Genomic DNA, 72,089 nt, shown 5'->3' with positions numbered 1-72,089 from the left:
GGCGTCCACCTCGCAGCGAATGCGTCGCTACCCGTTGCCAGGGGCAACCGCCGTCCAATGAAACTGCGTATGGTCCGGCGACACACAGACAGACAGATTTGCGATTTTATATATATAGATGTTGGGGGGGGGGCATTTAGAGCATATTTGTCCAAGGTCACGCCCAGGTCAAGCACGGATTCGTGGTCGTGTTCGATACGCTTGACCCTTTGGGGTGGATATCGAGTCCCTGGTTTGCTTTCGCGCTGTTGCGGATGAGAAACACAGGAGGCTGTTTCGGTTTGCGCTTTTCCTGCGGTCGCCATTCACCGAGGCGCTTGGCCATCGCCTCCGTTTCGTTCGTTTGGCGCTGCCTCGACTTCGGTGAACCCGCGACTTTGGGGCTCCCGAGGCGAACGTCACCGGCGTAGATGGCTTTGCGTGAATGCGTTGCTCGCAGGCCGTTGATGCTTGGAGGTTTTTGACCGAGGCCCTGCGGCGGTCCATTCGCTTCGTCTCATTCCAGGAGCTGCGTTTGTCTCCCGCGAGCGCTTGAAATCGTCTTGTCGTGGAGGGAAAGTTCGATGGTTTCTACCAAGGTCGTAGCCATGGAGTCAACATTGGGGGGCACCAAATCTTCCAGGGAGTCCGGGGGTCCCAACCCAGAAAAATATCTACATTTTTAAACTCATTTCCTGCCTAAAATATTGAAAAATGCACTAACACATGGGATGGACTTTTTTTTACATTGTCTAATAGTGTATTGTATTATATTGCTCTGTTTTCATTATTTTTTTTACAATTTCTTGTTTCATTGTTATGTAATGGCAGAGATTAGGGATTAATCAATTACAACCATAACCACAATCATATAACATAAATCTATGCATTGATTTATATGAAGACAAGTCCAGATATTGTGGCCAAGGTTTAGCAAATTGTTGTTTTTATTTACATAGCATAGCAATTTTTTATAGCAATATATTGGGGGGGATATTTTGAGCATATTTGAATATATTATTACGGCCTTGACATCAACAGACTGTGGCCCTTTGCTACGAAGGCACATGTTTTTTTTTTACCTGGGTCGTCCTCAGAAACAAGATGTTTCTTGCTTCCTGCAGCGAGGATAGCGAGGCTGATACAGGGGGGGACTGGTGTAAGCTGCTCGACTAAGAGAAACGTTGGGACGCCGAGTATAGAGCCATGCTATTGACTTCAGCGTTAAAGCCTCCGCAGACCCCGTCAAACGACGCCCGCAAAAAAATCGAGACACGCTCATTGTATTTTTTTAAAAATTTACTTTAACAATGTTGTGCAAAATGTGTGACGTTAATCACTGCCACCACAACTGGAGTGTACAATTCTTCCCAATGTTCTCAGACCCCGCACCCCCCCCCCCCCCCTCCTTAGAGCTCTTCGACAAGAGCGGTATCTACGTTTCCCACAAGATAACTCGCGAGGAACCCAACAGGTCTCCTCCTCTTCTTGGTTCTTTCGGTAAAGTCACGTAGAAGGGAAATAATAAAATAATAAAAATAAAACATGATAAAATAATTCTCACGACGTTTCGGCCACAACGCCAGCAGCCGTCCTCAGGTGAAGAACAGGTCTGTCGGAAAGACAGCGTCTGAATGAACACCACCAGGCTTGGCTGATTCCAGGAGCTGATCTGCTCCCTGGTAACGAGCCTGTTTGTGCACCACAGCCACTGTTGCACCCACAGTTCATTAATCTCCAACTTTTTCAGAGATTCAGTCTGGGTGGGTGAAGTACTCTGGTTTCCTCTAATTTGTCTCAACACTCATTCATGGAGTTTTAAGTTTCAAGTTTATTTTGTGTAACCAGATGAAAAACTCAAGATACTAGGATTGAGTCTCATCCCCAAGAGTGACCCAGACCACCAAAAATACAAAGGTAAAACAAAGACAGTTCAGCGATGAAGCAAATATAAATCAGGACAAAAAAAACAATTGCGTCTCCTGATAAATTGAAAATAATGCACACAAACATAAATCAATGTTAATATATTTCCTGTCGCATAAGTTGGCTCTGGTATATCATTTTCAGACTGATCATAGTACAATTACAAATAAGTTGCATGAACTTTACACAGATATATAGGGCGACTTATACTCATTAATAAACATTTTAGGATATTTTACAATTGGTGAATATTTTTATATTGTGACCTTCAACTGCTATACCATGGCCTTTGCACTGCCCGATGCACTTTTTTCAAAGCTGCAAACAGGTGACCCGTCAGTTCCAAGCAGAACACAGCACGCACTTGCATAGCAGCCACCACAGTGGTGCACGGCTCTCCACTCACACAGTTTCTCAAGTCGCCACTAGCTTCCTCCAGTGTAGCGCCCTGCCAACTTCCAGGCAACCTCTCACTGCGCCTCAGGCTGCCTCTCTTCTGTCCCACATCTCTCCACGAGTGGTTCCTCACCAAGCCTCGAAACTTCTCCTCGATCCAGAGGTGGCACGCTTGGATTACGTTGCTCGGCTAACCAGCGCTTTCACAAAGCCCCAAGTTCGTCACTTCTTCTCATCCCATGGCAGATTTCCTACATCGGTGAGCGGCACCGCTAACTACTTACAGGGATGGGTGCTGGTCTGCTACCCCTGTGCCCTAGCAATTAAGTCATCAAAATGGCCTCAGCTACAGACTGTGCAAGTCAAACAGGTCGTTGATCAGCAAAGCCTGTATTTCTCAGCCAAATAGCAGAGAGGACACTTGCTGTGCCAAACTCTTATTGTCAAACGTTGTAGAAATGTGTTGGTGTGTGGAAAAAATCCGTATACTGTAGTTAAATTAAGTCTTCATGGATACATCTTCTTGGTTCTTTCGGTAAAGTCACGTAGAAGGAAAATAATGAAATAATCAAAATAAAACATAATAAAATAATTCTCACGACGTTTCGGCCACAACGTGGCTTTACCGAAAGAACCAAGAAGAGGAATCCCTGCAGTCACGAAAGCTTTAAATCGAAATCTTCATGGATAGTACGCCACAGATCCTGGGATGCCACAAAACTCCCGAGATAACATTAAAATCGTCGTTGAAACGCAGTATTATTGTTTCTGAAGCACATTTTTTCTGCAAATATTGTACTTCTTGGCAGACACAATTGTTCTGCTGCAAAAACGGGTTTGCTATGAGCATGTGAAAGGTTTGCCTTGCAGTATTTACCATTGTGTGAAGGTGGTATGTGACTCATTGTGTCTCACATTCCAAAAACTTGGCATAAGTCTTCAAGATCCTCCGTGGACTCATCGCTGCTGACCCTCCCCTTCTCATCTCACAGCTCCCACTCTCCACTGGCACAACTAAAGATTAATGTGGAAACCCTCAGCTAATCTTCTGCTGCTGCCTCAAAATTCGGAATGACCTTTCCCCAGCCATCCGTGCTTTTTGGATGCCCTGCCCATGTTAAAAGTCCAGGATTAAGATGTATTTTGTTTTCATCTGGCTATGAATGACTGCCTCTCTATATTAAAATAATATATGGCCACTGCAACTCACGAGCATTGTCAGATGCAATCACATTTAGGGAGTATGTACAGTAAATCCACATTGTATTCCTTTTGTCCATTGCCATTGATAATAATTTAATGACTTTATCATCAGCAGGTCTGAGATCTTTCATATCGTCTCAGTTTATGTTAATACCTTATGGAAACAAATTTGCATTAATTATTGACTAACCTCAGTGAAATCTGATGAAAGCGCCTCTGTCGAAATCCCCTTCAAATGTGAACTTTGTTACTCCTTGCAATCTGCAAAGCAATTCCAATTTGTTTTCAGAATTTGTTTAACGGTCTTCCAAATATATTTTATTATAATTATTTAGTCCTTGAATTTGCGAGGGGTTGAGTGACTGCATCAATGGCCCGCAGTTTTTCCCTGTGGTTTGAACATAAATCCTTAAACATTGCCTCTAAAGCTTTTCCAATAGCTCCCCTTGACCTTTTCGGTTTTTAAATAAAGCAACTTTTAATGGTAGGTTTTTACCCTTTTAACTGGTACAAAACTGACACCTTTATTCAAGGCATCATGTTTGCAATGACCACAACACAAGTAGTCAATAAAGCAAACAAAAAGAAGCAACTCTGATAAGGATAATAATATTCACTGTCCTTGAAGTTGATTGGCCCACACCCGAGACGGCTTTCTTTAGAGCCTAGTCCCCATTGGTGTAGGGCCAGATGACACCAGAAGGCGTACAACTCAAAAACAGTGCAATATCAGAGTATTGAGAGTTCGGGGTAAACATTTACACTATGAGATCTCTTTTACCAGTGGCAAAATATAATGGTAGGTTTTTACCCTTTTAACTGGTACAAAACTGACACCTTTATTCAAGGCATCATGTTTGCAATGACCACAACACAAGTAGTCAATAAAGCAAACAAAAAAAAATATAATGGTAGGTAAAAACCTACCATTATATTTTGCCACTGGTAAAAGAGATCTCATAGTGTAAATGTTTACCCCGAACTCTCAATACTCTGATATTGCACTGTTTTTGAGTTGTACGCCTTCTGGTGTCATCTGGCCCTACACCAATGGGGACTAGGCTCTAAAGAAAGCCGTCTCGGGTGTGGGCCAATCAACTTCAAGGACAGTGCATATTATTATCCTTATCAGAGTTGCTTCTTTTTGTTTGCTTTATTGACTACTTGTGTTGTGGTCATTGCAAACATGATGCCTTGAATAAAGGTGTCAGTTTTGTACCAGTTAAAAGGGTAAAAACCTACCATTATATTTTGCCACTGGTAAAAGAGATCTCATAGTGTAAAGCAACTTTGTTCGCCATGGTAACAAACGCCGCTAATATTTATCACTCTTGGTATATATTTTACAGATGTTGTCAACAGCTACTTTAGGTTTTTAAGTATTTTTTATCTCCAACATCAAAGTCCAAGAAAGATATATAGGATATGATAGATACATATTTTTTGCCTATAGATTTACGTTCAACGTTTAGGAAAATTTAGGTGCGCCTCTTAACAACTCGTACTTTAATTCATTTTAGCATGATCCTTAGCAGCTAGCAAATGATCAAAGATTTCTCTCCAAATGCGTAATTTTTCAACTGAATCCTTGTTCTCTGTAAAATCTGCGCCGTGCAACCTCTCAGGGAGAACTGCTCGGTAGGTAACTCGAAGCGTGGTGGGAATTTGCTCTTTGAAAACGGAGGAAGTGCACAGGCACAGCAAGACACAGGGCCTGTCCACGAGATATTTGCAAAGCTTCATACTAACATCATCGGCAATCAAATCGTGAGTCAGTATGATCAAAACTGCATCGAAGTTATTCACTATATCTTCCATGATGTCAAGCAAAAGAGTACCAGCAGGCTGGTCATCGAGAGTATCGCACTCAACCTGCCCTACCTCTTTGGCCAAGTGCTGAATGTGCACAGCCAACTGCGAGTCAGCCTGTGAATTGTTTGCATTAAATATGAATAGATCTTGTGATTTTTCTTGCGTCTTTCTAGGATTTCCCAAAAGGCATTCATAAGTGTCCCGTAAGCTTATGAGTGAAAGTGGGCCCATGTTCCGCTCAGCAGCCCCAAAGCATATTTCAACTTGGAGCGCTGGATCAATCATCTCATCCGAACCTTCTGTGTGTTGTAGGATGGCCAGGTACATGCGAGCTAACTCGTAATGCCGTTTTGCAGCTAAGTTCTTGATGAGGCCGGACAGAGTGTCTGGATTACCTGGACTCTGTTTGTCTGCTTCCCACAGTAAACTGAGAGCCTCTTGGTGCCGCCCCACGAGCTGGCAAAGTTCCGATTGACTGCGAAGCTGCTCTGGTTTTGGGATCTGAGACTCCGTCATATGACGCATTAAACACTGAAACGCTACCTTCACTGGAACTTTGTCCTTGGCCGCGTGCTCAATAGCCATTCGGAAGTAATCTTGGCTCTTTTCCTTCTCACCTCGATTTTTCATGGCAAACCCCCATTTTTCATATGTCAGGGCATAACTGAAATTACCGATGTAACTATGTTGTTGCAATGACTTAATGAAGCATTCGTCTGCTTCCTCATGTTTACCAAGTGATGTGTAAATGTCGGCCAGAGTCACGAAGAGTGGATTACCTCTCTCACTTGATAATTCAACAGCAGCTTTAATGCACTTTATTGCCCATTCAACATTTTCTATTACCATCGGATCATCAGTATTTGCATATAAATTAAAATAGAAATTAGGTGAATTAATTCCTGATGCCTCTCTCTGAATGACAAAAGGAGTCTCCCCTTGACTCAGTTTAGTTTTAGATGCTGCATTCTCCTTTGCAATAGTGGCACACCTCTCTCTGTATTGCCCATTTTGTTCTTGGATACTCTTTCTCCTGAACTGATCTGGAAGAGCACGGTACGTTGCACTTCCATCGCCCCGTGTGGTCGAGGTTTTATATCCAGATGCACCGTAATTGGGAGTGACACATCCTTCCTGTTCTCTTCTTGTGTCATTCCCATCGTGTCTCGGCTGACTTTGGCTCTTCCCTTCCCTGTATTTTGCTAAATTGAAAGCAAAAATCAGCATTGGGAGATTATTTAAATATCCACAATTGTAAAACCATTTCTTGCAGTATCGTTATATGTTGACGTTAACAAGCATTGTTATTTTTCATGCTTGCGAACGTTACAATGAGTAACAATTTCAATAATTGCTTCGTCTGTCGCCAAATATATAGTGTGTCCTTTGCCACATGCAAAATATATTTTCAAGAATAGTTTACCAAGTGGCATGTGCTGGTATGCAAACCTTGATTAATATACAAAATGTAATCTGTGGAAAAAATATCAACTAGTGGAACTGATGAAAACAAGTTAAAAAACAATGTAGCTGTTTCCCACAACTTGTAAATTCAATTTGAAGACATTTAATATGCAAAAAATATGAAACTTCCTTTGACATGTTGCCAAAAGGCCTCACTCTTCTTACCTTTCTTATAGGCATTCCATGCGAGGCTTCTGTAGGTCAAGCCCAGGTGATGGAGGTTAAACGCTGTTGGGTAAATTGAGTGTGCCTTCCACAGCAGTTCCAGGGCCTTTATATAATCACGTCTGTGTCTCTGGTGTTTGCCGGCCCTCTCCAGCACCCAGTAGTCCAAGGAGCCCCACTCACATGCCACTTCGAAGCACTGTGACATAGTAATCGTCTCATCTGTCACGTCAATGACCCTGTCCATGTCATAGTTGAGTAGTCTGTGCATGAATTCCTGAAAATTAGAAATGAATTCACTCTGACAGTCCCACATAAACCTCAGCAATTCCAAAATGATGTAATATAAATCAATAAAAAATACTGTCATTATATAAAATACGTTACTATATACACTTAAATATATTATTGTAATGACCACAATGTTAAAGGGAATGCAATACTGTGAATGCACAATACAACGATGTGTTTTACCATGATATAGATTTTGGTCATCTCCCCCAAAACGATGTAGGCTTTGGCTTTTAAGGCTCTTTTGGCTGTATTGATAACAAACAACAATGCTTCACGTCCTTTTACAAAGTGCTCATGAATGTTGAGATCTGGGAACTCTTTCACAATCTGCTTTGCCATAATCCTGCAAAAATAATTAAACAGTTATCTCTCATCAACACTGAAATGCTACAAGTAGTGTTTTCTATTTATTTAATATCAACCTCAAATTAATATCCACATCACGATAAATGTATGAATCTTTGATAATGAACGAATATACATTTTCATCGGGAAAACATAAACAAACCTGCTACAATTTGAAGCCATGCTAAAATTCCAGGAGGCCATCTTGTCTGCAGAGCAGTGACCATGGCCCATCGTGATGGCCTGCGTGAACTTGGCGATGGCCTTCATGTAGGCGATGGGGCCCATTCTTGAGTAGCAGTAGCCCTGCTCGGCCAGCGCTGTGACGATTGCCTCCTTGTTTTCGCTCTCCTTTTCCATGGCGCACACTGCCTTCTCCGCCTCGGGGAACTTGTACTGCATCAAGAACATCTCGCACTGGTTGGCCAGGGCCGTGAGGCTGTGCGGCTCCTTGGCCAAGGCCTCCTCCACCAAGGGCTTGGCATCTTTATACTTGTTCCGACGCAGGTAGAAGTACGCAAGGCTGTTGAGCAAATTCAACTCGTTGCCAAATTCCTCGGCCAAGTTCGGGCATTCATGTTCACGCTTCAGCTTAGCAATGGCACTCTCCACTTGTATGACACCCAGGGGTACATCCAGGTTAAAGAGAGTTGGGAACTTCCTGCACCTTTCTCTGATTAATACACTTTTGTTTTCCATTGATCTGGTTTTGCAGTCACAATGCCTGACAACCGGTTGTGCGGATTCAGCACATCAACTCACATAGAGTAGCTGTAAATAAACACAAGCCATCTGTTAAATTGTGACGTTGTCAACATGTAATGTATTGTAACTGGTTATATTTGTGACAGACACGTAAAAAACATTTTAATTGTTGCCATTGTAGTGGAATAACGCTGGCGGCTGACGGAAAAGTGTTACTGACAGCAGAGGGCAGTATACACGTCAGGAGAGGGAGTACTGTATATACGGGGTGAGGGGATCTTACGAGAAGCTCAGGAAGGGGTCCATCTGGAAGCCAGGGAACCTACAGTTTCACTTTCATGTATTAGGTGTAGCCCTGTGCGCAATTCGGCTCTTCACTCGGGTGCAACCGCAACAAACAAAAACATGAACAAGAAACATCTTAAAGTGACTACGTGCAACATAAAAATCCAGGAAAAAACAGCAAAGTCTTCCAGAAAAAGCACCGTATATCAATGCTGTGTGCAAAAATCCCAGTGGGATGCAAGTAAAATAATAACAACCATAAGACAATTAAGATTAAAGTTATCAGTCTAACTCTGTGCTACAACAAACAAATATGGCTAAACCAAAACTTTTCGAAATCACCAAAAGCAATGTAACAGTGATCATAGGAACTGTGATTTAAATTTTACAATAAACGATCTACAGTGTACATAACATGTACCACCAAACTTTGCAGCCATAGCTGGCTGCATGAATCACTCCATAACAGCAGGAGTATCAGTAGGAGTATCAACATTTTTCAATACACCTTTAAGATCAGCACACTATAATCAAAACACAAGATCATACTTTGCAGCGGTCATCTGGAGCGAAACAATTGATTTCAGGCCACTGAATAGCAGTGGCAGCTAGGGGTGTACAACTCCTCTAGAGCAGTTTTGAGTGAAGATCTCATCGGTAGTGATCCAAGTTGCAGTTTTTTGGCGATAGCATTCCAGACCCTGGGGGCATCAATAGCAAAGTCCCTTCCTCGAGTTTGTGTACGGTAATAAGGAATGTGAAGCTGGTAAATGAGCGAAGACCTTAGGTCACATTTGTTTTTCGAAACAGAGAGGAGATCCAGCAGGTAGTCTGCGGATTTTTTTGTAAGTACATCGTGAATAAATAAGATCTGATGCACACGCCGTCGAACTTCGATTTAAAGCTTTCGTGACTGCAGGGATTCATCTTCTTGGTTCTTTCGGTAAAGTCACTTAGAAGGGAAGTAATAAAATAATAAAAATAAAACACGACGTTTCGGCCACAACGCAAGTAGCCGTCCTCAGGTGAAACCAGGGCTGTCGAGGCGACAGCGTCTGAATGAAACAGCACACGTGCTTGGAGCATATATATAAGCTGGGTTGGAAGGGGGGGAAGGGGGCGCCTTGACAAAATAATTTGCATATCAAGAGGAATCCAGCATACCCATGGGAAATGCAGGTATGTGATTAGTACTACTTGTGTCCGTGCATTATGCAGGATTAGCAGCATCCAAGGGAGGGGATATGGGAAATGCAGATATGTGATTAGTGCTACTTTGCCCGTGCATGATGCAGGATTAGCAGCATCACAGGGGGGGGGGGATAGGGGTAGCATTAATAAAGGGAAGAAGTGTTAATAGTATGTAGCTGCAGTAACTAAAACCACCACGTAAACAACTAAAGTATAAACTACATAGTATCATCATTATACTAAATATACTCTACAATAAGCTGAGTTACTAACAGTAAGTAATACATTACAATTGTACGTCATAAAAAAATATAATATGCTTCCATCTAAACGTTATTCTCTTACATCACACGAGTCTACACCGTACTATATATAGCCATAGACAAACCCAAACATGAAATGATATACTGTATTGCTATAAACCACCTTATCCACTGTAATATTACACTGTATTATTCTACCCAGCCTAATGTATATCACACTGCTGTATATTCACTATACAATTACGATTTATTGGTTTATAGCAATACAGTATATAATTTAATGTTGCTGGAAGTGGATCCCCCCTTGCCGTGTCCTCATCTTCGTCGCTGCCGTCTCGACCACCCTGAGACGCCACTAACTAGACAGCCTGCCGACTGTACCAGCTAGGCAGTGGCGTCAGAAGAGACGGATGTGTGACTTGCGTGTAAGCACGTAGGGTGTCTGTAGTTCCCTAACGTGTAGAATAAAGAAGGCGCCTTAACGACCCCTGTCTCCGAGTGAGTCACTACACAATTATAAATCAGTGACTGAATACGCATGTAACATATACTTCTAGAAAGGTCCTGTTTATGTTTCATACGTGCGACAGTAAGATCACGTACTGCCGTGGCAGGTGCAATACGATGAAATCAAACTTTACTTATATAGCACATTGAGTGCAAAGAATTCAAAGAAAAGTGCTTTACATGACTGAATAAAAGCGACTGTTAAAATGGGAACAATAAGAATGATACGTTTCAAATGACGTAACAATATACTAAAAGTATAATAAAAAGCATAACAAGCACACAATAAGAGCATTATAATTAAAAACCATTCTGAAAAGTTATGTTTTAAGATTTCAAATACAATTAATCAGCTGTACAGCATTGCGCATCACTATCTTCACCACCATCGTCAATTATTCTCTTGCCAGGGCCCAGTAGGGTTACTGCGGTACAATATTCCACGATACCATATACAACATTAAATAGCATGACGATTGTGGCAGTATCAGTGTCCCATAATGTTGTGATTTTCAAATTAATTAGATAAACGATTACAATTACGGTAGCCACTCTTTAATTTAATAAAAGTTGTTTTGATAAACTTAACTTATTTCACGTTTTTATAACGTATAATGTATTGAGACGTTTGAAGCCTATTTTAAGAAGGGCCCCCAAGTCCAAATACTTCAGACCAGCCACCACTACAGTGAGAAAATGTATTTATTTGCTATATTTCCCTTCGTACATTCTTAAATTCAGTGCTGACATTTTTTTAAAGGACATTTTTAAAATCATAAAATGATATGCCTACTAGAATGAGCCAACTCCAAAATGCAGCCTTGAGGTGCACCGTCACATTAGTTGAAATACATGTGTAAGAATTCAGCCTGCTCTCCCACAAACTGTCATCGCACATATCAAAGCGTCCATTCTCTTCCTTGAACTTATAAGTTCGTGACAAAGATTCGTATTTCTATACAATCATCAATGTAAAAGTTAATCCAACTAAAAAATTATCCAGCCAAAATGCTCTCAGATGCTCGACATGAAATTGTACCGTGTAACTCACGAATATGCCGTGAGATGTCTTCCCAAAGCACCATGCTCATCAGCACCTGTTTATTACGAGCCGACCACACGCCATATGAACGTGAATTCTTAAAAGGAACCCACTTCTTTGTCCGCTCATGATGTACCTGCGTCATACAATTTTCACAAGAACCTTGACGCAAGACTACTTACGTCATGAAATGTTTACATACTGTCGTGGACAAAAAAAACAGGTTTGACTACGTTGTTGGCTATATTTAGGTTGTTGCAATAACAGCCATCGGAAAATCTGAGACGTCAACATTTTGGCCATTTCTATGTATGCCTGTTTTCAATTCAATTTTACAGAAATATATATTTTATGTTGCCGTGAATAACTTTGGTAAAAGTGTGTCTCCCCGACTCCCAAGTAAAGCCCACTGAGCTATATAGCTCTTTTTCAGAAGGAACCTGACCACACAATTGGTAGTTCAACGAAGTGGCTTATCATGTGGAAATTTATAGCAGCCAAATACTCGAAACGCGTGTTTCTAAATGTGGAGGGGAAAACCAAAAGGACCCGGAAATTTTTCACACGACCACGGGGAGAACATGCAAACTACAAATACAATATACAGGCGTCAGGGTCGGGATTGAACCCACCTCCTGCTATATACCGGGCGAGGTAGTTAACATCTCTCCACTGCGGCGCTCTTAATCATACAGCAATCTTACTGGTAGGAACCACCTGGTTCCACCAGCCCACAGGGGATTATTGTGTCCGTCCGTCGTGCATCAAAAAATGGTAGGGGTGGGGCTGGGTGGAGAGGGGAGGGTGGGGAGGGGCTGGGTGGGGAGGGGCTGAGTGGGGAGGGGAAGGTGGGGAGGGGCTGGGTGGGGAGGGGAGGGTGGGGAGGGGCTGAGTGCGGAGGGTGGGTCTGGGTGGGGAGGGGCTGGGTGGGCTGGGTGGGGAGGGGCTGGTCACCCCCGTGGTGCCCTTATAAAACGCAACGTTTAACCTACTCACGCCGGCTTATGCCGCCGTTGACTCTGGCCATTGACCGAGCCCTTTGCGATCTTTGCAAAGTGAATATCTGGGATAATGTGAATAACGAGGCCGAGCAACCCAACGTTCCTACCAGCTCCCTCCGCAGGAATGTGTTTTCTAAACCCAGCTTGCATATGGCGGTATAATGTCCGTAATGCAGTCATTTTAGTCTGTTTATGGTCGGCGATGAGGCAATCGACTCATCTCGACGAGCTGTACACGATGCACTATTCAAAGTTGAATTTTTCGATAACGGATTTTTTTAATGCTAATGTTCGGCGTTTCGACATCGCGGAATAGCACTGATTTTGGATTGATTGGTACCCCAGTCGCGGAGTTAAGTACACCCCTGGAAAAAATTGTGTCCCAGAAATAAAATATTTAATTGCCTCGGCCATTTTGTATAACTGTGGAACAAAAAAAATTTTGTTACTGTGTTATTTCCTAATTGTTTACGCCTCAAAGTACAGAAAATGACTTATTTTGTGACCAGGACACAAGCAAAGTTAACAATCCACTCATTTAATACCAGTTTAACAAATTTATTTATTTTTTTGTTCCTGGGTAGTGTTATTTCCTAATTGCTTATGCCTCTAAAGTATTATTCCCCACAAACTTTGCTTTTGTGACCAGGACACAAAAGCAAAGTTAATAATCCACTCCATTAACAATTATTTGGTACCCCGGGGTACCGACATAAAGATCAAATATCCGCATAGTGCGGCCGTTATCCCCCTCCGCCCCCCATGTGACGCTTAACGTCACGCCTCTAAAATCACGATGACACTGCCACAATTTCTGGTTTCTTGCCTGGAAATGACCGCAGCGCAATAGTCGCAGCAGTCGCCCCGGCGCTTCCCAGCCGTCACGTGGGTAGCTGACGGCAGCCTCGGCTCGGAAAGAGGAGCGGCAAACTCCTTTTTGTTGTTAGATAATCGTGAGATGCTGGTGACAAATACCACCGCCCCCAACCCTCCGATGTTTGAACGCCCACACCGCAACGCAGTCCCGCGATTCAAATGTTGGTCAAGGGGCTGTTGACCAGGACCAGGAGTCGGAGCCATTCCATGTTCACCTTGGGGTGCGACAGGGATGTCCTCTGGCTCCCACATTATTTAACATCATCTTTGACCACGTAGTTCGAGAAGTGTTCCATGCCTGTACCGGATAAATTTCCATCTGGTACTGATACAATGGGAGGGCTGAACGATGCCCAGGGGCGGTCAAGGGATGGCTCCCTTTTGGTCAACCATGTTACATACCTGTCAACCCTTATCAGTGCCGACCTTATTACAGACCACTTCAGACCTTACTGGTCACCCCGTGCCCTTATAAATCTCAACGTTCATCCTACAAAGTCCCATCACAAGGGAGAAACACAAATAGACAAAACAATGTTGCCCGTATTAAAACGACTGTACGCCGTATCGACCTGAAAACTCAATTTCCCTGTACAAGAATATGGGTAACCGGTATTATGGGTTGACAGCTATGATGTTATGCAAGCTTATGATCTGGTGATTGCTGCTCACTGAAACTGGTGTGTGCCACTAAGAGGTTGGGGTCTTACGATCAGCCCCACCATCTCAGTCAACCCATGGCACCTGGGTCTGTTCCGTGACCTGTCAGCGAGCCTTCAACACTTCACGTTGACTCAAAGTACACCTGGCCTGGCACAGGCGCCGTGGTGACATCACCGTCACTTGGTGGCGTATGGCGGGTATTGGTTCTGCTTTCAGGAGAGGTTGAGACAGCATATGAATGATGCTCGAGGTAAACAAGTACGAGGTACAGGTGTAGTTGTCAACGATCCAGAGACAGAGTTTCTAGGAGGCACTTTCTTGATTAACGACTTCCACGGTCTTTGGTTCTTTCGGTAAAGTCACGTAGAAAAAAATTAAATAATAATAGAATGTTATATAATAATATAATATTATTTAATTTCTTTCTACGTGACTTTACCCGAAAGAACCAAACACTAATTCCTGCAGTCACGAAAGCTTTGAATCCAACTTCCACGGTCTCGTCCACACACTCTCCACAGTAGTTCAGCCTAGCCTGTACATTACACCAGCCGTCTAACACTGACGGCGCTGACTAAGATAGCCAACTACTATCTTGTAGCGCAATATCTAACCGAGACGGCAGCGAGTATGGCAACGAGACGACAGCGACGACGAGACGAGTCCACTCCCAGAACCGGCAGCCTCGAGCTCCCGCTCTCGCCTCCTTTTATGCTGCCAGCGCGGCCTGGCTCCGCCCTGACGACGCCTCCCTTCTCGAACCCACTAGCAGGTTCCAAGGGCCTCCAGATGGGGTCTTCTGTGACCCTTGCCCTCTTTCCTCCTCTCTGCCAACACACCCTCACCGGCGTGTGTATACCACTGTTGCCGCTGCTGTCCACCAGCCGGCGCTATTACACTACACATGTATAAACGGAGGCATTTCTACATCTTACCACGTGAAGCCGAATAAGACGAGCAAAAGATCCTTGGACACGCTGTACTGGGATCCACTGTCCCTTGACACTGGGAGCAACGTGACCCAGCCTCTTACACGCGAACCTCACACTCTCCTCCCCCTTCGGCTGCACCTCTTCTGGGAGTTGCCCCCCCCCAACCCCAGCTAGGAGGGTTTAAAACCAGGGCATTTGGGTCCACTTAGCAGACGGATTCTTATTACGCCGATCGACTCATACCTGTGTGAAACTTTCCTTAGGCGCCATCATTTAAGAATAATGTACAGCCCTTGCTGGATAAATGCCCCCCCACGCTTTAAAATAATGGGAGTTATTTGACCATACGACTTGACAATGATCAGTACAAAACACTTTGAGCACGTGTCGTGACGTGTACGGCACGATCCAACCGTGTCCGTCCAGTGCTCACCAAACTGCATTAGCTTGCGGTTGCCGAAATAATAAATGTTAAGGTTGCACTCATTACACACAAGGTGCTTTCTCAAAATGAACCACAATGCCTTGCTGATCTCGTCAAGAAGGATAAACCATCACACGAACTCCGGTCATGCTCGCAGTGGCTTTTGGCTGACCATCGAACAAAGACGGTCACTGCATCGCGCGCTTTCAGATGCGCTTCTCCGGCCGTCTGGAACGCTCTTCCTTCCGATATTAGAAAGCCACTGGAGCTATGCACTTTTAAATCTAGATTCAAAACTCATTTTTTTTAGAACTGTTTTTTGTGTTTAGTTTGTTGTCATTTTCCCGCACCTCCGATTTTCGTGGTTGGCTACGTACGGTGCAAAACAAGTTCAACATACACTGCATCAACGCCATACGCTCCAACCCCGCTTGACTTGGGGACTTGAGTTAATGAGCAAAATATTTTCCTGAAACAAACACACTGGGGTAACAACTCGAGTCATCAGATAGATTTTATTGCACACTTGAAAAATCATACAGCACAGTAATAACCCCAAAACCCCCATAATTGTGCATGCACCAGCAACGTCTCAACTCACACAAAGGAAATTGAATTCCACATTGAACACTTGTAAAGCAATCGTGTTTCAAATACTATATATTTTTACAAAAACTTGATTAAAGTTCAAGAAAAATTGACCAAAGTATAACATTTTCTTTAATACAATCGTAACGAATTGCATCGAAAGACAATTACAGTTACACCGTGCAAACTCCTTTAAACATAAGGAAATGCTTTAATAAGTAAGCGCATGCACGCAAGATTAACAATACATTCCTGTATGTTAAAAAGTTGAACATCGATAAAATTACGCCATGCACAAATATTGCGCAAGGCGTGCACGAATGTCATATACTGTAGATAATTTAGTTACAGATGCTCTCTTTTTAAATCCTTTATATTAAGTTCACTTGCTTGCTTGCTTGCGCGCTTACGACCGTGCAAATCTTTTGGTCGTTTTTTAACCCACTTCCCGTGATCCAATCGAGCTGACATTTTGCACACAGACTCGTGCGTGACAACTTCTTTTCGTGAATTTTTTTTTCCAAAATGTTACACTTTTTAGGTAAAAAATATTATATTTAATTACCAATTGCTTAATGGTGGTAGGCAATCATCTGACCCATAGGTGGCAGCCATCTCAAGCCAGAAGACGAGAGAACTCTAGCCGCCCGTTTCAAAGACCAATGTTGGCTGGGTTGTGGCCCACGCATATAAAGGATTTATAGTGAAAAACTTAGTTTTTACGGGTTAATTTTTTAGTTATTGACGACCTCTACATTTAGTAACAAATCATGTATTCTACATCTGCACTTCTTCTTGCATATGGCCGATTAAATAGCAACTTGTATGCCTTTGTACAGATTAGTTTGATAGAACATGGCTTCTAAGCCTCCGCTGAATGTGCAGAGCGCAGTATTTGAATTTATTTAATTTGTTACACGAATACATCTATCTAGATTTGAAGCTTTCGTGACTGCAGGAATCCATACTCTTTGGTTCTTTCGGTAAAGTCACTTAGTTTATTTTATTTCTAACTACGTGACGTTACCAAAAGAACCAAAAAGTACGAATGATCCTGTTTAGCCAGTTTACCGGCTATTTCGTGGTGCGTGGGCACAGCAGCAACTAAAGACAAAAAAATTAACCCGTAAAAACAAAGTTTTTCACTATAAATCCTTTATATGCGTGAGATGGCTGCCACCTATGGGTCAGATGAATGCCTGCCACCATTAAGCAATTGGTAATTAAATATAATTTCTTTTTTCCTAAAAAGTGTAAAATTTTGGGAACATTTTTTTATGAAAATACATTGTCACGCACAACTAGTCTGTGTGCAAAATGTCAGCTCGATTGGATCACGGGAAGTGGGTTAAAAAACGACCGAAAGATTTGCACGGTCGTAAGCAAGCAAGCAAGTGAACTTAATATAAAGGATTTAAAAACATCAATACAGTACTGTATAGCAAGCGACATTGTAGATGGTGTCACAATAATCAGGTATATACAGGATGGTGGCCTAAACTTTGTTCAGGTGGTGTTGAGGTCGAATACAGCGTTTGTTTCTGTGGAGGAATCCAAAAAATGTTTTAATCTTATTGGCCACGGGATCCATGTGAGTCTTGAAAGACAGTTTTTAAGTCCACCGAGATATTTTAAGTTGTCAACCTGAGTCCAGAGCCACACTGTGCATCGGTGGCGAGAGATGTTTTGGGGCCGCTGGAGAATAACATAACTTTGGTCTTTGTAGATTTGAGAGTCAGATTAAAGGCATGAAGTTTAATTAAGGCATGAAGTTGAAGACGAAGATCATTGAAGTCCTGTTGTAGATGCTGTTGAAACTCCTCCATGGAATTGGTTTTGGAGCCATCAGGGTTGTTTGTCTGTTGGAGTACGGAGTTAGACTGATGGCCTTAATCTAAGTTGTCTTGTGGTTGTTGTTGTTTGACTTGCATCCCACTGGGATTTTTGCACACAGCGTTGGTGTACGGCGCTTTTTCTGCAATACTTTGCTGTCTTTTCTTGGATTTTCTGTTTGCACTTAGTCACATAGTCACTTTAAGATGTTTTCTTGTTCATGTTTTTTGTTTGTTGCACCCGATTCAAGAGCCGAATGGCTCACAGGGCTATACCAAATAAATGAAACTGAAAACTGAAATGTGTCATCAGCAAAATGTTTTTTTTTTTGTCAGAATGATGGTTCACTCCTGTGTGGTCCGTAATCTGGTTGGTGTTTACAATCCCACAAACCCACGCCGGGGTTATGTATGAGTTTCCACTTGTGAAGGATGATCTGCTGCGATACACACAGATTCGATGTACAGTAATACATTGAATCTGTAACACTTGTTTGGAATGTTGATGTTTGACCAAATCTGTTGCCATTTGTATGAGCTCTGGTTGCGATCAAGAACAATGTGTTATTTTTAGGCGCCGGTTCTGTAGATTTTGTAAATATTTGTGGGTGGGTAAACTTTGATTGGCTTGGATGCAGGTGTATTAATTGAAAATGTTCTCTGCTGTGTATCTCATGGGGAGGGATGCTTGATAGCACAGATAGTCAGGGTGAAGGAGTTGGTCTTTGAATACTGGTGACAATTTAAGACGGGGCCCATTTGTTTGATGTGGCAGCCTAGAAGCCAATATGGGAGTGCAGTACTGTGGGGTAGTACACTTATGTCCAAGGAAGCAATATGGAATGCATTTATGTTCCCAACCTAGTCCCTGTGAGTTTCTGGATGAGGTTTGTCCTAATTTTTGTATTTTTGCTGACCTTAAATATTCTGAGTCGTTCTTGATTTGATACGTAGTTAGTCCGAGATATAGGTATGGTTTATTCTGGACTTTCTTGCCATGAGAAGGCCGGTTGTTCAAGCAGAAATCAGTACTTTGGATGAAGTTGTCAACATGCATCCATCACTTTTAGGTCCTTAGTGATGGCATGGCCTATCTCGTCGAGGCGTAATGCTTGGGAAGCAAAAGCAATACCATCTGCACAGAGAATTCTGCGACGTTGTGTGCGGCGTGAAATCCAGACTTGTCAAAGATGATGGCCACATGTTCAATTAAGACGATGCTTGTTGAGAATATTGTTAAAAGTTTCAATGATGTAATTGTGTTCGCACTGCTAATGGTACTGAGCAAAGTGCACATAAAAAAAGAGCTCATGTTGAAGATATATCACTCACAATTATGTATATTATTTTAAAGAGCAATATTTGAGACAGATTTCCACGAAGACCTTGGTCATGCTCAGCTCTTTAACGGGTTGAGGTTGTCTGGGTTTGAGAGAATGACACTTTTCGAGGATGCACTCCTGCATCGCATGCCATCAAATTGTTCAATCGTAATATTTAAGTAATGCACTTCAAATAATAGTTTTTTAATTACGTTTTGCATTGTCTAGGGGGAAGGAAGGTATAATGGGTGCTGCTGATATGTATTTTAGAATTATGGCCTTTTTTATTGTAATATATTCATAATAACCACTGTTATTTTTTTGGTTTTATTTAATTTCTGTTTCTTAAAATATAATTTACATGCTAAATTTGACAATGACATAATATGTCAAATGCTTGGAGGAAATTGTGTCTTCAAATCATGAAGATACATTTTTGTAAGCAATTAAACTCCCATGAAATTGACCTTCAGGGAAAGTTATTTCACCCCTGCCTTGTCTTTGGCAACCCGCAAATGATCAAAGATCTCCCTCCACATGTGCAATTCTTCGATAGAAACTGTGTTTTCTGTAATACCTTTACAGCGCAATCTCTCTGGGAAGGGTGCCTGATGAATATCTTGAAACTTGGGGGGAATTTGATCCTTGGAAATTGAGGTGCACAAACACAGCAAGACACAGGGCTTCTGTAGGAGATATATACAGAGATTCAATGTTGGTTGATGACGAACAAATTCTGGGGTTATCAGCAATACGATTGCATTGTGTTCATCAACCGCCTCCAATATTGTATTCACTAAAAACGTTCCAGCAGGTTTTTCACTGAAGAGCTCACACTTAACCCCCCCTATATCTTCGGCCAACTGCTGGAAGTGTTCAGCCAGCGTTGAGTCTTCGTCTGAGTCAATGGTGTGAAGCATTAATATGCTCTGTTGCTTCTCTTGGTTTTCCATGAGCTCCTCATACAGATCTCCTAGTACCGTTTTACTGTCCACAGAAAGCATTCTCATGTTCATCTCAGCTGCCCCAAAGCATATTTCAACTTGGAGATCACGACTGATCTTATCGTGCCCCTCATTAGTTCTCTTCAGGATCGCCAGATACATGTGAGCCGTGTCGTAGTCCTTTTCAGCAGCCAGGCTCTTGATGAGCCGACACAGTATTTTTGGATCATTAGAATTATGTTTGTATGCTTCTCGCAGTAGGGTCAAAGCCTCTCTGTGCTTCCCTACAAGTTGGTGAAGATCTGATTGCTTCATCGTGTCATTGCACTTCACGAGCTCCTGAATCAATCTCTCAAATGCCACCTTGCGTGTCGTGTTCACCTTGGCTGCCTCTTCAATAGCCATTCGTAAGAGGTGCTGGCTCTTAGTCTGGTCTCCACATTCATGCTGAGCCAAGCCCCACTTCTCCAGTGTAAAGGCGCGGGAGTAATGAGTCACTTTTCGATCATCTTGCAAAGCGTTAATGTAGCACTCATCTGCTTCTGTGTGCATGCCACGTGCCGAGTACATTCCTGCCAGGTCCACGCGCAGCTTGTGGGCTGTGTCTTCGGACAGCTGAATGGCCTTTTCAAAGCAATCGATAGCCTTGCTTACATATTCATTCACTTTTGGGTCGGTGCAGTTTCCGTAAGCACCGGCATATGTTTCTCTTTTACTACTTTTCCATGTAGGTGCACGACTTTTAGTTGGAGAGCTTCTTTTCGTGCAAGTCACTGGGCATATTACTCGCAGAATGAATTTAGAGTTGTCTTCGAGTATAACTGACGAAGCAACATCTATATTTGGACCCTCATTTATGGTCTTGTTTTTCCTGAATAGAGGTTTTTCCTGAAGACCTAGATGTAATGTGCAGCATGAGAAGCGATTAGCACGTAGCATTTACAGATTTGTCTAAATTATGATGATAGTTTCATTTAATAACTTTTTTTGAGTTAAGCCACATCATCTGATTATATATGTGTTCTGAAACCCTCCACCAACCCGACACAGCCAAACAAATAAAATTGCCACGTCTACAAGTGTTTAAAAATGGAAATTATTATCGTTTCAGCTCACCGGCTTGTGGAAGAGCAATTCTCGCGACCAAATTTTAGCGAAAGACACGACGTTTCATTTGAAAATACACCCAACATCACTAGGGGCGAACCTCCACGCCTCAAAAAATGAGAATCCAGGGAAGTGAGATTCTCACTTCTTGGATTTCCATTTTGAAGCCTAGAAATCCCCCCACCTCCACTTGATCACGTTTGGCATATTTCCAAATGTCTCTTGCTAAATTAGTTTTTTGACAATTGCTCAACTGAAATAATTTTCATAATTGGCGCGCTATAACGCTTTTATACGTGATATGTTTATTTGTTTGGCTGTGTTGAGTTTGTGCGGGATATCCCAACACGTATTTAATCATATCATTACGTAGCCTCAACCAACCAAAACATTATATTACGAACGATAATGTTGGCTACGAAACCCGTTTAATTTGCTTATACACGATGCACAAAGCAATGTAAAGTGATAGTCGGGGCATTGCACTCACTCTGCCTGTTGGCTTCCGCTGCGAGGGTACGGTAAGTCAAACCGAGGTGGTGGAGAGCAAACTCAGATGGGCAGAGGTCATGTGACTTTTGGAGCAACTCCAGAGCGCTCTTGTTCTGTTTAATGTGCCTGCAGTGTCGCCCGACGCGTCCCAGCACCCAAGGGTCATCAGGTGCCAGCTGACTTGCCTGATTAAAACAATCTGACATTGTCATCAGTTTGAACCCAGTCAGCTCAAAGATCTTCGTTTCATCATAATCTATGTGATATTTCCTGCAATTGTAATAACATAAAAAAGTGAAGAGTACTTTTGAAACATAAATCGAACGAAGCACCGAATATTTAGAACGTTTCAAGTTAAAATGTTCTTCCAAATGACATCATGTAAGTACGATTGACATGGTAATGCACACATATATATTAGAGCAATAATAGCAAGCATGCCATTTTACTAGATATAGCGAGCACGAATGCAGAGAAAATAGTGTTTCCTTATAAGCAGCGAATTTCAAATGAAAAAAATGAAATGAAATTTATTTACCAGCACAAACGTCACTATACTGCACGTGTAAATCACGCAAAACATATGTAAAGCTCTGCGTGAGTGATACACTTTTGTAGTACAGGGTGCTTAAACATTTTTTTTATACATATATGGAATTATCGTTTTTCATGGAAAAAGAACGGATAATACACTGTAGCATGATAACAAATGTATGTGAATCGCTTCAAACAGTCAAAAAAATCGCCACTTGTTCGCCATCATTGTCAACACGTGCCTGGAATCTTCTCCAGGTGGTCTCAAGAGCCTGGAGGCACATTTCTTGTGGTATTGTTGCAAATTCTCGGGAGTTTTTACATTTTTTTATTTTAAACAATTTATCACCTTGAAATTACAACCGGCAATGCTCGTTTCATGGAGAACAGAAAAAAAACTGAAAAACCAAATGTAGAATGGAATAAAAAAACACGCGTCAATGAAAGTTTGAGTAACGCAATTTCGCGTTAAACACGTAAGCTTTTGCATTTACAATCTGAGCACTTTTGTGGATTTACTGTCCAACACACCGGTGTGCTGTGCCAGTAACGAATAGGCATGTTTTGTTTACTTGACAAACGTTTACTTATTGGCCGTGTCGGGTGGTGGCGGGTTTAACGACACATTTTTATTTACACGATCTAACCAAAAAAAAATTGTATTACGAATGTAATTACATGATCCGAAAATATTCCTTCGCCGTCTGGGCCAAAACGATCCAAGCTTTGGGCTCATAAATCTTGTGCTTCGAGCACATGACGTGCGCCAGTGTTTGCACCACTTTTTTAAAATATTCTTCCGTCGAGAAACCTGGGTTCTCCCTCACGAACTCCATTTTCGAAATCCTGAAAGAAAAATAACTTATCAGAAGAGAGCACGTATTTCACTGACATCTCATTAATATTGCAGTGGGGGCGAGAGGAGGGGGCTTTGTTCCAGCCCAGTACCTAAGTCGACTTCTGCCGACCAGTATCCGCCAATGCGTCCACACGTCACCCGAGGTCTACTGTAAGCATAGTTGGTGACCGCAGCTTTCCCATCGAATTGCCCAAATGCCTGGAGCAGTCTGCCTCTGCACAATCCCGAGCCGCTGCGGAATTGCCGTTTTTTATTAAAAGCTCACTCAAAAAACGACATATTTCTCATTACTATGGACTCGTGGCTAATGTTTAAAAAAAATTTGATTTATTTACCATCTTCATTTATTCAGCACCACTTTTCATCGGTGTCATTATTATTTTCATCCAGTTGTCGAAAAAGCATTGACGATGATGATAAACAAAACGGTCACGTTTGGTGGGTCATGTGACAATTGTGACAAGCGTAATCTGACCCACCAAACGTGACTGTCAGGAGCTGATATGCGTGCCACTGAATCCTGCAGAGCAATTGCCAGGGGCTTTTGTGCTCCGCACACACAGCATTGTGTTGGTACAACTATCGTATTAGGCGCTCTCATGTACACCTTGGGCAGGGTCTACTGTGGGGATACAACACAAGCCACTCATACATTATCACGCCTTTATAGCTACGAATGATGAGTTTCATATTGTATTTTGTAAATTTTAGATATTCACATTTAAATCAATGCAGTAGGAATATCTTTCCATGTGTACGCACCAACTGCAATCGTTTAAGTACGGTAAACGTAAATGTTAATCAATGACTGGACATAGAATTACTCAAAAGACTCGGTCGTGAAAAATTGTTACATTTTTGTAAGTTCGATCGAGGATGAACAATAGTTTAGGGACAACAGTTAGATTTGTTTAAAAATAATAATAAACACTGGTCATGCGGCATTTTGCACAATTTAAACTGGCCAATGTTACATAACTTTGAACACCGTACAAGTGTAGAGGAGTAGTGTGATGACGTCATGTCATGGGTGCTGTAAGGGGATACCTTCGGGAACAGAGGCGGGTCCGAGTGAAGGGGAGGAGCCGCCCAAGGGGTACTTAAAGGGGACCCCGTGACAAAGGTGGGGTCGTTGTGGGAGCCCGGAATGTGGATCAGCTGCAGGAGGTCTCTCCTGCTCATGACCGGACGGTGTTGGCTGAACTCCCGTCCGCGGTCGACGAGTGGGAGAGCCGAAGAGATAGCGGAGAGTAGGGCTCCAAGAAGTCTGTGAGAATCGGCTGAGATTGAGTGGGGTGCTTCTCTCCTCGGCCGGGCAGTGTTGGATGAACCCCCGTCCCGGCCCGAGTGACAGAGCCCAAGGGATAGCCAAGGTTAGGACGAGTAGAGCTCGGGGGTCCATGGGAAGGAACGAGTATAGAGAACACCTACCCCTGGTGTGAACCTGGGTGTTTAAACAATGTTAATAAATGGCGAAATCCCTTACAAGAAGTTACGTCTATGACACAATAACCGGTGCCAGAAGTGACTGCTAACCTTCGTCGCTATGTCGAAGTCGGCTATGAAGCGTAAGAACCCACCTGTTGCGAGATCAGACGACGAAGACAGCACGCAACATCTCTGGAGTCCGGGGCCCCGGAGATGCGCCCCGTGGAGCCCGGCCAACCCGTACAGGAGGAGGTGGCGGCCGCGGCCGGCCACTCACCACCGCAGGAGAGCTGGCGACTTCTCACCAGCCAGTTCGGCCAGCTGCTGCAGTTGGCCGCGCGTCTCGTCTCCCTGATGTCGGGCGCGCCCGTCACTTTTTTGGAGCGAGATGGGGCGCTTCCCGCCATTTCTCCTCCTGCCACATTCGAATTTGGCGCCGTTTTCTCAACAGACGCGATACAGCAATCGGCCGCCATCTTGCCCCTGGGTGCGCCGCAGCAACCGGGCGCCATTGCCTCTGCTGCAGCGGTGCCGCCGAGTGTATCTTCGGCTCTTCCAAACTTCGTCGCCTGCCGCCTGTTCATCCATTCATCGCAGCTGGCAGAGACTGGACGTCCTTTCAAGGCCGGTTCGATGCGGCTTACGCCTCGGTCAGGTGGCCTATGGACGAGGCCCTCAAGGTACTCCCGACGGCATGAGATAATGATTCCCTAGCCACATTTATTTCGATTCCACCTGCGGACAGGGCGACGCTCCCCATGGCGTACGCCCAAATGGCTGCTATTTTTTAGCCGCCCTCCAGCGCACGCCAGAAGTTCTTGCTGCGGAGGCGAGGGGAGGCCAAGACGCCTCTTGCCTTCCGCAGCTCCTTGTTGGCGCTGGGTCGGGCGGCCTACCTCAATATGGATTGTGCGGCACTCAACTCATTGGCTTTGGAGTGTCTGCTCTCCCTCGCGCGGGAGCTCGGTGTAGTTTTGGAAATAGCGGAGGAGGCGGACATCTCTTCCCTTAAACTGGTGCAGGGGATCCAAGCACACCTCGACCTCGCCAGTGGCCTGGTGTGGCGGTGTTCCAGCCCTGGTGTGGCGGTGTGCGCCACACCAGGGCTGGAACGCCGCAGGACGAGAATCATCTTGCCGCCTTCGCTGCACGCGACCAACGCTGGAGAGTCCCCAGGGGCCGCCGGCTGGAGCAGCGATGGTGGGCAAGGACTTCTCTCTCGCAGGGGTTGACGTCCACCATCTGCTTCCGCTGTGGCCAGCCTGGCCACATCACGATGGGCTGCCGCAACGCTACTAGGGCCTTCCGCGGGACCTCGTCTCCCTCTGCCTCCACATCGGCATTGTCATCTGGGCCTCAGGCAAGTCGTGGCGCATCAGCCACTCGGCCGCCCATCCCACCTCACACATCTAGCGGGGATAAGGTTCATGATCACCAGGGCACCACTAAAAGTCCATAAACGTTCGATGTTCGCTCGCCGTCAGTCTCCGGGTGGCCTAAGCGGGTCCATCAATGGGCTGCGCTCGCGCATCGGGTTTTGGCAGCCACGGCGGGTTCCTCCATGATCGCTGGTTACATCCAAGGGGTGGAAGTCCGGATTTTGGTGGACACGGGTGCGTCGGCCACCATTATATCGGAATGCATTTTTGGGTTGTTACCACAAAGCGTTGGTCGATTGAGGCCTGTACAAGGGGCTTGCGTTGCCACAAATGGAGGTAGTTTAGGTATATTGGGTCACATTGTTGCCTCCATTAGAATTGGTGATATTGAATTGAAAGGCCCCGGCTTAGTCTCAAAGGCGTTGGCAGTACCATGCCTTTTGGGCACAGATTTCTTGGCCAAAATGCCCATGAAAATATTGATCGACCAGGGTTGTGTGGAGATGCCATCGGGCTGTCGTTTGAACTTTTTGATGTCCACCACTTTGTTGACTCCTCTTGCTGCCAGTGTACGAGCTTTGGCTAGGGATTCCATGAACATTCCACCTGGGTCCCAAATATTGATACCCCTGAGGTTGCACAAACCCCTGAAATTGCATACCCCAGAAGTGGGCGTCCTCTTAACTCCGGCCGGCACCGTTTTGGCACACGCGACCCCAGCTCTCTCACCGGACGATGCCATGCCGGTTGAGAGGGTTGTGGCTGGCGTAGTACAGGATGGGAAGTCCAACGACTCCTGGATTGATGCGCTTTGTCGGGAAAATGCCCTCTTGTCCCTCAAGGAGCAGCAGCGGCTCCGCGCACTTATTGAATGATTCACTGATGTTTTCATTCACAGCAAATTCGATATCGGACGCACGTCCTTATTAGAGCATCACATAGACACGGGTAATTCGCCCCCCATTTGGCTGAATTCCCATCACTTTAGTCCTAGAGAGAAGGATCATGTCCGCTTGGCTGTTGATGAGATGTTGGCGGCGGACATAATCTCTCCTTCTACTAGCCCTTGGGGCGCCCCTATTGTGTTAGTCAAGAAACAGGATGGGATTCTTCGTTTCTGTGTTGACTTTCGTAGATGAAACAAGATTTCAGTGGCAGATGCCTATTCCCTTCCTCGCATGGACGATTCGCTTGATGCCGCTCTCGGGTGCGCGGTTCTTTTCGACCATAGATCTGCTTTCGGGCTTCTGGCAATTGCCATTGGATGAGGTCTCCAAACCCAAGACTGCGTTCCGCACACCCCAGGGGCTGTTCCAATTCAATCGGCGTCCTATGGGCCTCCACTCGGCCCCGGCCACCTTCCAACGCCTCATGGAGATGGTCTTGGCGGATATCCAGTGAGAATTATGCTTAATTTATTTGGACGATGTCATCGTTTTCAGCCGCACGTTTGACGAACACTTGCATCGTCTTGAGTCGGTCTTCGTCAAAGTGCGTGCTGCTGGCTTGAAATTTAAACCCCAAAAGTGTCATTTGCTGCAGCCATTGGTGAAGTATTTGGGTCATATTGTTAGTGCGTCAGGTGTCGCCACGGACCCGGAAAAAACGGCTTGTGTCCGTGCGTGGCCAACTCCCACATCTGTCACGGAGGTTCGCAACTTCATTGGCTTCGCCTCGTATTACCGTCGCTTTGTGCGGGATTTTTCGACTGTCGCGAAACCACTCAACGCGCTGTCCGCAAAAGGTCAAAAGTTTCTTTAGGGCAAGGAGTAGGAAGCAGCGTTCGTCGCGATTCGAGCATCCCTGGAGGATGCGCCCCCCCCCCCCCCTGAGGTATCCTGACTTCTCCCTGCCCTTTGTGCTCGACGCTGATGCAAGCGACATGGGCATAGGGGCTGTACTTGCCCAGGTGGTCAATGGCGTTGAAAGGGTCGTGGCATATGGCAGTCACGTGTTGTCCCCCACAGAGCAGCGTTACTGTGTGACTCATAGGGAGCTGCTTGCCATCGTGTTTTTCGTGCAATTGAATAGGCCCTACTTGTATGGCAGGTGGTTCACTGTTCAGACAAATAATGCGACCCTGCAATATTCCTTGCGCATCGATCAGCCCTCGGGTCAGCTGTCCCGCTGGCTTGAGGTGCTGCAGGAATATACGTTCGACGTCATCCACAAAAAGGGGGCACAGCATGGAAATGCGGATGGGTTGTCTAGGTTGCCTCCGGATGGCAGGTGTGCGTGCACGATGGACTCGGGTTGCTGCAGGGCCCCAAATGACACCGGGGCCCAGTTGGTGGCGATAGCCGACACGGCTCCCCTTCCGGGTGTGTCGTTGCTCGTGGATTTCGGCCTAGGTCTCCCTCGGGAGGTATGGTCTCGCTTGCAGATGGAGGACACCTCTCTGCTAAAGCTGCGACGCCATGTTATTTCGGACGGCCGTTCTTCCTCTCCGTTGACTGCCCCGGCCATTGCCCTGCATGACGGCCTACTTATGCGCTGGGATACGGAGCTGGAGAGGTATTGTTTGGTGGTGCCCACTGTCCTACGAGGGAAACTGACTCGTGCAGTTCAGAAGAAGTTGATGCACCTTGGGTTCCACAAGACCTTGTTAACCCTTAAGTGGGATTATTACTAGCCGGGCGTGGAAAGCGACGTGGCGCTACTTGTGAGTGGCTGCCACGATTGTGCACGGCAGGCCCCGGTTGTGCATGATCGGCCCCTGCTACAGTCCATCCAGGTTTCCCGTTTGAATGAACTTATGGCCCTCAAAATTTTGGGCCCATTTCCAACCTCTCAATGGGGCCACAAGTATCTTTTGGTCGGGGTTAAATACCTCACATGTTGACCCATGGCGTGGCTCTTGCAAGACCAATCGGCCTTGTCTATCACCGATGCCTTTTTGCATGGGTATGTTTTAGATAAGGGTGCCCCTGAACAACTGTTAACCGATCAGGGTCGGAATTTTTCTTCCCGGTTGCTCAAGGAGGTCTGTGACCTCCTCGGCACCAAGAAAATCCGGACTTCACCCTACCACTTTGAAACCGACGGGATGGTAGAGCGGTTGAATCGCACCCTCACATCCATGCTGTGCCACCACGTGAGCGCGTCTCAGTCGAACTGGGACCTGTTTATTCTGGATGTCCTTTCCGTGCACAGGTTGGCCCCTCACTCCTCAATGGGTTTTTCACCCTTTTATCTAATGTACGGAAGGGAACCAGAGCCCCCAATGCACGTAAAAATGGGCCTGGGGCTGTCTAAAAAGGGATTGGCTGTGCCCGCTTCGATGAAGGTCACGCTCAACAGACTGCGTGAAGCACAACAAGCGGCCATGGACAATTCGGCCAGCCAACAAGTGGCTAACGAACACTTACAAAAGCATCAGGGTTCTGGGCTTCCATGGGTGAAAGGGGAGAAGGCGTGGCTACATTTCCCCCAGGTGACCATTGGGATGTCCCCAAAATTACATCGCCCTTGGCAGGGCCCCGTTGAGGTCATGGAGGTCCGCCGGCCACAGTGTGTGCGCATCCGCTTCGGTCGCCGGCACTGGATTGTCCACCCATCTAGGTTGAAAAGATACGTGTTACCTTGTCCTGTTGAATCATCCCCACTTCCGGAGCGGCCAATGCTTGATGCGTCCGACGAGCCGGGCCGCCCTGGCCGGGATGCTATGCAGTGTAAGCCCTCTGTCTGTCCACCCACAGAACCCCTTCGAGTAGCTCCCGAGGCGCCGCCTGTTGGCCCCTCGGTGGCGAGGCCGACGTCAATGGGTGCTCCGCCTACTCTGACACCGGACACTGCCCGGGGGAGTGGACCGGCAGCACATACGACGACAACCTCCCCTTGGTCCCGTTGTCATCGGACACCAGCCGTCGCTGACGCATGATCGGCACCTTGCACTGCAGGATAAAGGCCTTCCTACACTTGCCGTCCTGCCTTATCATCCTTCTTGTTTCCCCGCAGATGGCTCTGCCTTTACACCTCCATTCACATCGTTATTGTTGATGTTGTTATGTTGTTGTTACAATTGTTCTGATTGTTGGTTGCTGGCTTTATGTATCGGCCCCAATGCGGGGCAAATTTAGTATAATTATCAGCCGAGACGGCTGATTTTTTTTATGGAGGGGCGGGGTGATGTAGAGGAGTAGTGTGATGATGTCATGTCATGGATACTGTAAGGGGATACCTTCGGGAACAGGGGCGGGTCCGAGTGAAGGGGAGGAGCCACCCAAGTGATACTTAAAGGGGACCCCGTGACGAAGGCGAGGTCGTTGTGGGAGCCCGGAGTGTGGATCGGCTGCAGGAGGTCTCTCCCGCTCATGACAAGACGGTGTTGGCTGAACCCCCGTCCGGGGTCGACGAGTGGGAGAGCCGAAGAGATAGCCGAGAGTAGGGCTCCAAGAAGTCTGTGAGAATTGGCTGAGAGTGAGTGGGGTTCTTCTCTCCTCGGCCAGGCGGTGTTGGATGAACCCCTGTCCCGGCCCGAGTGAGAGAGCCCAAGGGATAGCCAAGGTTAGGACAAGTAGAGCTCAGGGGTCCATGGGAAGGACCGAGTATAGAGAACACCTACCCCTGGTGTGAGTGAGCCTGAGTGTTTAAACAGTGTTAACAAACAGCTAAAGCCCTTACAAGATGATCCGTCTCCGCGTAGTTCTACGACACAACACAAGTACTCGATTTAATAAACAGCATACATACACACCTGTCATAGTTCAAGGCTATGTTGTAATGCCAGAAGATTATTTTGTCTTGGGAGCAGTGGCCTCGACCCTTCTCGATGGCTTGCTCGAACTTTTCGATGGCCTGCAGGTAAACGCGGGGGCCCATGCGGGACAGGAAGTAGCCCTGCTCGGCCAGAGCCATTGCATTCGCTCCCTCGTTGTCCCTCTGCGCCTCCAGCTCACCGAGTACCTCGGCGGCTTTCTTAAAATCGTAGGACAGCAGGAGGAGCTCGCACTGGTTGGCCAGCGCCGTTATGTTCTGAGGATCCTTGGCCAGGACCTCGGCCACTATCGGCTTGGCCCTGTTAAGCGTTTGGCGCTTCAGGTGCAGAAAGGCGAGGCAGTTCAGATTGCATACATCGCTTTCAAATTCTTCTGCTGTGGCGGAACAACTCTTCTTCCGCTCGAGCTTTGTCATCACTTGCTTTTCAAGCTGTTTGTTGTACTCCAGTTGAAAGAGATTTGGAAACTTCATGTACCTCTCCTGTATTTCGTTTTTCTTTTCCATCCTGAAAGTGTGACTTAGCACCTGTAGGTCCGTGTGTGCTAAGAACTGAAACAACACGATAGTGGGCCACAATCTGTCAGCCTTAACAAAACACTCAATGGAAACATATTACAGACATACGGGATATTTGTATACAGCACGAGAGTTTTGAAATTATAATTTAAAAAGTTGAACTAATGTAATGCTATCAGTACTTTAAAGTTATATATGTATGTAGCGTAAACCTCGACCTATACGTTACACTGGGGAAGAGCGTACATCTGCCACGTCACTCTCCATGAACTCTCCTACCTCTCCCCTCTCATCTCACTCTACTCACCTCAACCCACTCTCCTAACCTTCTCCTCTCATCTCACTCTACTCCCCTCCACGCACTCTCCTAACCCTCTCCTCTCTTCTCACTCTATTCCCCTCCACGCACTCTCCTACCTCTCCCATCTCATCTCACTCTACTCCCCTCAACCCACTCTCCTAACCCTCTCCTCTTATCTCACTCTACTCCCCTCCACGCACTCTCCTACCTCTCCCCTCTCATCTCACTCTACTACCCTCCATACACACTCCTACCCCTCCCCTCTCATCTCACTTTACTCCCCTTCACACACTCTCCTACCTCTCCCCTCTCATCTCACTCTACTCCCCTCCACGCACTCTCCTACCTCTCCCCTCTCATCTCACTCTACTCCCCTTCACGCACTCTCCTACCTCTCCCCTCTCATCTCACTCTACTCCCCTCCACGCACTCTCCTACCTCTCCCCTCTCATCTCACTTTCCTACCCTCCATACACACTCCTACCCCTCCCCTCTCATCTCACTCTACTCTCCTCCACGCACTCTCCTACCTCTCCCCTCTGATCTCACTATACTCCCCTCCACGCACTCTCCTACCTTTCTCCTCTCATCTCACTCTACTCCCCTCCACGCTCTCTCCTACCCCTCCCCTCTCATCTCACTCTACTCCCCTCCACGCACTCTCCTAACCCTCTCCTCTCTTCTCACTCTATTCCCCTCCACGCACTCTCCTACCTCTCCCCTCTCATCTCGCTCTACTCCCCTCCACTCTGCTACCTCTCCCATCTCATCTCACTCTAATCCCCTCCACGCTCTCTCCTACCTCTCCCCTCTCATCTCACTCTACTACCCTCCATACACACTCCTACCCCTCCCCTCTCATCTCACTCTACTCTCCTCCACGCACTCTCCTACCTCTCCCCTCTGATCTCACTATACTCCCCTCCACGCACTCTCCTACCTCTCCCCTCTCATCTCACTTTCCTACCCTCCATACACACTCCTACCCCTCCCCTATCATCTCACTCTACTCCCCTCCACACTCTTCTACCACTCCCCTCTCATCTCACTCTACTCCCCTCCACGCACTCTCCTACCTCTCCCCTCTCATCTCACTTTCCTACCCTCCATACACACTCCTACCCCTCCCCTCTCATCTCACTCTACTCCCCTCCACGCACTCTCCTACCTCTCCCCTCTGATCTCACTATACTCCCCTCCACGCACTCTCCTACCTCTCTCCTCTCATCTCACTCTACTCCCCTCCACGCTCTCTCCTACCCCTCCCATCTCACTCTACTCCCCTCTACGCACTCTCCTACCCCTCTCATCTCACTGTACTCCCCTCCACGCACGCTCCTACCTCTCCCCTCTCATCTCACTCTACTCCCCTCCACGCACTCTCCTACCCCTCCCCTCTCATCTAGCTCTACTCCCCTCCACTCTCCTACCTCTCCCATCTCATCTCACTCTAATCCCCTCCACGCACTCTCCTACCTCTCCCCTCTCATCTCACTCTACTACCCTCCATACACACTCCTACCCCTCCCCTCTCATCTCACTCTACTCCCCTTCACACACTCTCCTACCTTTCCCCTCTCATCTCACTCTACTCCCCTCCACGCACTCTCCTACCTCTCCCCTCTCATCTCACTCTACTCCCCTCCACGCACTCTCCTACCTCTCATCTCACTTTCCTACTCTCCATACACACTCCTACCCCTCCCCTATCATCTCACTCTACTCCCCTCCACACTCTCCTACCTCTCCCCTCTCATCTCACTCTACTACCCTCCATACACACTCCTACCCCTCCCCTCTCATCTCACTCTACTCCCCTCCACACTCTCCTACTTCTCCCCTCTCATCTCACTCTACTACCCTCCATACACACTCCTACCCCTCCCCTCTCATCTCACTCTACTCCCCTCCACGCACTCTTCTACCTCTCCCCTCTGATCTCACTATACTCCCCTCCACGCACTCTCCTACCTTTCTCCTCTCTTCTCACTCTATTCCCCTCCACGCACTCTCCTACCTCTCCCCTCTCATCTCACTCTAATCCCCTCCACGCACTCTCCTACCTCTCCCCTCTCATCTCACTCTACTACCCTCCATACACACTCCTACCCCTCCCCTCTCATCTCACTCTACTCCCTTTCACACACTCTCCTACCTCTCCCCTCTCATCTCACTCTACTCCCCTCCACGCACTCTCCTACCTCTCCCCTCTCATCTCACTCTACTCCCCTTCACGCACTCTCCTACCTCTCCCCTCTCATCTCACTCTACTCCCCTCCACGCACTCTCCTACCTCTCCCCTCTCATCTCACTTTCCTACCCTCCATACACACTCCTACCCCTCCCCTCTCATCTCACTCTACTCCCTTCCACGCACTCTCCTACCTCTCCCCTCTGATCTCACTATACTCCCCTCCACGCACTCTCCTACCTCTCTCCTCTCATCTCACTCTACTCCCCTCCACGCACTCTCCTACCCCTCCCCTCTCATCTAGCTCTACTCCCCTCCACTCTCCTACCTCTCCCATCTCATCTCACTCTACTCCCCTCCACGCACTCTCCTACCGCTCCCTTCTCATCTCACTCTACTCCCCTCCACACACTCTCCTACCTCTCCCCTCTCATCTCACTCTACTCCCCTCCACGCACTCTCATACCGATCCCCTCTCATCTCGCTCTACTCCCCTCCACTCTCCTACCTCTCCAATCTCATCTCACTCTAATCCCCTCCACACACTCTCCTACCTCTCCCCTCTCATCTCGCTCGACTCCCCTCCACTCTCCTACCTCTCCCATCTCATCTCACTCTAATCCCCTCCACGCACTCTCCTACCTCTCCCCTCTCATCTCGCTCTACTCCCCTCCACTCTCCTACCTCTCCCATCTCTTCTCACTCTATTCCCCTCCACGCACTCTCCTACCTCTCCCCTCTCATCTCACTCTACTACCCTCCATACACACTCCTACCCCTCCCCTCTCATCTCACTCTACTCCCCTTCACACACTCTCCTACCTCTCCCCTCTCATCTCACTCTACTCCCCTCCACGCACTCTCCTACCTCTCCCCTCTCATCTCACTCTACTCCCCTTCACGCACTCTCCTACCTCTCCCCTCTCATCTCACTCTACTCCCCTCCACGCACTCTCCTACCTCTCCCCTCTCATCTCACTTTCCTACCCTCCATACACACTCCTACCCCTCCCCTATCATCTCACTCTACTCCCCTCCACGCACTCTCCTACCTCTCCCATCTCTTCTCACTCTATTCCCCTCCACGCACTCTCCTACCTCTCCCCTCTCATCTCACTCTACTACCCTCCATACACACTCCTACCCCTCCCCTCTCATCTCACTCTACTCCCCTCCACGCACTCTCCTACCTCTCCCCTCTGATCTCACTATAATCCCCTCCACGCACTCTCCTACCTTTCTCCTCTCATCTCACTCTACTCCCCTCCACGCACTCTCCTACCCCTCCCCTCTCATCTCACTCTACTCCCCTCTACGCACTCTCCTACCCCTCTCATCTCACTCTACTCCCCTCCACGCACGCTCCTACCTCTCCCCTCTCATCTCGCTCTACTCCCCTCCACTCTCCTACCTCTCCCATCTCATCTCACTCTAATCCCCTCCACGCACTCTCCTACCTCTCCCCTCTCATCTCACTCTACTCACCTCCACACACTCTCCTACCTCTCCCCTTTCATCTCACTCTACTCCCCTCCACGCACTCTCCTACCCCTCTCATCTCACTCTACTCCCCTCCACGCACTCTCCTACCGCTCCCTTCTCATCTCACTCTACTCCCCTCCACGCACTCTCCTACCTCTCCCCTCTCATCTCACTCTACTCCCCTCCACGCAATCTCCTACCTCTCCCCTCTCATCTCGCTCTACTCCCCTCCACTCTCCTACCCCTCCCCTCTCATCTCGCTCTACTCCCCTCCACGCACTCTCCTACCTCTCCCCTGTCATCTCACTCTACTCCCCTCCATGCACTCTCCTACCTCTCCCCTCTCATCTCACTCTACTCCCCTCCACGCACTCTCCTACCTCTCCCCTGTCATCTCACTCTACTCCCCTCCATGCACTCTCCTACCTCTCCCCTCTCATCTCACTCTACTCCCCTCCACGCACTCTCCTACCTCTCCCCTGTCATCTCACTCTACTCCCCTCCACGCACTCTCCTACCTCTCCCCTCTCATCTCACTCTCCTACCCCTCCCCCTCTACTTCCTCCGCGCACTGTCCGAACTCTCACGCTTTTATTGCATCTCACTCGACCCTTTTCATATCATCTCACTATTTTCCACTGCCTTTAACGAACTCTAAACCACTATATACCACGTTTCTATCCGGTATTGAGATGCGGTCGCAATTAGACGCCGCATACAAAATATATTTTTTTACTGTACGGTCCAACATTGAATAAAGAAAGCAGTTGCAATAAAACACGTTCTTACGTAAAGAATACTTCAACTATTTACGTATATATTACACAGTAAAGTAGGCCGATACACATTTTATTGTAGGCATTTGAGATAATTTCACAGGGCAACCCACCTGTAAGACAAGAGGAAGTGGAATGACAGATGACGTCTCTGAGTGACCCTAATCTTTCGACCACCTACGCACGACGCGCTAATGTCACCTCCCAGCAATGTGACCCGTTTGGGTCCCTCCCTATTAAAATATCGTTCCGCTCGTCTTGTTTGTGCTGCGCGCGCGCGCGTGTGTGTGAACTATAAAACAACAAAAATGGGGTTTAAAAAAACTTTTCAATGCACGCACTTTTCTTTGCACTCAAAAGTCGACAGCACATTATTTGGACCCCAGAATTCATCACGTTTGATGTGCTGAATAAAAGTGGGTGACTTGCATAAAGCATTTTAAACGTATCGAAAAGGAAACCACCCACTTGTATTTAACACATCGAATGTGATTAATTCTGGGTAAAACATGTTTTTCTACTTTTGAGTGAAAATAAAAGTATACATTGAAAAGCTTGTTTTTTTACCAATTGTTTTTACTGTGAAAATTATTGTAACTATTTAACTACTATTTGGTTTCACCAGGTAAGGCCCACTGAGCTACATAGCTTTTTTAGAAGCGACCTGTCTACAAATAATAGCTCAACAAAGTGGCTTATCGTGTGTAAATTTACAGCAGCCAAAGAATCTTAACCCACGATTATAAATGTGGAGGGAAAACCCGGAGGACCCGGAGAAAAATCCATGCGACCACGGGGAGCACATGCAAACTTTAAATATACAGACGTCAGGGTTGGGATCAAACCCATGACCTCCTGTATACCAAGGGAGGTAGTTAACATCTAGACACCGTGGCGCTCACAGTCACGATACAGTAAAGCCAGCCTATCCGGTTATTTTAAGTATTCAATCACACGACAAATAACTTGTTCGGCTAATCGACGAATGAGACAACGCGAAAAATGGTCGGGACAACACAACGTGTCGCCTCTGTTCCCGGTTGTGACGCTGGACAGGGGATGATGATGATGACGACGACGGCGAGTTGCCAAGCATCACGAGAAGAATCCAGCACTGCCTTTCAAAACTGCAACCGAGCCCAGCCCATTTCAGAGAGCGAGAGAGAAGCCGCATCGGGGTGTTTTTACAATTTCCATAACTTTTTTTTAGCAATACTTTTGCTGCATACATAAAAGTTACACGTTATATGTGTAATGCGGGCGAAAGCGACCTTCCGGATGTGACGTCACGAGGAGGCGGAGCCAGGTGACGTGGGTGAAAGGTAGGGGGTCCTTAAGCGGGTAAACCGGAAAGAGAAGGCAGTCGGGGTGTGAATGGAAAGGTGCGGGGCCACGCGGGCGTACGAGCCGAGGGGGCACCGTCAGAAGCGGGAGCCAACCCTGGGAACAGTAGGGAGCTACTGGGAGGTGTAAAGCTGCAGATAGAGATAGGCAGTAAGGCTGTGTGTGAGGGGCAGCGGGGTGGCTGCCAAGAGTCGCAGGAGCGACGAGAAGGCGAGACAGCACGAGGCTGTCAGAGCTGCAGCAGGAACAGCCAAGGGAGCTGTGTGAGAGTACAGCAGCGGAGCTGCTGTGGGGCTGCAAGAGCGACAAGAACAGCAGCGGGGCTGCTGATGTGGACTGGAGTGACATCGGAACCAGCACAGAGAGAATAAGAGAGACAGCCGTGTGGGAACGCAGTACGGACCTAATAAAGGACACTGAGCCAGAGATCGTGGTCAAGTCTTTTATTACATATGTATTGAAAATAATAATGGTATGCGTACGTTATTGCATTGTGAAAAAAAAATCGCTTTTGCACATGGAAGATTTTGAAGTACAAGCAATAGCTTCAAGCACACTAAAATCCTTCTGCTTGGTTGAGACATGTAGATGACATGCTGACGAGCGATCATCATGAGACTAAAAGAACACCAGAGGAATATGAAATACTCCTAAATACATCTGTCGTCAGTTGCAGAACACGCGTGGCAACAGGGACACTCAATTTATTTTGAAAATGTTGAAGTTCTGTGCAAAACTAGTTACGACTGGCCAAGACGAGTTAGATTATAATTAATCTATTGAAATCGAGAGAAATAAAAACAATTTTAACCGTTCGGATAGCTGCAGGCCGAATGCTGCTTTGAAGTGAATCATCAAGTAACACATTGTTTAACTGCATGCCTATACTGTACGTCGATGGGATTACCTGTGAGCAGACAACAGGTACTGCTATTTTCGTGCACACAAACGACAGGATATGCAAGAATAATGTGCGTGAATAATGTACGTTGCTTACCATATTAATAACCCAACCGGTAATGCATACCCATTCATTAGCCCCAACCGGCCTTCGCACAAGAAGGGCTCAGAAGGAACGAAATAGGATTTCTCCACAAATCTGGCTGTCACCTGATGATGCTCATTGTAATTACCAGCAAAACCTCATACTCTGATTGTAAATGTTGTGGATTTACTCTACAACACACCGGTGTGCTGTACTAGTGTAGTGAGTCACTCAGAGACACTAATAGTAGGAGGCACTCTGTTTATTATCGCCTTCACGGGTACGGGGAGTAACTAAACTATAGTCAGGACAGCTGACCGGCTGCCTGACTAACAACGTCGAGGAGGTGAAGACGCAGACGAAGAATCCAGCAGCACGATTCCACTCCAAACAACAGCCCCGAACCTTGCTCGGGGTCCACCTTTTATCCACCCAACGTGGCCTCGCTCTGCCCTCGGCCACGCCCACCCCCCCCTTCTTGAACCCGGGCTTTTCCTCACGTGACCCCCTCTGTGACGTTTGCCCCACATCCCTTTCACTGGCTTATCACGTGACCTGCTGGCAGACAGGGCTGCAACAACAGCAGATCCCCTTCTCTGCCAGCAACCAGCACCTCGCGCCATAGCGACCCATTCCGTGTCACTACACTAGTAACAAATCGGAATGTTCTGTTTACGTGACAAACCTTACTAATTGGCTGTGTCGGGTGGTGGCGAAAGCCTACGTGTTAAACTGATGTGCATGCAGTGTACATTGACAACAATCACCGACAACAACAGCAGCCAGCATTCGCCACTAAGTGGCGGTGACGGCACCACAGCGCCTTTGCCAGGCCAGGTGCACTTTGAGGCCACCTGAAGTGTCGAAGGCTCGCCTGGCAGGAGGTGACAGGACAGACCCGATCTACTGAGATGCAGTGGCGGCTCCTGCAAAATCTCTCAGGGGGGGCAAATGTTTGGATGATTGATAAGGATAAGGTCCACCCATGCAATGGATAAATTAACAGCTTAAGCATGTAAAGGCAACTTCACTACTTTAATATTAATGAAAAATAAAGTGACTCTTACAATACATCTCCTTGTTTGTTTCTATACTCACTATTATTACACTATTTACATCACATTACTCGCTTAATACACTGCTTACTTATGTAATAAACGACTGGACCACGATGTCTGGCTCAGTGTCCTTTATTATTCGGTTCGTGCTGTACACCCACACGGCTGTCTTTACTCTGTAGCTTCTCCACGGTGCTGACTCCAATGTCGGCCCGATCCACAACAGCAGCTCCGCTGCTGTTTCTCTCACACAGCCCCCCTTGGCTGTACTCTCTGCTGCTCTTCTCCCTCCGCAGCTCTCACAGCTTCTTGCCCTCTCTCTCTCTCTCCGCAGCTCCTCCTGGCAGCCACACCGCTGCCTCTAACAAGCAGCCCCCTCTCTCTCTCTCTCCGCAGCTCCTCCTGGCAGCCACACCGCTGCCTCTAACACGCAGCCCTCCTGGCTGTCTCCTCCCCAGCTGCACACCACTCCGCAGCTTCCTCTTATCTTCGGGGTTGGCTCCCGATCGCCGTCGGCGCCCCCCCTCTCCACACTTGCCCGCGTGGCCTCACTCTTTTCCGCTCGCACCCCGACTCCTTTCCCCTTCCGGTTTACCCGCTTAAAGCCCCGAACCTTACCCCCACGTCACATGACTCCACCCCCCGTGACGTCACCTCCGGAAGGTCGCTTACGCCCGCATTACACCACCCTCCCCCGTAGAAAAATCCCAGCCGACCTCGGCTGACCAATAGCAAATCGTAATGCGGCGAACCGAGCTTCCCCCCCTAAAGGACACTAAGCATATAATGTAACAACAAGAACAACAACAACGCAATGAACATCAACGATCGTACAAAAGCATGCAATAAATACAACTGTAAGAAAAAAATAACAAGACAGCAACAATCAACGAAACGTAAGCGATTTGGAACGTGTGCGGGTCGCCGGCCCGTCCCGGACGGTCGGCGGCCCACTCGCAGAACGGGAACGCGATGAAAGTCGAGGAATGACAGGGGGTAATCCCCCTGTCGCAGCTGGAAGTCCACCGACGTCCCGTGTCCCTAAAGAGTTAGTCTTGGGCTTGTCCTGTGACCGTGCCCGCAGCTGGGTCGGAAGGGCTGCAGGGCTCGAAGGTCCCGCAGACCTGGCAGGCGTCCTCCGAGCAGGGCCCCTCGTCCCCCGCAATGTCACGGCCGGCCTGTCTGGAACAGGTACGACAGGCGCTCCAGCGAGATCAATGGGCGCAGGCAGGGGAGAGTCAGCAGCAACAGACCCCGGCAAGGCAACATTGGGGGATGACGCATCATGTAAGGGAGCAACATATGGTTTCAAGCGCGACGTATGCACAACCCAGCGACGAGACCCAATCTGGACGCGTGCTGTCTGTGGGTTGGGAACCGCAATGAGGCGTACGGGACCATGCCAGGGTTTGTGCAATTTCGGCGAGGTCCCCGGACGTACCTGTGGACAATGAAGCCAGGCTAGGTCCCCAACCTTCCAAGGGCACTCCCCCTCAGACCGTCGCGCATATCGCTCGTTCCGGGCCTGGGCTTTGGCCGTAGCCACGCGGGCATTCTCCCGCGCCTCCGTGACTCGGCGAACCGTGTCCTGAATGTATTCAGGAAGTGGTTTACGAGGTCCCTTCACCCCAGTTCCCAATTGCACATCCACCGGCGGCACGTTTTCCCGACCATACATAAGGTAAAACGGCGAATATCCTGTAGCCGCATGAGGCGTCATCCTGTACGCCGAAAGCACCCCGGGGATGTGCAGATCCCAATCTGATTGTTGTTCACTCACGGTATGGCAAAGCATGGCAGACAACGTCCTGTTCAGCCGTTCAACCATACCATCCGTCTGCGGATGGTATGGGGATGTCCGTACTTTCTTAGTCCCAAGGCCCGCGCACACTTCCGCCAATAATTTAGAAGAGAAATTCCTGCCCTGGTCCGTGAGGAGTCTCTCAGGCGCCCCCTTATCCATAATATACCCAAACAAAAAGGCGTCGGTAATGGCCGCGGCCGACTGATCGGGCAACGGCCAGGCCATCGGCCAACGGGAGAGGTACTCAACCCCTACCAGCAAATATTTATTACCCCTCGCCGATGGTGGAAAAGGTCCCAATATGTCCAGCGCCACCAATTCATTGACTCGAGACACCTGAATCGACTGGAGAGGCGGCACGTAAGGATGTTTCGGCGGCTTACGTTGTGCACACGCAGGGCACGCGCGCACGTGCCCTACGACATCTGTCGCCATGCCGTGCCAAAAATAATGACGTTGCAACGTCAACAAGGTCTTCTGCACCCCTAAATGTAAGAGAGTGTCACAATGGAGGGTTCTAATCAACTCGAACCGCAAGGACGTTGGTACCACCAGGCGCCAACGTTCCTGGAACCCCTCCCGCCACATAAGCAGACCATCTCGGAGAGCGGTTTGCGGCCCCACAGCCGTACTCGGACTCCCATTGTCCTTAGCAGACCGCTTCCGCAAGGACACCAATGACTCATCCATCATCTGTTCCCGGATCCAGACAGACCGCGGCAGATTCAAAACCCCGTCAGCCGGTCCCGGTTCCATCGGAGTGTCCGACTTCTCGACGGCCAACGTGAGCGGCTGAGGGGGGTTTGGAATCGGCGAACACCTATGCGTCCCCGACTCACATTTACAAGGGGCGCGCCGCGGTAATCTCGAAAGTGCGTCAGCGTTCGCATGGCGCACTCCCTTCCGATGTTGAATTTGGAAGGAAAATTCCTGTAGCGTGTCCAACCAACGTGCCAACTGTCCGGATGGCTGGTCAATTTTAAGGGCATATTGCAAGGCCGCATGATCCGTACGCACAATAAAAGAACGACCGTAGAGGTATGGTCGAAATTGCCGTAGGAAAAAAACAACCGCCAATAGTTCTCTGCGAGTGACACAGTAGCGGGTTTCCGCAGGAGACAAGACTCGGCTACCATACGCCACGACACGCTCTACACCCCCTTTAGACTGTGATAACACCGCCCCAATACCTGTGTCACTCGCGTCCGTATCAAGAATGAATGGGTGATCGAAATCGGGATAATCCAATGTTGGGGCCGTGGCCAATAGATCACGCAGACTCCGAAAGGCCGCCTCCTCCGGCTGTCCCCAAACAAACTTCCGTCCTTTACCCGTAAGGAGATGCAAAGGCCTCGCAATCGTCGCAAAACCCGGCACGAATCTTCGGTAATACGAGGCAAGTCCCAAAAACCGCCGAACATCCCCCACGGTGGCCGGAGTCGGCCAATCCCGGACGCACGCCGTCTTTTCCGGATCCGTGGACACTCCCTCAGCGCTCACGATGTGCCCCAAATAGCGGACGGACCGTTGCAGTAGGTGACATTTCTTTGGTTTGAATTTCAATTTGGCAGAACGCATCCTCGTGAACACTGTCTCCAGCCGCGTCAAATGTTCATCGAATGTGCGGCTGAAGACAATGATATCGTCCAAATATATAAGACATGTCTCCCACTGCAACCCCGTCAAAACGAGCTCCATCAATCTTTGAAATGTAGCAGGGGCCGCATTCAATCCCATCGGGAGACAGTTGAATTGAAATAACCCCTGCGGCGTACGGAATGCGGTTTTCTCCCGTGAGGACTCGTCAAGGGGAAGCTGCCAAAATCCCGAAGAGAGGTCCAGTGTGGAAAAGAACTTAGCCCCCGACAATGCGTCGAGGGAGTCATCCATACGCGGCAGGGGGTACGCATCTGCCACCGATATCTTATTCAATTTGCGGAAATCAACACAAAATCGCAATTTGCCATCCTTCTTCTTAACCAAGACGACTGGAGCGCCCCATGGGCTGTTAGATGGCGATATAATGTCCGCAGCCAACATGTCTTCCACTGCCCCCCGTACGTGTTCTCGCTCCGCAGGACTCATCCGATGCGAATTTAATCGAATAGGGGCAGCATCGCCCGTCTCAATGTGATGGTAAAGCAAGGAAGTGCGGCCCAAATCCAAATCATCGGAGCTGAACACGTCGGAATATGTCAACAACAATTTACGCAGCGCACCACGTTGCTCCATGGACAGGGAAGAATTTTCGTCACCTAATTGAGCAACCCAACGATCATCCGAACTCCTTGGCTCGGAAACCCCAGCAACAACTCCCCGGCTATGTGGACAATCATGGGTCGCAAACGCCGTAGTGGCATGTGCCACAACCGTACCGGCCGGGACACGGACGTTTTCTCCCCCCGCATTAAGCACCTGTAAAAACGGTAATTGATCCGGCCGGACGATGGTCTGTGCCCCCACTAACGCCAACCCGGTTGTTATCGTGGCGGACGGTGACAACAAGACCCCTACTGCTCCTAGCCGATCAGGCAGGGGCTTCCGATACCGCAAGGGTATAAGCATCTGTGTACCAGGTGGGATGTCCACAGATGCGACGGACAGCGCCTGCACTTGTACGGCCGAAGCAGGTCGCCCCCAGGGCGACGGCAGAAACGAGATTTGACGGCCCCCCGGCAGTTCAATACAATTCTCATTGATTTTGATCAAAATGGGCATCTTAGCCAAAAAATCGGTGCCTAACAAACAAGGAACCGCCAAAGATCTCGATATCAACACAACACCCGAGGCCGACACATCCCCAATAGATATCTTAGCATCCACCTGACCCACGATACCCATGCTACCCCCGTTCGCAGCGACGCACGACCCCCCTTGGCTGTACTCTCTGCTGCTCTTCTCCCTCCACAGCTCTCACAGCTTCTTGCCCTCTCTCTCTCTCTCCGCAGCTCCTCCTGGCAGCCACACCGCTGCCTCTAACAAGCAGCCCCCTCTCTCTCTCTCTCCGCAGCTCCTCCTGGCAGCCACACCGCTGCCTCTAACACGCAGCCCTCCTGGCTGTCTCCTCCCCAGCTGCACACCACTCCGCAGCTTCCTCTTATCTTCGGGGTTGGCTCCCGATCGCCGTCGGCGCCCCCCCTCTCCACACTTGCCCGCGTGGCCTCACTCTTTTCCGCTCGCACCCCGACTCCTTTCCCCTTCCGGTTTACCCGCTTAAAGCCCCGAACCTTACCCCCACGTCACATGACTCCACCCCCCGTGACGTCACCTCCGGAAGGTCGCTTACGCCCGCATTACACTTATACTGAAATTTTGCTCTTCTCTCTTTCAAAGTAGCAAAGTGATCAATTACTCTCTCATTGAAAGCAGGCATGTTCCTGACTAGTTCCCTCTCCATGGAAAGCATAGTCATTGCATTCAGACGTTCCTGTCCCATTACATTTCTCAGTAATGTCTTGATTCTCTTTAAGGTTGAGAAACACCTCTCAGCTTCAGCAGTTGTCATGGGAGTGGTTATGAGGATGTTCAACAGAGCAACAGTCTCTGAAAAATTATCCTGGAGGTTGTACTTCAGCAAAACCTGGTACAGCGCTAGTGCACCACAGCAGCCCTTAAATTCTGGACTCTCATAAATGACAGACAGTTCAGTCTTCAGCTTCGCCTTATTTAACATAGGGTATGCCCTGACAGTGATGTTCAGAGCCTCAACAGGGAATGTATGGCCATGCTGTTGAAACATCTCTCCTTGTAGCAGCGTGGCACTTACAAGGTGGTCGGTAAAGGAGAACCTTTCTTTGGTGTGCAATACAGTATATAATTTAATGTTGGGTTTGTCTATGGCAGTATATAGTAGGGTGTAGACTCGTGTGATGTAAAAGAATAAAGTTTAGATGCAAGCATATTATATATTTTTTTTACGACGTAGAATTGTAATGTATTACTTACTGTTAGTAACTCAGCGTATTGTAGAGTATATTTAGTATACTGATGATAATATGTAGTTTATACTTTAGTTGTTTACGTGGTGGTTCTAGTTACTGCAGCTACATACTATTAACACTCCTTCCTTTCATTAATGCTACCCTAATCCCCTCCCTTTGATGCTGCTAATCCTGCATAATGCACGGGCATATGCAGTATTAGTCACATACCTGCCTTTCCCATATCACATACCTGCATTTCCCATATCCCCTCCCTTTGATGCTGCTAATCCTGCATAATGCACGGGCATATGCAGTACTAGTCACATACCTGCATTTGCCATAAATATGCTAAATTCTTGTTGATATTTCATATTCTTTTGTTAAGGCTCCCCCTTTCTTCCCCCCTTCCAACCCAGCTTATATACATGCTCCAAGCACGTGTGCTGTTTCATTCAGACGCTGTCGCCTCGACATACCTGGTTTTCACCTGAGGACGGCTACTTGCGTTGTGGCCGAAACGTCGTGAGAATTATTTTATTATGTTTTATTTTTATTATTTTATTACTTCCCTTCTACGTGACTTTACGGAAAGAACCAAGAAGATGAATCCCTGCAGTCACGAATGCTTTAAATCGAAATTCCACTAGGTGGCGACATATAACATTGTTGACTGAAACGTGCTGATGTATGATGACGTAAGCACGTTAGTGCGAGCCCTCCCGGAAGCCATAGAGAATGCATTGCAGCGCCCGCCGTTAGAAAAAAACCATCTTTGAATGTAAGTCTATGGGACCACACAGGGCGATTCTCAGCCAGAGTGAAATCACCCAAAAAGAGGCGGTACTCCACAGAACGTGACATGACGCTGATTGGACTATATCCAGAGGCACAGTGACGGCTAGCATAGCTCTGTGGTTGAATGAGATTGTTAATGTGATTGAAAAAGTCCCTTTCACACATTTGTAATAAGGGACTCGATCCTGGTTCTGTCTCCGTTGTCCTTTATTCGGGTTCTTACACTTTTCCCGCACGGCCCTCGCTCAGAGCTCTCCCCTTGGCAGCTCCATAGCTGCTCTCGCTCCCGTAGCCTCCACACCTCTGCAGCTCCGCTGCAGATCCCCTGTGCAGTCCTCCGGCTGCCCTCACTGCAGCTCCACCGCTGCCCTCACTGCAGCTCCACCGCTGCCCGTCGTTCCTCCGTGCTTGGTCACCGCTGGCCGACGGTGCCAAGTCTTATCCTCCGTGTATGTGGCGATCTCGCCACTCCTCGACCTCCGCCCTGCGTGGCCTCACTCTAACTCTGTCTCCCACACTCTCCCGTCTCTTCCGGTATCTCTCCCTTAAGACCTCACCCCTCTCTCTCACGTGACCTAACTCCTCCCCCCATGACGTCATATCCGCGAAGCCGTTTACGCCCGCATTACACCACCCTCCCCCGTAGAGAAAATCCAGCCGACCTCGGCTGAACAATAACGAGACAAGTAATGCGAGCGAACACAACCATCACACATTCAAGGACAATGAAGCATACAATAAATATAACAACAACAACAAACACAACAGTAAAATGTGTAGGGTTGTTACGGGAGGGCTGTAGGTGCATGGGATCCAACGGGGAATAAACACAGTGGGCGGAGCTCCGGGAGTACACGGGGGTGGGGTGCCCGCAGCGACGTCCGCATCAGGCAGCCTGGGGGGTTGTGATCCTGACGGGGGGTATAAAGGGGGAGGACAGAGAGAGCTCGTGGCTCAGTCTGGGAACGAAGGAGGAAGAAGGAAGATCTCCTAGTTAGAAGCCCTGGACTCCCCTCGACGCCGCCCTTGTCAGGGCTGCGGAGGATCAAGCCAGAGGCGTGGTTCCGTGAACCAGGGTCAGTACCCTGGGACTCCGGAGACCGTAGCCCGATTCACCAGTGTCGGGCCAGTTAGCCTCCCCTAGCCCGTTAGTGGAGGACTTGGGAGTAGGTCAGGATTAGCTAGGGTGTATCCCCAGTTATCCGGGTGAGGGGGCCGCTACCCCCTCTAGTGCTGTCCTGTACCGACAACTTGTAATAAAGATACGTGTGCCTCAACCTGGGTGTCCAGCGTACTTACCGGTACTTCATCTGGGGTCAGAAGTATTACGAACATGGATACACGTCAGACAGCTCGAGCCAGAGTGCCGGACGAGGACACTGCTGAAATCGTTGAGCCCGAGACGGCTCACCAGGACATGGTACAGCCGGGGCCTGACGCGTTCCTGCCGGGGCATCGGCATGAAGAGGGGCCGCAGCCAGACGCGCTACGGCTGGCTCACGAGAGGCTGGCGGAGCTGCTGTATGCCGCTGCCGCCACGCTGGAAAACATCACGCGGCTGGGGGCTGGTGGTCCACCACGGGGCGAGGGGAGTCGACGACCGGAGCGCCTTCCCGCCATTTCGGAAGACTCCAACTTTGAATTTCCCGCCATCGCCACGGCAGCTGCAGAGGGCGTGGCCGGGCTAAACCTTGGGTCCGACACCGCTCTCGCTGGGACAGCCGCATCATCGCCAGCGGCGGGAACGTCATCACGGCTGCGACAGGCGATTCCATCTGCCATTCGCGCCGACGCACAGCCGAGTCCTGGGGATAGCAGCCTGCAGACTTCCAAGGCGAACGCTGCGCTGCAACAACGCCTACCTCCGCTGAAGGAATTTGTTGGCGCGGAGGGCGACTGGGGCGGCTTCCAGCGTCGCTTCATCGCCCACCAAGAAATGGCTAGGTGGTCGGACGACGAAGCCCTCTGCGCGCTGCCGGCGCTCCTCGACGCCGACGCGCTCGCCGCCCTCACATCGGCGCCAAGAGAGAAGCGTTCTACTCTGCCGAGGGCGCTACAACTGCTGGCTGGGGTCTATGGACCATCTGCAGAATGCAGACAGCAGTTCTACGACCGCAAGCGGGGTGAAAAAGAGTCGCCCCTGGCATACAGGACGAGCCTCCTGGCGCTGGCCAAAACGGCTTTTCCCCGTATGGACGACGACGGCGTGGACGCGATGGTCACGGAGAAGATCCTCCTCCTGGCAGACGACCTGGACATCGCTGTCGTCGCACAGGAGGACGCCGAGATGACCTCTCTTCAGGCGGCGCGCCTCCTTCACGCCAACCTTCTGTCCCTGCGGCGGAAAGCCAGCAGGGCATCGGCCGGGCGTGCGGTGGCTGCAGCCACCCTTCAGACGGAGGAGCTCTACGCCGTCGACCACCGACGGCAACAGGCGCAAGGAGCACGGGCGGGCCGGGACGGCTCAAGCCGGTTCGACCGTCCATCGTCTCCACCGGGGGGTCCGCGGTGTTTCAACTGCGGCGTTCGGGGCCACGTCGCCCTGGGGTGCCGCTCGCCTCGACAGCGCGGGACGACGCCTCGACGGGACGCCGGGCCTCCTCCTCCCAAGCTCCAGCAACATGATCCGGCGAGTCGCGGCACCACACATGTTTGGCCAAAGCACCCACCCGTTGCACACTCTCGCACCACAACGAACGGGGGGCCGATGTTGCGTTGCGACGGCCCAACGCGGATCACTGCGGGGACTCGAATCGAGCCCAAACAGTGGTCCGTGTTGGCCCATCGCGTGGTAGCCGCGTCGTCAGGGTCGTCGGCCGTGGTCGGACACATTGACGGGGTAGAGGTACGCATCCTGGTCGATACGGGGGCATCGGCGACAATCATTTCGGAGTTAATTTACAATATTCTGCCTGTACAAAGCCGGCCCTTACTGCCGGTTAACGTCCCATTCTATGCCGCTAACGGGGGCTCTCTGGGCATCATGGGACAGATTCGCGCGCAAATTTGTATCGGGGACATCAAATTGTCGGGGCCGATTTTCGTTTCCTCCTCGCTGGCGGTTCCGTGCCTGCTGGGGACGGATTTCTTAGGAAAAATGCCAATTCGTATTTTGATCGACCAAGGATGCATTGAGCTTCCGTCAGGGCGACGCATGGCCTTCCTGCCTTCCCCTGCGGCGGCTCGGACGGCGTTCGCGACGGTACCGGCGTTTGTCGTCAGAACAGTTAGTGTGCCGCCGGGAGCTCAAATGCTAGTGCCTCTGAAACTTCGTAAGCCCTTCGCTATGGGCGTAGGGGATCAGGGTGTTTTGCTGGGACCGTCTAGGGCCGGGGTTAGTGCACCTAATTTGATTCCGGCCCAGACCGTCGTAAGAGGGGACGAGGACCCTTTCATCGCGGTCCTCAATGTGGGGTCGCAGACAGTGGTGGTTCCTCAAGGGACGGTGCTCGCTCACGCGACGCCGGTACCCTGCGAGGAACCTGTCGCGAACCATGTTGGCACTGCTTCCCGAATGCTCCCACATTCGGACAGCGATGAAGGGTGGCTCGACGCGCTTTGTGCGGGATCGACGGACCTGACAAATTCAGAGCGCCAACAGCTTAGAACGCTACTGAGGGAATTTTCCGACGTTTTCAGTCGGGATAAATATGATTTGGGTTGCACTCACCTGCTGCGTCACCATATTGACACGGGTGACAGCGCGCCAATTCGCCAAAATCCGTTTCGGTTAAGTCCCGCCGAAAAGGACCATGTCAAATCGGCTGTTGATGACATGTTAGCCGCCGACATCATTTCTCCCTCCACCAGCCCTTGGGGAGCGCCGATCGTCCTGGTTAAAAAGCAGGACGGCTCGTTGCGGTTTTGCGTGGATTTTCGGCGCCTTAATAAAATTTCGGTTGCCGACGCATACCCGCTCCCACGGATGGACGAATCGCTGGACGCCTTGGCGGGAGCGCGATTCTTCTCCACACTAGATTTACTTTCGGGATTCTGGCAGCTTCCTCTGGACGATGATTCTAAGCCTAAAACTGCTTTCCGTACACCGCACGGCCTGTTCCAATTCAACCGGTTGCCGATGGGCTTACACTCAGCGCCGGCAACTTTCCAGCGATTGATGGAATTGGTTTTGGCTGGATTGCAATGGGAATCGTGCCTGATTTATTTGGATGACGTTATTGTCTTTGGTAAAACTTTTGATGAACATCTCCAGAGGTTGCGGGCGGTTTTCCTAAAGATGCGGGCTGCTAATTTGAAATTTAAGCCCCAGAAATGCCATTTGTTACGCGAGTCGGTGCGTTATTTGGGGCACATCGTAGGGCGCTCGGGTATTGCTACCGATCCCGCCAAAACGCAGTGTGTCAGCTCCTGGCCGACTCCCACCTCGGTGGGAGAGGTCAGGAGTTTTATTGGCTTCGCATCATATTACCGACGCTTCGTCGCTAATTTTGCAACGATTGCCAAACCCCTACACGCGTTAACATCTAAAGGGGTTCGGTTCCACTGGGGTCAGGAGGAGGAAGCTGCTTTCTGCTCCCTTCGGGACGCCCTGGTAAAGGCTCCTCCCCTGATTTACCCAGATTTTTCTAGGCCGTTTTTGCTCGACACCGACGCGAGCAACACGGGTATTGGAGGTGTGCTTTCCCAGGTGGTTGACGGCGTGGAACGGGTGGTTGCGTACGGCAGTCGGGTGTTGTCTCCAGCGGAGCAAAGATATTGTGTCACCCGTAGGGAACTGTTGGCAATTGTCTATTTCATCCAACAGTATCGCCCATATCTGTACGGTCGGCGTTTCACCGTCCGCACAGATCATGCGGCACTGCAGTACGCCCTGAAGGTTCAACAGCCATCGGGACAATTGTCCCGATGGTTGGAGGTCCTCCAGGATTTCGATTTCGAAACCACCTACCGTAAGGGCGTTCGCCACACCAACGCTGACGCTCTGTCACGGATGCCAACCGCCTCCGAATGCGCATGCCTCCTGGGGTCTGGGCGTTGCAAGCCGGCAGGGGACATGATGGTTCCGGTCCTGGCGGCCGCCGCCAATGACGAAACATTGGTCACCATTGATATCGCGGAACAGGGGAAAGATTCCCTGCTTGGGTTGCCCGTTAATGAATGGGGGCGCCTCCAAATGGAGGATACCTCCCTCCTCGCGTTGCGTCGTCGCGCCGGGGAGAGGGGGCGGGGGACGGGTGAGGCCGACGCTTGGGGCATGCACGCAGGGTTGCTCATGCATTGGGACAGCAAATCCCACCGTCACCGGCTGGTGGTCCCTTCGGGATTACGGGGTAAGGTGGTGTGGGCTGCGCATGAGCGCCTCCTCCACCTGGGGACCCAGAAAACTCTCGCCTTGCTCCAGCTGAATTTTTTTTGGCCAGGCATGACAAGGGATGTCACTGATCTGTTGGCAGCGTGCCCTCGGTGTGCGCAGCGCAAACCACCGGCACGGGAGTCGAACCCGCCCTTGCAGTCCATCCAGGTCTCCCGAGTAAATGAACTGGTCGCACTGGACATTCTGGGGCCATTCCCCGCCACCCCCAGGGGAAATAAATATTTGCTTACTGGGGTCGAATATTTTACGCGCTGGCCTATGGCCTGGCCCCTGGCGAATCAGTCGGCAGCAGCCATCGTCGACGCCTTTGTCCAAGGTTATGTCATGGACAAAGGTGCCCCGGAGCGGTTGTTGACCGACCAGGGTAGAAATTTTTCCGGGAAACTCCTAAAACAAGTCTGTGATCTCCTAGGAACGAAAAAAATTCGAACCTCTCCTTATCACCCGCAAACGGACGGGATGGTCGAGCGTCTGCATCGCACCATCTCGTCTATGTTGTCGCAGCAAGTCTCGGACTCACAGACTGATTGGGACTTACAAATTCAAGGGGTTCTAGCGGCATACAGATTGGCTCCCCATGCTGCGACGGGATTTTCACCATTCTTTCTTATGTATGGCCGCGAACCCGACCCACCTGTTCCGGCACAGCTGCAGATCCCCGCGCCGCTGGGTAAAATTAAATTGGATGAACACGTTAAATTTAACCTTGACAAACTGACTGAGGCGCGGGATGCTGCGAGGCTAAATTCTGACAGGCGTCAAAAGGCGAACGAGCGCCTCAGGCTGGCTCGCGCGCACGTGCTGCAGTGGAAGCCGGGGGACAGGGCATGGCTGCACTGTCCCCAGGTACCGCTCGCGACCTCCTCTAAACTCGTGCGCCCGTGGCGGGGCCCCGTCGAGGTTGTCGAGGTTTTGAGGCCTCAGTGCGTTCGAATCAAATGGGGCAGGCGCCGGTGGTTTGTACACCCCTCTAGGCTAAAACCGTTTGTTGCGGTGCGAGGGCCCACTCCACACGCGCGGGGCCAAGCATGTGGGGGGTCGACCGACTCGGAGGGTCCGTCGCTGCTCTCGCCTGATGTGTTGCCGGCTGTCCCACCCACAGGTGCACCGAGAATGACGGGCTCATGCCCTACAACCCACACGGGTGATGCCGACGGTCGCGCCACTTCAATCGCGACCTCATCTCGAAAGGGACAGCCGCCACCGGATGGTCCGCCGTCCGGGGTTGCCCCGTGTGACGGGCCTGCGGCAAGGACGCGCGCTAAGATGCGCAGACTCTTATAATATACAGAAAGAAGAATTTTTTTTTTTTATTTCACGTGTCATGGTTACTGTATGCTGCGTCGGTGGTGCGCTCCTGCCACATTGTGTGTGTTGTGTTGTGTGTGTGGGCGGGGTGTGTGTGTTGTGGGTGCGTTGTGTGTCGTGGGTGTGCTGTGTGTGCTGGGGGAGTTCCTGGCTAGTTGTATATACGCGCTTTTACGGATTTCGTATTTATACGGGGGGGGGGGTGCGTCGGACATTCCCTTCGGGGGTGTGCTTGTTCTTCTTGTTGTTCTTGTTGTTGTTGTTCAATTTGCATTTTGTTGAAAAAAATGAGGCACACACGGGGTTGAGGGGTAAATGTTCCTTTATTGGAATTGTTGCAGCCGGGACGGCTGCGAGCTGTAATGGGGGGAGTGATGTAGGGTTGTTACGGGAGGGCTGTAGGTGCATGGGATCCAACGGGGAATAAACACAGTGGGCGGAGCTCCGGGAGTACACGGGGGTGGGGTGCCCGCAGCGACGTCCGCATCAGGCAGCCTGGGGGGTTGTGATCCTGACGGGGGGTATAAAGGGGGAGGACAGAGAGAGCTCGTGGCTCAGTCTGGGAACGAAGGAGGAAGAAGGAAGATCTCCTAGTTAGAAGCCCTGGACTCCCCTCGACGCCGCCCTTGTCAGGGCTGCGGAGGATCAAGCCAGAGGCGTGGTTCCGTGAACCAGGGTCAGTACCCTGGGACTCCGGAGACCGTAGCCCGATTCACCAGTGTCGGGCCAGTTAGCCTCCCCTAGCCCGTTAGTGGAGGACTTGGGAGTAGGTCAGGATTAGCTAGGGTGTATCCCCAGTTATCCGGGTGAGGGGGCCGCTACCCCCTCTAGTGCTGTCCTGTACCGACAACTTGTAATAAAGATACGTGTGCCTCAACCTGGGTGTCCAGCGTACTTACCGGTACTTCAAATGTAACAAAATGTAAGGGACTTTGAGCGCGTTCGGGTCGCCGGTCCGTCCCGGATGGGCGGCGGCCCTCCTGCAGACCGGGAACGTGACGGGGTTTTAGGAGCGACAGGATGAAGTCCTCCTGTCGCTATTGGAGGCCCGTCAACGTCCCGGTCCCGTGTCCCTGAAGGCCCAGCGTCGGGGGTGCGTCGCGATCGTGTCTGCGACGGGGTCGGAAGGGCGGCGGGGCTCGGAGTCCCCGCAGCCGTGGTAGGCACACCCCGAGCAGAGTCTCCTGTCTCCAGCAATGTCACGGCCGGCTTGTCTGTAAAAGGCACGACAGGCACTCTTGCAAGGTCAACAGGCACAGGCAAGGATGAGTCGGCAGCCACAGACCCCGGCAAGGCAACATCGGGAGATGACGCATCGTCTCGAGGGGCCACATATGGTTTCAAGCGCGACGTGTGAATGAACCAACGCCGTCTCTCTCACGTGACCTAACTCCTCCCCCCATGACGTCATATCCGCGAAGCCGTTTACGCCCGCATTACACATTGGTGGTGCGTCGCCCAATCGCCCTAATGAAGAAACCGCCCCTGCTGAGATGACTGTCAGATGCAAAAGTCATGCCCCCCTACTGTGCCAAATGTTGATACTTTTAAGCCGCCCGGTGCTTCCTCTGGCTCGTTGTTGCCACAACCACTCCTGCAAACACTGTTTCAACTCCCGACTTTGTGTTGAAGTCACCGATTACAACAAAGTCCAAAATAGGCGACGTCTAAACAAAGCAAGTCCAAACGACCGCAATCTGTGATAAAAACAAGTCCAGGTTCGCTCACGCTAAGCGAACTTTGCAACACTGGAGGGGTGATTTACCTGGGCGTGGAGACATCATCATCCACGTCACGCTGGCCCTGGCTGGTAGAAGGGTTTTCACGAGGTCGGATGTCGGGTCGACCATGAAAGTTTAAACTTTAAAGGGTTCAAGCAGTAGCGTGACTAGCATGGAGGGCAGGGGAGCAGTGGCTTGCCCTCCCACTGGTGGCCAATGCTACGATTTGGGGCCCCCTTTGAAAAGTACCATGAGATATGTTTTCAACAGTTTGGTATTGGAAGTACTGTAATCGTTTTTTGTTACATTAAAGAAACGTAATATATTTCGATTTAAAGCTTTCGTGACTGCAGGGATTCATCTTCTTGGTTCTTTCGGTAAAGGCACGTAGAAGGAAAAAAATAAATAAAACATAATAAAAAAAATATTAATATAATAATATAATATAATAAATATGTTTTATTTTTTATTTTTTTCCTTCTACGTGACTTTACCGAAAGAACCAAGAAAACGTAATATAACTTAATGAAACGTAATTTGCTTTGACAGTAACTCGAGTAAAAGAACACTGGGCATCGAACTCCACAATCTTATTTCAATACATAAAAAAGACATTCCAAATACAGTAAAATAACTGTAGGCAACGTCAAGTGGTCTCGACAAGATATAATTGCTTCCTTGTGTTTGTTGTAACGTTCTTACACGTCCTTACTGGGCATTTTTTGAAATCAGATTCCTCCAGTATAAATCAATATTCTAATTCTAAAGGCCTTGCAATAACGAGCAATACCGTTGCATTTTCATCATTTTTATTTTCAGTATTCATTTACTTTCAGTGTACATTGCTGAGATTTAAGCAACACAAGGGCATATCGGGTTACATGAAGTTGTTTTTAAGTCAATGGTTGTTTTAAAACGTTTAACAAATCATTGAACAATAATGTAAAGTAATTAAACTTTAAGAAAGTAAACTGCGCCTGCAGATTTTAAACATGCAAGAACTATAAGGTATTTTATGGAAATGAAAATTAACATTTCAGGCAAGTAGAGGCAACTGCGTCTCAGCGTGAAAGGCAATAGATGAACATCCATTTACATTAAACAAGAGTGCTCAATGAGATATCCGAGGGAGACCCTTGCAGACCAGGCAATATACAATATTAAGTAGGCAATTCAGTGTCACACAGTTGTGTGGTGAATTCAAAATATTCGTGGTTGCTGAAAGCTAAACATGTCTTGGTGTTAATTTGGCATACAGTACAAAGCAAAAATTTGCTGTCGAAACGGGAAGTCCCACCATCTGTACAGTACTTTTTCAGAAACGCCATTATAAGGCACAACTTTTGGCAGATATCCAGCAGTTTTTGAATGACAGATCTTTCACATTGCCTTAAGGTGATAATGCAGTATAATTTTCCATTCCGTCACATTTCACGACGATGTGCATGTTTACAGTCTATGCGCCCTTTATAGTTTTTATGTCTGTCCACAACCACCGCGACTGGATTAAGAGCCAGTAATAGGACTGAAGTACAGCAAACCCTTGGCTTTCGCGGGTTATCGTTCTTGATTTCGACCTTTCGCAGGCCTTTCGTGGCTGGTACCATGGTGTTTATTTGGCATTGTCACGTGTCTATTTTTTTGTCTATTTTTGATTTTGGCTTTCACGGCACTTTCCAAGAACGTAACCCCCGCGTTTTTCAAGGGTCTCCTGCTTAACGCATGTTCACACGATGCAGTTTCGCTTTAACGCTGTTTTTCTTTTCGGGAATGTTTTTCACTTAACGCACATTCCGCCCGCAATAACGCGAGTCTAGCGTGTGATGGATTTTTTTCTGAGCAGCGTGGGTGTTGGCAGCGTTGTTCGGTGATGCTGGGAGCTGGTACTTGGCTGATGCCATCTGTGCCTTCCTCTTCCTCAGTCTTTATTCCAGCATCTGTGTGCTTAGCGTCACCTTTATCTTTTTCACTCGCCATATCGTTCTCTCTCTCACACACACTTGATCATGAAATTACTTTCACACATAGCATATTTATGGAAATGCTATATAAACACAATACATTTTAAAATAACATGCAAAACAGTGTACTGTACTGTTTTGCATGTTTGGAAAGGCATCCCGGCCTTTACCATGATTCCTCATGGGAAAATGACTCCGGCTTGACGCGGATACGCTTTATGCTGCAATTTCAGGAACGCAAACGTCCGTGTTTAGCGAGGGATTTGCTGTAATGCGGTAACATTTATGAGTGCAGATAATGAGTGTGGCACAAACATTTTGGATCCTCCGAGGTTTGGTTAGGAGAGAGTTGCAACAGTGACGTCAGGATGTGATGGGAGGCGTGGATGGGGGTCGAGGGGGCAGAAGAGATAAGGAAATGGTGGATACGGGAGATGTTGCACATATGCAAGTTTGAGATCCTTTGGTGTTAATGTGGGAAGAGAACAAGAGCTTTGGACCAATAACAACTCAAGGGCTTTGCACACTCGTCACCAGTGTAGAGTGGATCTTGGCCGTCTCTATCATGGCACCGACCAGTCAGTCATCCCAAGGGAGTCATGGGTTCATCAGATCTGCCGTGACACGTGCTTAACCTTGCAGGAGGCCTAACACGTGGTGGAAAATGGACAATGGTTGGCTCAACAAGTCTTCGTGGCATACGCATTTCCGATTATGATGACGAGTCTAATTTGCTGCATTTCTTTTTGTTGGATGACTCCTGTACCTGTGTAGAGGTGTAATTGTGTATGGGAGCGGATGGCCAACAAACACAAGGGGCGTGGTTAGGGCCGTACACATAGGAGGTGCTCGCACCGACGTCCGCACCTGCATCCCCCACGGGCCCCTCCCGGGGGGCCGAGTACTATAAAAGGTGGTGAGCCGGAGGGCTCGAGGTCGAAGTATCAGCTTTAACCAGCGAAGACGGAAGACCAGCTAGAATAGGCCCCGGAGCTTCCCTGGCTCGCTGTCCTTGTAAGGGCTGACCAGGGCTAGCCGGTGGCGTGGCCCCGAGAGCCCAGACTGACGAGCAGGTCTGGGGACTCAGGGTGCCGGATCCCAGCTTGACCAGGGCTGGGACAGGTAGCCTCCCTTAGCTCCCTAGTGGAGGACTTGGGCTTAGGTTAGCGGGGCTTAGATGTCGTGTCTCCCTGTTAGCCGAGTAAGGGGACGTTACCCCTTAGGTCCTGTGTATACTCGTTAACTGTATACAAGTTGTGTTAATAAATAAGTGTGCCTCCGATCCCGTCGTCAAGCCTCCTGAGTACTTACTACACCTGCACCAGCAACAACAGCAGCCTCTCTTGGGCCGACATTTAATTATTCCTTCACCAGCTGTCTAGAGCTTCCCCTTAGCCTAGTGCACTTGGTAGTGCGAATGCCGGAACTTGCCTCGTGCCAGCCTGGAAATAGATATGGTAGCTGCCCTCTGAAAGAGCTGCCCAGGCGGCCGTAGGCATTATCTGGCCGGATGGCTAAGCAGGTGTGGACACTTTTCCCTGATGAGCCTCCGTGGCTCATTAGAGGTATTGTAAATACAAAATTATTGCAGATGAGAAGAGTCGCGTGGCCAAAAACTCCCCCCGATCGCGATACAATCGTGGATTTTAGTACGTTTTCATGAATTCAGAACACGTACACATACCTGTTAACCCCTTATCAATGCCTACCTTATTACAGACCAATTCTGACCGTATTGGTCACCCCGTGCCCTTATAAATCTCAACGTTCATCCTACAAAGCCCCATCACAAGGGAGACATACAAACAAATAGACTACATTTTTTTTTCCCGTATTGAAACGTATGTACGTCGTATGGACCTGAAAACAAGAATACGGGTAAACCGTATGGGTTGACAGGTATGTGTATTCTAGATTTGAAGTTTTCGTGACTGCAAGGATCCATTCGGTAAAGTCACATAGGTGACTTTACCGAAAGAACCAAATAATAGATATGTGTATAGTATGTCTACACATAAATACAGTCTAAACATATACATGTATACTGTACATGAATGTATAAGGCTCAATTCCATAAAAATCTGCGAATCATTCTCAAATTTCGGGAATCGCACGGCAAAAAAACGCCTCTTTCCTCTGCGATTTTTTCTCTTGAGGAGGAAAATCGTGGGGTTTTTTCGTGGCATATCGCAAATGAGAGGATCTGCAAACAGCGTCACCTACGCCGGACGCAGACTGGCACAGTTTCACTGCAGCAACAATTCTCAGTACTGCCCATCATTTATGCAGCATTTTTAGCGGCCCATAAATGGTCAAAGATGTTTCTCCACACATCGAGCTTATGCAATGGATCGATGTCTTTGAAAGCTTCGCCGCACAGTCCCTGAGGAAGTATCGCGCGGTGCGCTGCCTTCAGGGCCTTAGGGATGTCGTTTTCGGAGACGCAGGGCGCACACAGGCACAGCAGGACACAAGACCCCTGCAGCAGATAAAGGCAGAGCTTCTTCGCTGCATCGTTTCTAACAAACTCTGGAGTCACCATCACAATTATCGCGTCATAACTCTCTGGTACCTCCGCGATACTTTGTACCAATATCTGGCCACCTGGCACACAGCAAAGGGGGACACACTCAACTTGTGCCATTTCTTTTGCGAGCTCCTGAACATTTTCAGCCAAAGCTGCACTTTTATCGTCCTCGTTATGGAAGATGAACACCTCGTGCTCTTTGCACGAATTTCTTAGCAGGCGGTCATAGATGTTCCGCAGCACTTGCGAATTCTGCAGCGAAAGATCCGCCATTCGCTGCTTGACAGCGCCAAAAGAGATGTCTACCAGATCACGGTCATCTATAATGTCTGCAGAATCCGTGCATTGCAGCATAACACAAGAGGTCAGCGCCTTCTGGTACTCTTTCTCTGCGGCCAGGTTCTTGATGATGCTATATTGTACTTCTGGATCCTGTTTCATGCTGTGCGCTTCATAAAGTAATTTGAGAGCATCCCCGTGGCGCCCTACAAGCTCAAAAAATGTTGATTGGTACAGAAGGTCTTTGTGTGTCGGGTCACGACAATCCTTCAGTTGGTGCATAAATAATTGAAAGGCCACCCTCTGTGTAATTTTTACTTTGGCTGCATATTCAATAGCCATGCGAAAGTAATTATGGCTTTTCTCCAACATTCCACGCTTCTTCATGGCCAGGCCCCATACCTCCAGTGTCCGAGCACGGGAAAGGTGTGTGACATATTGATCTTCTTGCAGTGACTTTCGGAAACACTCATCAGCTTCCTCATGCTTGCCCAATGATGAGTAAATATCAGCTAAAGTCCCCAGCAAGGAATGGGCCGTTTCATTTGACAGTTCTATGCCCTTTTTGATGCATTCAATGGCAAGATCCATCTTATCTTTTGCCCGAGGATCTGTGACATTCTTATATCCTGATGAAGCATGGGTAAAGATTGGCCGCTCTGGCAAGGGCCTGTATGATGGATATCCAGCAGATGTGTTGCGATTGCTTAAAACTTGGTCCTGTCTTTGGTAACTACGTCCGTCATGACCTGATTTGTTCCATCCTTGGTAATCCTGCAGAGCAACTGTGTTACCTCTGCCTCTTCTTTGTTCATTATCACTGCGAGTGCCGGCATAATATTGTAAGCGACCTGGTGTTTGTGAACAGTGATGTCTTCCCATTCTCCTCCCTCTGCATGGAACAGAGAAAAGATCTGGCACAATGGACTGCTCACCCTGAGCTGGTCGCTGATCTTTGTTTTCAAGGCGTATTGCAGAAAACGACTCACAGATGTCTGCAGTGAATCCACCATGAGCTCCCCTTCCTTCGCTATCTCGTCGTTGTTGATATCCCCTGCTTCTGGGATGTCCTCTGTGGCTTCTGCCCCGACCTGCATTAGCTGTAAAATTAAATTCGGAAAAGATTATCAGGTGGAGTTGTGATGCACTCAGGCTACATATTTAGATCCACATTCCTACTTCACGATTTACTTCATGAACATGACAAACACATTCCAGCGGAGGGAGCTGGTAGGAACGTTGGGTTGCTCGGTCAATGGCCAGGGTCAACGGCGGCGTGATGTATTCCGCAAATATGCCCGACTGTGAGGGCGGGCACAAGCCGGCGTGAGTAGGTTAAACGTTGAGTTTTATAAGGGCACCACGGGGTGACCAGCCCCTCCCCACCCAGCCCCACCCCTCCCACCCCCCACCCAGCCCCACCCTCCCCACCCAGCCCCTACGCACCCACCCCACCCAGCACCTCCCCACCCTCCCCTCTCCACCCAGCCCCACCCCTCCCATTTTAGGATGCACGACGGATGGACAGAATAATCCCCTGTGGGCTGGTGCAACCAGGAGGTTCCTACCAGTATAAGAAATGTATATTTTGTGTCCTACCCATGACGTTTGCTCGCACACATTTATACGTAAGATATATTTTCTAAGATACATTTAGAAATCTGAAATGGGTTGAAGATTCTGTAATTTATCACTTGTAAACTGTCTTTAGAGCCTGAAATTGTGACCATATTAATTCTGCTGCCAATTAATATATAAATAAGTGCACCAATGAAAGTAAAATAAAATAAAAACAAAAATCACGACGTTTCGGAGGCAACACAAGTCTCCGTCATCAGGTGGGACCGTCACAGCCAGATTAGCTGTATCAAATCTAGAATTAAGTGCACCAATATAAACCTCACACGATCATCACCCACAATTAACACAATGTTTTACTTTTTTTATGTAACATAGCAAACTATAAAAGTATTGCACGAACACCTTCTTGATTTATAGGTGAAAAGGTCAGTTAGGACCACTTAACACTCAATTCTAGATTTGAAGCTTTAGTGACTGCAAGGATTCATATTCTTAGGTACGTGACTTTACCGAAAAAACCTAAGAATATGAACACTTAACACTCCTTGTGAATTGATGTGTGATTAAATTCTGACGACTTGATAGTAGCAGAGAAGTCTCGCGTATCACGTTTTGGTATCAACTCCAAACCAAGGAAATACATTTGAATTTGTATTAAATATGTTTCCACCTTTACCGGTATTATTGGCCTCGTATGCCATGGAGCGGTACACAAGTCCTTGGTGATGGCGGGTAAAGGCCGAGGGGCAGAGGTCGCATGCCCGGTTTAACATCTCCAGAGCCCGCTCGTGTTGCTTGACGTGTCGGAGGTGCCTTCCAAATCGCCCCAGGACCCAGTGGTCCTCTGGCGCCAGTTCATACGCTCTTTCGAAGCACTCGAAGACTGTCAGGCTTTCCTCGGGCAGCTTCACAATTACATGCGACATGTTGCCTTGGACGCGCTTGACATCCTGATGGGAGAACAATAAAAAAAAATTCCATTGTTATAACAGGCGCACTCAAATGCGTTATGAAAGGCTCTTTTAAAAAAAAACACACACAAGTCTATTCTCGCACACCAGGCTAACACAAAGTGTGCACATTTGTCTTTAACGAACCACATGAAAGAAGTACAATTAACCATAAATGAAATTCAAATCATTTCATAATATACGGATATAAAAGTACGTACTCTCCAATAGTGCTTTGTGATTTCACCCAGAATCACGTACGCTTTGGCCTTCAGAAACTTGTGGTCTGACTTAGCGACGTAGGCAAGTGCCGCAATTGCCATTTTAAAGTTTTCTTCCACATCAACGCCCGGATTTTCCAAAATGTGTTCCAGAGCCAAACTCCTGCATGGAAAGAACAGTGTTCACGTTAAGTTCACTAAACAATACATTCAAGGCATTAAACACTTCAAAGCCATTATTAAAGTTATAACGCTCGTTTACCAGAGAAAGCCACACAGAGTCCTTAAAACTCTTTTTTAAGAGGGTCCTGCCAAGTTTAAGCAGTAGGGGGGCTATGTTGCTGTTAGGTGTAATCCCAATTGACAATTGTTCAGCATTATGTTTGGCCAATAACAGTTACTTCAGTAGAAATAGGTTTTTACCCTTTCAACTGGTACAAACACTGACACCTTTATACAAGGCATCATGTTTGCAATAACCACAACACAAGCAGTCAAAATGTAAACAAAAATAAATAGCTCTGATGATAATGATATGCACTGTCCTTGAAGTTTATCTTTTTATTTGCATTTTGACTGCTTGTGTTGTGGCTATTGCAAACATGATGCCTTGTATAAAGGTGTCAGTCTTTGTACCAGTTGAAAGGGTATAAACCTATTACTATATTTTGCCACTGGTAAAGGAGGTCTCATAGTTACTTCAGAGTTCTTCATTGTAAGGCACGTGGGCCACTGGCAGCCCCTGGTGGCCTTTAGTGCGGCTCCCAACACAAACACAACATCTAAAAACACCCCCCCCCCATCATCGTGCCACTGTCAAACCCCCAATGGTTTCAAATGTGTGGTGGCCTTCACACTGCTGATGTCTTATCGGCGAAAGTGCCCCCCCCCTCTGAAAATTGGTGAAGAACACGGAGTCACATTGTTTTAGCTATGGGACGAAACCCAGATGAAATACCACGTACAGTAGGGGAGGAGTCACGTAGATAGAAAAAAAAGTGAATAAAAATACCACGACGTTTCGATCGCAACACAAGTGGTCGTCATCAGGAAAAGGTGTTAGCCTCTAAAGGCAAACTGTTTATAAAGGTTTGGAGATGGGCGTAGCCCAAGTGTATCAGCAGCACCAGCAGCTAGGACATGGCTTGTCATGTCTTAGGACATGACAAGCCATGTCCTAGCGCACATCTTAAGTACCACAAGTAAGCAGTGTTCCGGTTGGGGTTTTTTTTATTTTAAAAATGTGTAATATTTTGGTTTGCCTCTCCTGCTTACCCCAAATTCAAGTTTACTCGAGTCTGGCTTTGAGAGGTTTTACTGATGTTATAGGCTGATAGCACATTGTCAATCCACTGCGGGATGAAGGCTTCGGCAACACCTTGTCAAATCATGGGGGTTATTTGACCATATTTCGCCACGTTGGTCAGTTTAGGTTGAAGCGAGGGGTCCAGGTTGAACGTTCAGCTTATTGGTGCATTATAAGATGCTTAATTGAGTGTCTGCTTTGTAATTAATTCGAACTATAATTTGTATTGTTTGGGATTTAAATAAAGAAATTGTTACATGAATAGCAAACCTATTCAATAACCAATGTGAAAACCCATCACCTGTAAACAGAAGTATGAATCATATAAATGTGTTTTATACAGTAAAAGCACACAAGGAAATCCAGGAATACTTTGCATTTCAAGATGACAGCAGCATTATTACAAATATCACAGACTGTGTGCAGAATTATGCCAGAAAGCATACTGGAACCTCCTGCTATTTCTCTTCTTGGTTCTTTCGGTAAAGTCACGTAGAATGGAAATAATAAAATAATACAAATAAAACATAATAAAATAATTATCACGATGTTTCGGCCACAACGCAAGCAGCCGTCCTCAGGTGGAGAACAGGTCTGTCGACAAGACAGAGTCTGAATGACACGCCCCAGGCTTGGAGCGACTATTTAAGCTGGGTTGGAGGGGCGAAGAGAGTCTTGACAAAATAATTTGTTTTATTTTTATTGTTTTATTATTTTATTATTTCCATTCTACGTGAGTTTACCGAAATAACCAAGAAGACGAATCCCTGCAGTCACGAAAGCTTTAAATCGAAACTCCTGTTATTTGTTAGTCATCTAAAACCTCTTTTTTTACGTATCAAAAACCAACCTGTTGTAGCTCAAAGCCATTCCATAATGCCAAGCCACAAGCTTCTCAGGCAAGCATCGACTCTGGCCCACCTCGATGGCCTCTGCAAACTTTGTGGCGGCCGACAGATGCGAGCAAGGCCCACATCGAGACAGGCTGTAAGCCAGCTCTGACAAAGCGATGGCGATTGACTCCTTGTTTTCGCTTACACTCTCCAAGGTTCGCAATGCTGCTTCGGCTTCTGTAATTTCAAAGTACTGTAGATGCAATTCACACTTGTTGGCAAGGGCCGTCACGTTGCGTGGCTCCTTTTGTAGGGTGTCCTCCACTAAGGGCTTGGCCTTGTCAGGCTGGAGTTGACGCAGGTGCAAATAGGCAAGGAAATTGAGAGAGCGGACGTCACTCTCAAATTCTTCCACTGTGGCTGGAGCCTCTTTTTCTCGTTCCAATTTGCCAATTATAGAGTCCACTTCTGCAATAGTCAGCTTCACATTTTGCAATTCAAAAAGAGTGGGAAATTTTCTGTATTTCGCACGGACAATTTTCACAGAAGCCATGACGACAGATACCGAAGCCACTGCTGAATCAAGTTCTTGCAATTACATTTCAGCTCCTTGCCTTTAGTTTGCTCATGACGTACAGTATTGTTGTCCTCTTGTGACGAAACCCTGATACATAACACAAAACGATACAAATGTTATCAGTTCAACTGCATATTTTCTTTGTATTTTAACCATGTTCTTCTTGCATATCTGTCAACCCGTATGGTTTACTTGTATTCTTGTACAGGAAAATGTAGTTTTCAATACGGGGAAATATTTGTGTCTATTTGTTTGTGTCTCTCCCTTGTGATGGGACTTTGTAGGATGAACGTTGAGATTTATAAGGGCACGGGGTGACCAATAAGGTATGAATTGGACTCTAATAAGGTAGGCAATGACAGGTATGTCCTTGCCACTGTTTCTCACTTTCTCAGTCTCATCAGCAGGGTTCGGGGTATTCCTGCTACAGCAATTGTTGCTGGAAAACTTGTCCAGAACGCCCAAGGGGTTGATGGACCAAAACGAGACTTTATTTTTTACTCGAGAAACGGTCCAATGTTCATGCATTTCCTACTACTTACAATTCAACCAGATAACATTTATGATACGGTACCATTTGAAAATGTTTTTTTTCGATTAATACCATCAGTATCGTATGGAACCTTCTTTAAAAGGGATATGTTTCTACACGTACTGTACTGTTATGCATATGTTTAACCACTTTATATATCTAGACATGTCCTTCTCTCTGTTTCATTCACGACTTCCTTTGACCCTCTCTTCTCCTTGCATGTGATGGCGGAGCGTACACATGCAGCGGCTCCTCTCTCTCCCATCAGATCGGTGTTTTTATGTTTTTTGTGTTATCCATCTACGTGCATTTGTTCGTCATCATCACGTCGATTAAACGTAAGGCGCACATACTCTCGCGAATTTCTGCTCGCCATCGGCAGAACCACACTCATGGATATAAACCCAGCAGACGCGGAAGAGCTACGCGACTGCGGTCTGCTCCAGAGGCCTGCTCTACCACCGACCCCCACTACTGCAGCCAGCCTACAGTGGAAGCGCCACAGGCGGTGTATGAGGAAGCAGAAGAGGGGAAAGCGCGGAGGTATCGAGGCTAGGCGAGCGGCTAGCCCTCACCGGCCGGCTATCCCTACCAGCACACTGGCCAACGTACGCTCGCTGGAAAACAAACTGGACTATATCCGCCTTCTTCGTACAACTTCCAGGACTGTGAGTGAGTGCTGTGTCCTTGTGTTTGTGGAAACATGGCTTAACGATAACGTCCCGGACCATGCCATTCAGCTAGCCGGGCTAACATGTTTCCGGGCGGACAGAGCGCTCGTCGAGGGGGGGAAGACTCGCGGCGGGGGACTCTGTGTTTACATCACCGATGCCTGGTGCCGCGACGCTGTTGTGGTCTGCCAACACTGCTCATCATTGGTGGAGTTTATGGTAATTAAATGCCGGCCATTCTACCTGCCGAGGGAATTTAGTGCCATATTGCTGGTGGCACTATACATCCCCCCTGGCTCCGAAAACAACAGGAACGAGGCACTGTATGAACTCCATCAGCACATCGGTGACCAGCAGACAGCCCACCCAGATGCCTTCCTCATTCTGGCTGGGGATTTCAACCATGCCAACCCCAAGAGCGTGTTTCCACAACTCCAGGGACACATCAACTTTCCCACACGAGGAAACAATATCCTGGACAATGTCTACACTACACACAAAGGTGCCTACAAAGCCCGTCCCCTCCCCCACCTTGGGGCCTCAGATCACACCACTGTTCTGCTAACGTCAGCATACAGGCCGCTGGTTAAAGTCACCAAACCAGTTATAAAGCGGATCTGTGTGTGGCCTGAGGGGTCTTCAGAGGCACTCCAGGACTGCTTCTCCACCACCGACTGGAACATGTTCAGAAAGGCAGCCACCTACAACAACACCGTAGACCTCCAGGAGTACACGGAGACCGTCACTTCCTACATGAGGAAGTGCATGGAGGATGTCACGGTCACCAGAACCATCTCCATTCGGGCCAACCAGAAGCCATGGCTGACAGGGGAAGTCCATAGGCTCCTGAGGGCTCGGAACGCCGCCTTCAAAGCTGGCGAGGAGATGGGCCTGAAGACAGCCAGGGCCAACCTGTCGCGAGGCATCAGATTGGCCAAGAGGCAGTACTCCAGGAGGATCGCCGACCGCTTCAATGACAGCAGAGACACCCGGAACCTGTGGCGAGGGATGCAGACCATCACGGACTATAAACCCTCTCCGCAGACCTGTGACAGCTCCACCTCTCTGCTGAACCAGCTGAAGGATTTCTTCGCTCGCTTTGAGGCAGACAACAGCACCCCAGCACAGAAGACTCCACCACCTCCCGGCGACCAGGTGCTGACGCTATCCCCAGATAGCGTGAGGGGATCCCTCAGAAGGACGAACCCAAGGAAAGCCCAGGGCCCTGACAACATTCCGGGTCGTGTTCTGAGAGACTGTGCGGAGGAGCTCACAGATGTCTTCACCGACATCTTTAACACCTCGCTGAGACAGGCTGTTGTACCTACGTGCCTCAAAGCTACCACCATCATCCCGGTCCCGAAGAAGTCATCACCCTCCTGCAACAATGACTACCGCCCGGTCGCACTCACTCCAATCCTTATGAAGTGCTTCGAGCGGCTAGTCCTACAACACATCAAGTCTGTCCTTCCCCCCACCCTGGACCCTTTCCAGTTTGCGTATCGGTCTAACCGCTCGACCGATGACGCCATCTCCGCTACCCTCCACTCAGCTCTCACCCATCTGGAGACTAAAGACTCCTACGTTAGAATGCTGTTCATCGACTTTAGCTCAGCATTCAACACAATCATCCCCCAGCAGCTCATCCAAAAACTAGACCACCTGGGGCTCAACACCTCCCTGTGCAATTGGCTGTTGGACTTCCTGACAGGGAGACCACAGGCAGTTCGAGTTGGCAGCAACACCTCCGGCACCATCACACTGAACACAGGGGTCCCCCAAGGATGTGTGCTGAGCCCCCTCCTCTTCACTTTGCTGACCCACGACTGCACACCATCATTCAGCTCCAACCTCTTCATTAAGTTTGCGGATGACACAACTGTGGTGGGTGCATTCAAAAACGGGAATGAGACAAACTGCAGGAGTGAGGTGAGCAGGCTGGCCACGTGGTGCAAGGACAACAATCTCCACTTGAATGTTGAGAAGACGAAGGAGATTGTTGTGGACTTCAGGAGAGTGCACACCCAGCATACTCCGCTAACCATCAACGGTGCTGCAGTGGAGAGGGTGAGATGCACCAAGTTCCTGGGTGTGCACATCTCTGAAGACCTGTCGTGGAGTCACAACACTGCATCACTGGCCAAAAAAGCCCAACAGCGCCTGTACTTTCTCCACAAACTGAGAAGAGCAGGAGCCCCGCCCCCCATCATGCACACCTTCTACAGAGGCACCGTTGAGAGCATCTTGACGAGCTGCATCACCGTGTGGTACGGCACCTGCACCGTGTCCTGCCGCAAGACTCTGCAGCGCATAGTGAGAGCAGCTGAGAGGATCATTGGTGTCTCTCTCCCCCCTCTTCTGGACATTTATAACACCCGCATCACCAGCAAAGCAATCAAGATTGCAGGTGATCCCACCCACCCATCTCACAGCCTCTTCAGCCTGCTGCCGTCAGGGAGGAGGTTGCGGAGTCTTTGGGCCAAGACCAGCAGGCTCAAAGACAGTTTCTTTCACCAGGCTGTCAGGAGACTCAACTCCCTCCCTGCTCTACCATCACTACCCCCCTCTGCCCACCCTCCCCCCTTTGCCCCCTGACCCCAACCCCCACACACACATTCACTCGTACATCCTGATCTCTGGACTGCATATTGCACTACATCGCACTACCACACCGATTTAAATATCTTATTTCTTTAAATATTTTATTTAAATAATATTTTACATTTTATAATTCTTGACTGTTGTTTATTTTAAGTCTATTACATTTTTGATTATTTATCTTGTGTTGATCGCCGATTGTTTATTGTTTATTTATGTCTGTTAATTGTGATTCATTTTTTAATTGCTTGGTTGCACCGTGGGACCAAGAGAGAGGACTGTAATTTCATCTGTGTTGTATGTCATGCATGTAACACACTTGACAATAAAGTGACTTTTGACTTTGACTTTTGACTTTGTGTAGTGAGTCACTTCGGAGACACTAATAGTAGGAGGCACATACGTTTATTCTACACTTAAACACTTTTGTTCACACACGGGATAACTACAGATGGGTCAGGACAGCCTGACCACGACGCCGAGGAGACGAAAGACGTAGCATGACGGGTTCAATTCCAAACGACAGCCTCGATTCCGCCTCGGGACCTCCCTTTTATGCCCCCCAGCGTGGCCTGGCTCCGCCCTCGGCTTCGCCCCGTTCTGGAACCTACCAGAAGGTTCTGGGCTATACCCCACGTGTCCCCTCTGCCACCTTTGCCCTACATCCCTTACCCCGGCCGATCACGTGCCCTGTGAGCCGACCAGGCTGCTACATCCTCAGATGCCGTCTCTCTGCCAGCAACCAGCGCCACGCACCCTAGTGACCCATTCCATGGCACTGCATGTTCTGCTGGCAGATCGGCTGCTACACCCACAATTCCCTTTGCCAGAAACCAGCGCTACGCACCCTAGTGACTCATTCTATGTCACTACACATGTAGAGTAATTTGTTTATTCCTTTGTTGACTGTATGTACTTGCTAATTTAACATGTTTAGTAGTGGAATGTAATATCTGTACAGAGTCTAAACGACATAGGATGAGAATGGGTTATTTTTTGTATTGTGTTTATTGCGTTATCTGAATAAAGACACTGTATTTTATTTGAAGTGGATACGTTCATTTTAACCGAATGTGTGTCTAGAAAGGAGGTTGATATTAGTTCCACTTTTGTTTTAACCTAGGAGAGTCTTACTGAATCTCAAGCCTCTTTTTGCATAAGTGTGAGGAATTGAGACGTTTAGCCAATACCAGGAGAAACCCCATGCATATGAAGGGTGACACTACATTCCCATCTACTTACAGCCGCACAACCTACACCACCTGGCAAGCCTCGGTTTGTCACCAGTCTGCGCACGAATCAGACTCAACCATGCTTCACTTTCGAGATCGGGCACAGTGGGTGATTATTCAGAGATCACAATGCAAGATGAAAGGTTAACTGTACACCACAATACGTACATGGGGAAAAGTTGTACATGGTACTTTGTGTAATTAAATTACTAAATTAAAATAACCCTGGTGAGTGCAACACTCGGACACAAATGGTTGCTAGGCACGGGACGTAGTGGTTATCACAGTCCAAATGAACCACTGCAGTTTACCAATCGTCTTCTTGGTTCTTTCGGTAAAGTCACATAGAAGGGAAATAATAAAATAATAAAAATAAAACATAATAAAATAAAATTATCACGACGTTTCGGCTACAACGCAAGCAGCCGTCCTCAGGTGAAGAACAGGTCTGTCGGAAAGACAGCGTCTGAATGAACACCACCAAGCTTGGCAGCGTATATTTAAGCTGGGTTAGGGGAGGAAGGGCGCCTTGACAAAGGAATTTTGCATATCAAAATTGGAAATTCCGAAACGTCGTGAGAATTGTATTTTAGTATGTTTAATTTTTATTATTTTATTATTTCCCTTCTACGTGACTTTACCGAAAGAACCAAGAAGATGAATCCCTGCAGTCACGAAAGCTTTAAATCGAAATTTTACCAATCGTGTACACGATCCGCCCCACTGCAAATATTTGGCCATTCAAATAAAGAACGTGTCCAGTCTATTGATGCCTACAGGATATACTCCTGAATAACGTTAGTCATCAATTACTAGTATGTATTTACCATGAGCAACGTTTGATGCCGTTTTAAAGACGTAACAAACAAAAATAACTCACATATGCCAGTTTTGTCTTGGGCTGTCCTACGCGAGTTTGAAACTTGATTAATTTAAATAAAGACGTTGTAGTAATTTTCAGATTTGCTGCATGAGCGAGCGGTCATTATGATGACACTGAAGTACAACTATTGCACATTTGTAAAGATTAATGTAGCTTCAGGCTCATCATCATGATCCATTGTCTATCTACTGATGGATAATAAAAAAAACTTCCCTTTCCAACGCCCCCATCATCATCATCACGACCCATAGTTTATCCGATATGGAATGAAGCCCGTTCGTACAATCGTTTTGTTATCTCGAGTCTATCCACTGGTGTCCATCTGCCCTTTTGTACACGAGCCGATGGAATCGCTCCAGCTCCACCACGGTGGTCGCCCTCTCGGGCTGGGTGGGGCTGGGTGGGGAGGGGAGGGGCTGGGTGGGGGGTGGGGCTGGGTGGGGAGGGGCTGGTCACCCCGTAGTGCCCTTATAAAACTCAACGTTTAACCTACTCACGCCGGCTTGTGCCGCTGTTGACCCTGGCCATTGACCGAGCAACCCAACGTTCCTACCAGCTCCCTCCGCAGGAATGTGGTGACAGATTTTTGCGTACGCACTCAATGGGTGGCCCCCAACCTACGACACCGATGATTCCACTACGGTCACACCGCTGTGTTCATTTCCGTTATCAACGCAGCCTCCTAACCACACCCGTTTCGTTTAAAAACAGAGAGAGCTCCTGCTGCTAAACATTGTTACAGTACAGTAGTACATTTTTCGCCTTTAAGCGTCCTCAGTCACGCACTACATTTTTAGCACTTTTTTGCCTTTCGGAACAAGTTGACGCTCGCTGGGACTTGGCCACTTGGTGAGCGTTGCTCGACGAAGTCTCAATTGCTGCCATGGAAGGGCCAATTTTTCCCAAAACGTCGCCCATTATGTTTCCCTTTTGAGACCCCACGTGCGGGCACGGCAGAGTCTCTCGAACAGAGATGACCAACAATAAAAAAAAACTGAAGGACAAAACAAGCTAAACACTACAACTCTCATCGGGGACGCGATGCGCACAATCGGGGAGAGGCCGTGGGAGTGGCTCACGATTCCAACGCAGACCGTCCCGAGTAGCGTTTTGCAAACGTTTCAAAGAACTCGCTACATGACAGCAGTGTTCCCCGCTCAACGTGAATGAAACAACGACGAAGATTCCGTGCTGCCGTCGGCTTTCCCTACCGTACGATGGACTGCGTTGTCTCGATCGTCCCCGCTGCTTGTTGTTTCTGCTCGCTCAATCGCACGGAAATAAGCGCCCAGTTGGGACTGAATCGCGTACTACTAACTATTCTTTATACGCCACCTTGTGGAAATGAAGAATATATTAAATTAAACTATTGCAAATTTGGCTCGAAAGAAGGCTGTCTTCTGGTGGAGGCCAATCGATATCAACTACAATGCCAAATATTATCGGAGCATTTTTGTTTGCACGTGCAGCACAAGTACTGTATGTGTGGTTAATGCAGGCTTGATTCCTTGCAAAGGGTTTCTGTTTGGTGTTTGAACATCTTAACACCTAATTCTAGATTTGAAGCTTTCGTGACTACAAGGATTCATACTCGTAGTTTTTTTCGGTAAAGTCACGTAGGTAAAAATAAATAATAAAAGTAAAAAATAATAGAAATAATTATACAAATAAAATTATAAATCACGACGTTAAGCAGGCAACACAAGTCTCCGTCATCAGGTG

The 72,089-nt window shown here is 48.3% G+C and overlaps 2 protein-coding genes across 2 annotated transcripts in view; both read right to left on the bottom strand.

The window, feature by feature from the left end:
• Positions 1-11,670, bottom strand: part of LOC144943391 (uncharacterized) — a 13,942-nt gene extending 2,272 nt beyond the window's left edge. Inside the window, exons 1-2 of the mRNA XM_078870751.1 lie at positions 11,587-11,670; positions 7,748-8,355 (exon numbers count right to left, since the gene is read on the bottom strand). Of these exons, the coding sequence (XP_078726877.1) occupies positions 7,748-8,283 (536 nt within the window). The 5' untranslated portion in view covers positions 8,284-8,355; positions 11,587-11,670. The remainder of the gene's footprint in view (positions 1-7,747; positions 8,356-11,586) is intronic.
• An 18,061-nt stretch (positions 11,671-29,731) lies between these two features.
• Positions 29,732-71,634, bottom strand: LOC144943390 (uncharacterized). The gene is made up of 9 exons (XM_078870749.1): positions 71,579-71,634; positions 63,892-64,538; positions 61,736-61,898; positions 61,241-61,514; positions 59,973-60,083; positions 53,447-53,709; positions 30,655-31,226; positions 30,139-30,289; positions 29,732-29,827 (listed from the first exon to the last, which is right to left on the bottom strand). Exons 2-9 carry the CDS (start codon positions 64,425-64,427, stop codon positions 29,732-29,734), a joined length of 2,166 nt encoding a protein of 721 aa, XP_078726875.1. The 5' UTR covers positions 64,428-64,538; positions 71,579-71,634.
• Between the last annotated feature and the right edge of the window lie 455 nt (positions 71,635-72,089).

The sequence above is a fragment of the Lampetra fluviatilis genome, chromosome 31 (assembly GCF_964198595.1).
Source record: "Lampetra fluviatilis chromosome 31, kcLamFluv1.1, whole genome shotgun sequence".
NCBI lineage: Eukaryota > Metazoa > Chordata > Hyperoartia > Petromyzontiformes > Petromyzontidae > Lampetra > Lampetra fluviatilis.
The sequence above is the reverse complement of the archived record's forward strand: the minus strand, read 5'-3'. Positions and strand labels throughout refer to the sequence as shown.

Excerpts from the sequence above, each read along its gene's own strand:
- LOC144943390 (XM_078870749.1), bottom strand. The coding sequence starts at position 64,427 with ATGGCTTCTGTGAAAATTGTCCGTGCGAAATACAGAAAATTTCCCACT. Across the intron at positions 61,899-63,891 it reads ATGGCTTTGAGCTACAACAG|GAGTTTGGCTCTGGAACACA; the intron begins GTTGGTTTTTGA and ends CTTTCCATGCAG. Across the intron at positions 29,828-30,138 it reads ACCCGCCCCTGTTCCCGAAG|CGACGGCTGGTGTCCGATGA; the intron begins GTATCCCCTTAC and ends ATCATGCGTCAG.